The 70,529-nt window shown below is 43.4% G+C and overlaps 3 protein-coding genes and 1 non-coding gene across 5 annotated transcripts; 1 reads left to right on the top strand and 3 right to left on the bottom strand.

Annotated features, from left to right (window-relative positions):
* Positions 1 to 2,459: 2,459 nt before the first annotated feature.
* On the bottom strand, positions 2,460 to 11,399 carry MAPK1IP1L (mitogen-activated protein kinase 1 interacting protein 1 like). The gene is made up of 4 exons (XM_032188706.1): positions 11,314 to 11,399; positions 4,590 to 4,617; positions 3,373 to 4,086; positions 2,460 to 2,911 (listed from the first exon to the last, which is right to left on the bottom strand). Exons 2-4 carry the CDS (start codon positions 4,611 to 4,613, stop codon positions 2,900 to 2,902), a joined length of 750 nt encoding a protein of 249 aa, XP_032044597.1. The 5' UTR covers positions 4,614 to 4,617; positions 11,314 to 11,399; the 3' UTR covers positions 2,460 to 2,899.
* A 13,536-nt stretch (positions 11,400 to 24,935) lies between these two features.
* On the bottom strand, positions 24,936 to 33,772 carry SOCS4 (suppressor of cytokine signaling 4). Of its 2 annotated transcripts, XM_032189438.1 has the most exons (3): positions 33,689 to 33,772; positions 27,950 to 28,032; positions 24,936 to 27,505 (listed from the first exon to the last, which is right to left on the bottom strand). In XM_032189438.1, the coding sequence occupies exon 3, from the start codon at positions 27,405 to 27,407 to the stop codon at positions 26,097 to 26,099; it is 1,311 nt and encodes a 436-aa protein (XP_032045329.1). In that variant the 5' UTR covers positions 27,408 to 27,505; positions 27,950 to 28,032; positions 33,689 to 33,772; the 3' UTR covers positions 24,936 to 26,096. The 2 variants fall into 2 exon arrangements, with proteins under 2 accessions (XP_032045329.1, XP_032045328.1); XM_032189437.1 differs by lacking the exon at positions 27,950 to 28,032.
* A 129-nt stretch (positions 33,773 to 33,901) lies between these two features.
* Positions 33,902 to 65,223, top strand: WDHD1 (WD repeat and HMG-box DNA binding protein 1). Its single transcript, XM_032189529.1, has 26 exons — positions 33,902 to 33,925; positions 34,325 to 34,413; positions 35,918 to 36,029; positions 39,065 to 39,216; positions 41,400 to 41,511; positions 42,043 to 42,093; positions 44,040 to 44,135; positions 45,622 to 45,714; positions 46,261 to 46,367; positions 48,459 to 48,594; positions 49,133 to 49,328; positions 49,545 to 49,735; positions 50,327 to 50,511; positions 51,665 to 51,906; positions 52,392 to 52,529; positions 53,212 to 53,368; positions 55,019 to 55,133; positions 56,574 to 56,705; positions 57,058 to 57,275; positions 59,023 to 59,153; positions 60,580 to 60,636; positions 61,496 to 61,539; positions 61,697 to 61,852; positions 62,175 to 62,356; positions 63,554 to 63,689; positions 64,257 to 65,223. The coding sequence occupies exons 2-26, from the start codon at positions 34,337 to 34,339 to the stop codon at positions 64,455 to 64,457; spliced, it is 3,417 nt and encodes a 1,138-aa protein (XP_032045420.1). The 5' UTR covers positions 33,902 to 33,925; positions 34,325 to 34,336; the 3' UTR covers positions 64,458 to 65,223.
* On the bottom strand, positions 47,199 to 47,270 carry TRNAG-UCC. Its single transcript has one exon. It is a non-coding gene; the product is annotated as a tRNA-Gly (tRNA).
* Positions 65,224 to 70,529: the final 5,306 nt, after the last annotated feature.

The following is a 70,529-nucleotide window of genomic DNA, read 5'->3' as shown; positions in this document are numbered from 1 at the left end:
CTGGCAATAACCGAGGCCTACATGGTACAATCTAGCAATGTTCACACCCACACTTAATACACTTCATGAGCAGGCTGCAAAAAAAAAAAAAAAATCACAAAAGGAAGAGGAAAAAACACAGAAGTCAAATAATTCCGATTTTATATTCAGTCTTTGCAAGTCAAGGATGTCCTGTTTTTACTATTCATTCAAGGCAAAGGTCTACACAAGCATGTCAAAAGCTGTAATTGAAAAACAGTAAACACGACAGTCTTGAAAATACGTTTAATGTCTAATCTTATACAAAAGTGACAGCATTTTCAAAAAAATATCAAATCCTGTATTTATAGCTTCTCACTATCATACAGCAATATTTGTTTCATCTAAAGAAAATACAGCAGCAGGTGATAATCTATACTTTAAAGATGTGATTGCTTATATTTCATATTGTAAACAAATGCGGTATGTCGATCTCAAAGCACAAGTCAAAACAAACTTCTCAGCAATTTAACTCAAGTGATGCATAGAAATGTACAAATTCCATTGCAAAAGCTTCAGGCCAGAAGTTGCTCACACTTGACATAACATGTGATAAAGTTACTACACGGTATATAGTGACAACTGGAGTTTTTACACAATAGATTAACAGGTATACCCTTTTCACTGCTATGCAAAGAACTTGGCTCACAAAAACAAAGGGGTTATGAAACAGTTTTCATGACCTCAAGAAATACGAATATACATTGAAAAACATCCCATATATACTGAGTTTTAGCCTAAATGTTCCAGTAATAAATCCTGTCTACTTCAGGAAGAACCTAGAAGCCTAGTTACTTTCACAAACCCCCTTTTTCCAAAAGTCAGTACTTGCTACATTTGCTTAATCCTTTCCTACCTCTTCCCATCCCCTGCAAAGACACGTGCCCAGTGCAGTTTTGAAATGGAGCGCTGCCACCACGATCCATTCCTTTGGAGTAACTGGTTTTCACTACATTGATTTATCATCTAAGGCTGGAGGTATTAAAAAAAAAAAAAAAGCAAAAAAAAGCACTTGAGCAAATGTAGGCAGTGTTCTACCGTGTTTATTTTTAATCAGTCTTGCTGAGATCAAAGCCAGGGCTGTTGTTTGGGAGGCAAAGGGGGCTCGTTTAAGGTTAATAAAGACTTACTCTTTTGGTTCTGATTCCTAGGGTTACAGGTGCTAGGTTTTAGGCTGAAATGTTAAGCGTTTTGGTTCAGTTCCAGTAGTGTCCTCCTAAAATAATTTTAAAATCCATGTACCTTTGCTATTTAATTTTCAGGACAGTTTAAAACAGCCACAGCTGACTGCTTCCCTCTGCAAAAAGTATTGCAGAACTTTGCCGTAAAGGCTCAGACAAGTAACAAGCATCACCACCAGGTCACCCCGCTTGTTTTTAAGAAGTCCATCCCATGCATGCAGGAAGCCATGAGAAGGTATGGGAAGAGAATTAACTTGCTTTCACAGTTCCACGACACAAAGACTCCCTAAATGAGCTACCATGTTAAGCAAAATATGTTCCTAATTCTACCTACAGAGGCTAAGTTAGGGTCTCCCCAGCTGGGGAGAAAACAAACCATCCATGGTCAAATCCAGGCTATGAAGTACCACGAAGATTTCCAGAGCTCCTCACTGACACGTGGCTACGCTCGCATTGCAGTGAACCCCCAGCATGCTCTTTGCATGGATATGGCAATATAAAAAACTTACTGCAGCGTCCCTCCAGGGGAGGGGCAGCTACACAGCAGTGCACAGGCTTCGAGACATTCAATTACTCCCAGATTACCCTTACTCAGTGAGGTATGCAGACACCGAGCTGAGAACAGAGGATTTCTCTCCATCACCACCTTCAGTGGAGCCCCAAGGAGACCTGCTCGTTCCCAGCTGTGGCAGTAAGTATGGCACAAAGGATCTTGGCAGCTGACGCAACTAAATGCCAAGCCAAAAAACTGCCGGGAAGGGAATTGCCAGACTGGGTTTTTGATCCTTTAAGCTCAAGTTGAGTGTCCAGGGACTCGGAAAACATCTGCTGAGTTCACACAACCCCGCAGACAGATTTTAAACGACTAGGACCCAGGTTGGAAATGGGGAAGTACCTTACCTAAGCGGGAATCGATTTCTCTTTACATCGACCAAGCCAAACTTCCAACCACCACAGAATGAGAAGTGGCAAAATGCTGTCCTCATTTGCATGCACGAAACTCACATTGGTTGATTCAAAGTGAACTGCACATCCAGGTTATTTTGTTATTTTGCACACAAATGCCTGTTTGTGAACATGAACAGTGTGCTGACAAGCCAGACCAAGTATTTCGAATGCGGATCTTCTCTCCCGTAGTCCCGGACTGAGCAATTGTTTTGAGTATATACAAAATGCTGAGAAAGCCTTCAAGTTCACACGCTCTGTCTCTTTAGTTTGAATTACTGTAGCATGTTCAAAAATCAGATTTCTTGACAAAAATCTTGAAATACTCTTTATTGACATTTTAGAATAACCTGAAAATAGACAAGATATGACTATCCATCCATTCAATAACCAGCACAAGTCTGGCAACAAGACTTAAAGCGTTCATGGAAATTTAAAAATTCTTAAGTCCTTGGGCCTGATTCTTTATAATCCTTACTTGGCAACTCCCATTTTTCCAAGGAGTATTTGCCAAGGTAAGAACCACGCGTTTATTGTTATTTCTGCTCTTTGACACTCATTTTGTTAAACCGAACAGTTATGCTAGCATATGAGCAAGTTAAACTTAAGCAAATTGCTCCTTCATACCTCAAATGCACATACAAGAGGCAAGTATTCTTCATAGCCCCAAACATTACTGAAACAAAAACTGTAAAAATCTCTGTAAGTAGTGGATGAAGGTGGAAAGCTACAGTACTTTGTTGCCCAGAATGTTTTCAACGGTAAGGCTGCAAGAGACAAGAAAGCATCGTCAGTAGAGGGTTTTCACAAAGCAGTTAATCCACAAACACAATAATTTTGTTTTTTAAACTAAGAATGTATCTCTACAATTTGTTATTCCCTACCTACATGCCCTAGAAGTGATCTCTCTGTAATACAAGACTAGCAATAATATTCAGAAGATATAAAAGCCTTCTCCACTTTTCTTTTTGTCTTTTAGAGAAGGCTTTCCAAATAGTGGAAGTCCACTACATCATAATGCTTAGACACACCCCAACTTGACAAAATTTGACCACTCTGCCATATATAGTTAAGTATTTAAGAACAAAACTGGCTGTTATTCCTCTGACTCACGAGTCAGGCATGCTCCAAGTCCTTACCTGCATTAATAGGTCTTATGCTACTGCATTTCCATGCTTAAAAGTTTACAGATTTGCATAATTCAAGCCAAAACAAAATAAATACTCACATGGGGACCACCAGGCATTGACGGAGCACCAGCAGGACCAGATGGCACTTGAAAAGGATTAGGGGGCGTAGGATATAGTCCTGGAGCCGGGTATGATCCTGCAGGTGGAGGAAACGGACCTGGCGGTGAAGGTCCCCACGTTCCGGGCGGGACCGTACCCCACGGTACTGTTGGCGCAGCCCCTGGAGTCTGGGTAGGAGCAGAATATGGCCCTGGGGGTGGATATGGCATGCTAGGTGCAGGATACTGCCCTCCCATTGTTGGTCCCCATGCTCCAGAGGGCATGGATCCCCAGGGCCCAACGGGAGCCGGAGGTGCAGCTGGCTCCGTCGGACCACCGTAAGGTCTTGGAAGCTCTGGAAAGGGCATGTTTGGTGGCGGATACTGCCCTGGTGGGACAGGACCTGGCACAGTTGGGGGCGGATACGGCCCTCCAGGAGGAGGGCAAGAGGGTCCGGTAGGAGGAGGAGGAAATGGAGCAGGCGGTCCGGGGGGCATTGAAGGATACATTCCTGTTGGAGGAGGTCCGAAGGGCACGCTGGAAGCAGACGTGTTGGGTGGCAGGCCGGCTGGCCCCGCAGGGGGAGCGCTCGGGTTGTTCCAGGGGTTCGACGCCGGCCAGCCCTGCGGAGGCTGACCGGGCTGCTGGCCGGGCTTCGTGCTGCTCACTTTGGAGGTCTTAGCAGGCGACTGATCTGGTAAAGCATCTGCCAACTAAGAGAGAAAGCGTCAGTGAGGGTGCAAAGCGCCTACGGGATGTGTCAGTTGCACACATTCACCTGCGATAAATGCGTTTGGGTTGCCAAAGCAGGAGAAAAGAGCTACTTGGCTACGTTCCCTTCTGCCATTGAGGGAGAAGGGTGTTGTGACATGCCGCAGCTCCAGAACCACAGATAAGAGGCAACCTGCCACATGCAGCAAGAAGCTATTCCAGCACAAACCCCAAAAAGACTTTCGTGAGTTCCCACTATTGCTCTTCTGACACCATTAAAATACAGCTCCTCTGTTAGGACCACAGCAGAAGAGACAAGGCCCGCAGCAGATTTATACATAAAACATTCACAGATTGTTACCTCCAAAGCTAAAGAGGAAAGCACGGTTACTGCAGTAGCAGGGAAATAAGCTCAGCTGTAAGCTCTCCTTCTTGGAGAATTGTCTTAACTTTTAGAATGAAGTAACAACTGGCAGATCTTCAGGAAGGAGAAAACATTACTTACCGAAAAATCATCAGTTCCAGACATTTTGCTGAAAAGCAAGGTAATATAAAGTGAAATTTCTTGAAAATAAAGTACATCAAGCAAGAGTTCCTAACAAATTCCACATTTGTCTCCTTCAAATGGTAACAGATGTCCAGTGACAGCACTTCTCAGCAACAGCTCTATCCCAATGACTCGGGTCCACGCAGACACCAGCTACAGGTCTCATGAAAAAACAAAACTCGAGCTTCCACCTGTCTCAGCTCAAAACAGGACCAACACAAAGTAAAAGGGTCACCATGCCATGAAAACCAATATTGAATCCATACATTTTTTTCCTAGGATACCAAGCAGGCAGCCTAGCCAGCGATGCCTGTGACGTATTCCTGATCTTTTCTAAACTGAGACTCCGGAGCTCTGGCAGGCTGCCTGCAGGTGAAGTCAATGCCCCTAAAATTAAACGTGATGACACCCCCATTCAGACCTTATTTTCAGAAGCAGAAGAGCTATCTATGGATTTAAGACACGCCAAAGATAGTAGATGCATCTATTTACTTCTACTGCCTGCAGCCAGCTCGCCTCAGCTGAACGCAGACACAGCAAAGGCGTTGTTACTGCGTGCCTGATCCCCAACCTCTCCGCACTCGAGACGTGTTGAAAATAGAGACCAAGGAGTTGTGTGCTATCATGAAGGCACCGACCTCACCTTAAGCCTTCCAAAGCTTCAGCATGATGAAAACTGACTGACTGCTGATCTTTATTAGCCCCAGGAAAAGGCAGCCATCACAAATCCGATGTTATGTTCGGTTTGACTGACAGGCACTGCCTAGAGGCGAAGAAATCTTAAAAGGATGACCAAGAGCAGGTGGAATTGCAACCAGAAGGTCTTAGGGGAGGGTGTAGAACAACAAACATAAGAAGAGAGTGCAAAATACAGACTCACAGGATGGCTTAGGTTGGAAAAGACCTCCAGGATCATCACATCCAGACATTAACCTAGCGGTGCTGAGTGTGCCACTAATCCCTAAGCACCACAACTGCATCTTCTGAACACCTCCCGGGGTGCTGAGTCAACCGCTTCCCTGAGCAACCTGTCCCAAGGCTTCACAACTACTCCTGCCTAGCCAAATCCATAAAAAAACAAACAAACAAACAAAAAAAAACTCTTGTGAATAGGTTAAAGGCGGTGAAAACCTGACTTTTAACAGAGTGATCTCAGGGGTTGAGGTCTGCACAGACAGCCCCTAGCATATAGGTTTAAATGCTCCCACAAAATTTCAAGTCATGGTCATGCAGATCTTGTGCATATAACTAGAGGCTTCTCTACAACTGTTTTTTTTTTTTTTTTAAAAAACTATTTAGAGAATATTCTAATCTCAGGACAGCAGTGGCCTGAACAAGGGGCCATTTTCTCAGCATTGCATTTTGTCTTCAACAGTGACCACAAAGGGAACAACAGCAGGCACAACAGCCTAACTCCTCAGCTATTCTAAGCCGAGACTTACTAGGCTCAGATTTACTAAGTTACAGGCAGTTTCTATGGAATAAAACTCAAAATATCGCTTCCACAAACCCATTTAGCTTCCTCCTTGTACTTACAACATCCTCTGAGGAGAAACTCCATCTGGCTGCTGTGTTACACAAAGAGGCGCCTCCCTTTTCTGTCCTAAAGCCGGATCCTCCCAGTTTCAGGTGAGGCTCCTTCATTCTTCTGTCTTCAGAAGGCGTCAGGTCTATTCTCACCCACCCTGCCCATGCTGCTCATTATTCTGTACGTTTTCCCCCTTTTTCTTTCAGTTGCTCCTTCTCCGGGAAGAGATGCAGTTCATCTCCCTGACCCCTGTGCAGCACCCACTCCATCTCTTTGATTATTCTCACCGCTTCTCTTTGAGGTTTCTCCAATTCTTTTTTTATCCTTGGAGACGAATGACAAGAAAGAACCGCACAGCATTCAAAGTGTGGGAGCAGCGCTGCTTTATGCAGCTCCATAATTATGTTCAGGTTTGTCCTCTATTTCCTTTCTAATACTTCTTAACACTTGATCTGCTTTTTTGTTCACTGCCCAGCTGACTTCTGCAGCAATGCTTCAATTCTTCTGCAGCAAGGGTCAGCCCATCGTTTGTATTTGAATAAATTCAATACAGCCATCTACTCTGCACTACATCACGTTTCTCCACGTTGAATTATATCTGCCATTTTATTCCCTAAGCCTTACTTTCTTGGATGCCTTCCTATCAACAAGACGCTGTTCCTCTCATTCCCCAAGTTATTTGTGATCATGCCACGCAACCAAACCCCTGTGGAGGCAGGGAAATCCCCAGGTTATGCCTAGGAAATCAGATAAACCCTTGAAGAAATGCACATTGACCTCCAGAGACACTGCCCTGGTGGAAGCCAGTGGCTACGTGCAGGACAACAAAGGCTCGTTAAAGCTCTAACAGCGGCTGACAACAGCAATAGCTCCTTCAAGTACCTACAAATACCTGTAGCTTTGTATTTAATCGGTTCAGATCAGCAGCCATTTGTTTGGAGCTGAGGAACCAACTGAAAATCACCAGCAAAACGTGATCTGCTCCTTTCAAGAGCTCAGCTGCTTGAGGCACCCACCACAAAAAGCCCCCTTTCTCTTCAACAGACACCACTCCTGTTAAAAATGCTGCCAGTGGTTCGTTACAAGAACTAGGGATGGAACAGAAATTGATCCTCGCTTTTCAGTGGCACTGCAGCTCCATTTGCCTAGGCACAAAGCTATTTGATATAACCCACAAAAACACAGAAAAATCATTAATCGAGAGCCAAGTACAAAAATAACTTTTTCCAAAGATGCGCGTGTACGTGTATTCATATGCAAAAGAGCTGGTTAACGGAAAGCACCAAAACAGGCCAAGAAAATCATCCTTGCTGAGGCAGAAGAGATGGGATGGGTGAATCCAACTGAAAAACAGACAGACAAGAGACCGGGAAAAGCCCACAGAGAAAGTCAGAGCATGTGAGCCAGGGAGAGGAGGAAGAGAGGGAGCAGACCTAGGGGTAACTCAGAAGATCCTGTGACAGCCCATAGGAAATCCAAGGCCAAGCAGCGGATGGCTACGGCAGAAACAGGCCTGCCCACAAAACACCAACCGGCCCCAATATTTATCAGCTGCTAGTCCCAAAATATTGCTGTGCCGTGAAAATTAAGGAAACGATTCTGCTGCACGGCTGTGAGGAACAAACCTGCCGCTAGGCACAGCCCGTAATGAGATTGAGCAGCTCCCCTCCTCTGGCAGGCAGGCTACAGCAACATTTGTTGGCAACATTTGGCACGTAGGGCCCGTGCCAAGCATGTCAAGGATCCTTCTGCAGACAGCCTGGCCCGCTTTGGGGACATTTTTTTAAACATCCACTTAATCCGCGCCCTGCCACCTTCCTTTCATAAGGAATTGCTGCTGTCAGAGCCCTTCAGGCACCACACGAGCTGATCTGTACTTCCCATCTATAATCCACACTCTGTTTAGGTTGCACAGCTCCAAATTGCAATCCAAACCTCACAGAGATACCAATTTTATTCGCAGAGCTGCCCGAGGCTCACAAACGATGCAAATCTCAGATGCTGTCAGGTCAAGGACCTCCAGCTCGGTCCCTTTCAGAGCTCCCGTGGGCTCAGGATTTCAGAAAAACACGCTGATACATTTTGTTGCCTGGATTTTTCAGAGCTGGCAGGGTGAGCAAACGGACTTTCATTTTCTCTTGAAGCTTTCCTGGAAGAGCGCTGCACAAGCACCGATGTGTGTAGAGAATGACAGGGCTCGTAGCTGATATTTTTACATCACCACACTGCCACATTTAAAACCTATTTCAAATTATTCTTTCCTGGGGCTGAGCGAATAGAAGGAGGGCCCGAGGAGCTGAAGTAATTTAGCAGGGCGCAGAAGGACTACAGAAGTGGCAGCGTTAAAGCTGAAGTCCTGCTCGCATCCACTGTGCTGAGAAATAGGATTTCCTTTGTTTCTGCAGGCCGCCGCCCCTGCAAACATCCTCTGCTTTCCAGAAGCACACAGCCTGCCAGCAGCACCCCCGAGAGCGCACACGGCCACAAGCGGGAAGCTGGAGAGCTGACCAACGTCTCTGGGCAGTGAGGGGAGAGAAAAAAGGAAAAAAGGAGCAGAATCCCTCTCGTCCTTTAACCCAGAGTGAACTGGAGCATGGCACAGAGCACTTCACTGTGCCTACCCAGGAACTACACAGGGAAGATGACTTCAGCCCGGAGCCTGAGGCCTCCTGGGCACCCAGGAGCTCTCCGAGGAATTAACCAGCAGCAGGCGAGATGAGTCTGTAGGGCTCCAGGCTGCAAAAAGGTTGAGAAGTGCCCCTACAGCAGCACCAGCAGGCTAATTCCACCACCAGCATTCAGGCCGGACTGAAATACACGGCAGTTTTCGGAGGGGTCTGTGAAAACCCCACTCCTGGAAGCGCAATGCTCCGCGTGGCGCACTAAATCCTTCAGCTTCCACAATAGAGCAGCTCTGCAATGTTTTTTGAGCAATAAATCCTCCCCGCTCGCATCCAACCCAACCGAAACCGAGGGCTGCAGAAGCATTTTTTCCCATGCTCTTGCCCTCCCTGGCTTTTCTCCACCACTGGTCCCCGGTGGCCCCCGTTAGAGCTGTCCAAAACACTTTTTCCTCCTCTTTCTAAATCTTTCCCACTTTTACAACCGCACGGCATTTTCCGAAGGCTCGCTGTGACAGATTTAGTTCCCGTCTCCAAGATCATCTTTCAAACGCAGGAAAAAGCCTCCTAGGTGCAACAGGCTCAGCTACATTTCCACCGGGTGGCACGGCTCTGTCAGCGACGAGGCTCTTTTGTCACCGTACCATGACTAATGCCTCCAGCACAACCCCAGCCCCAACCAAATCTCTGCCCACATAAGCCCAACCACCCGACAGGGATAAAAAGGAAGGGACCAAATCTTTGACAGCTCCTGAATGTTTTCAAAAATACGCAAATTTCTGCAGCTTCTACCTCCAGGCATTAAGAATCAGCATTTTATAGCTGTCCTTCCCCATCTTTAAGGCCTCTTGTGAAGCACTTGCGTACCTTGTGACTGTCTGCTCTGACCCATGGGGTTATTTGGGGAATAAACCTAATTCGTGAACAGGCTTAAGAGAAAAAACAATAGTTAGTTGTTAGCAGCTACTCTAGATGTGGTGATTTCTGCTTCTAGCACGTCTGTTTTGACAGAAGAGGGCAGAAGGAGGATTTTTTGTTTCCAGATTTCCAAAACAGATTTAGTCAAGAACAACAACGTGTGCTGCCACACGTGCTGCAAGTCACCAGCTACCAGAGCGAGCAATTCCCCAGAAGAGAGCTCCCCTCAGCTGCCAGGACCTGTACAACCCACAGCCACAAGGAACTGGAATCCAGTCCAGTTTGCCACATATGACAGGCTGCTCGGTTTCACAGCTGCCTCCCCACCAAGACGAGACCTGATCGTTTCTGGTGGTCACCACACCACAGGCAGATGGTCCTGAAAGCAGAAAATATACATCGCTTCTCAGGGGCAGCGTGCCTGCCAGCTGTGGGACAAAGCCAGCTGAGAACTGCCAGAGACAACTCCTCTCTGCGCCTCCCTGCCCTGGGCACCTCGCAGAAGGGGTTAGCCCAGCAGCTCACAGAAACCACAACAGATCGCCCACAGCTACCTCTGAACTTCCTTCAGAGCCACGCAGCCCATTTACATCACACCATCCTTGGGTCCAGAAGGATGCTTCATTCATTTCTAGCTTTAACTTCCCATTATCGGTTCTTTGGGAGGCTTCCTGAACGAGCTGTAAAGGTGATGTAAGGAACACCCGAACTCTCCTCCTATCAACACGATTTACTCAGGAATTACCAGCATTTTTGGTTGGATGAGACAGACTGACCCTAACCATCAAGCATCCTCCTCAGCTGCACTGCTTTTAAAGCAACATCAGACCTGCGTGTCGCATTCCAGTGACAAACAAAGCCCCACACCTCCCTGCTCTGTTACAGAGGTTCTTTTCCAGGGTAGCTCTCTTTGGGATACAGCCTCACTCCATGGATACAGCTGGTACCTTTAGCTTCTTGCTTTGGCACTGCTAAGGCATGCTGCAATGAACTTAAGTTCCAGAAGTATCTAAGATGCTGTATGGGATCGGGCTGACATTTAGCACTCATTTGCACATCACTGGTCTAGGGAAGTGAACCTTCGGGGTGGGTCATTTTCATTTTGGTTTAGAAGAAAGGACACTTTTTTCTTACGCCTACTGACCAGAAGGCTGAACCAACACCCTCAGGTCAGCAGTTTCCTGAGGCATCCACCTCGAAACAAGCTCTCCCTCCCAGATGAGACCTGCCAGATGAGTAACTCTCTCTCCAGGAAACATGCTGGTCGATACCGCCGGGCGCTAGCTTTTCCATTGAGTCATTGAGGAGCCACCTCCTTAAAATACAGCAACCTCTGCGAAAATTCACCTCTCAGAACGCCACACCGGCTCGGAGACTCTCTTTAAGCAGAAAGATTTGACACAAAAAGCTATTTACGAACCGCGCACACCTATTTCAGTATCGCCAACAAGCCCCAGCCACCCCCCAGCTCACCGCCCCTCACCGCCCCCCACCCCGAGGCAGGGCCCGGCACCGCCGCCCCCCTCCCTGCCGGCACCCACCAACCCCACAAAGCCCCGGGCTCTGTGGCCCAACCGGGCAGAGCCGGAGGCGGCCCCGAGCCCCATCCCGGTACCTGCCGGCGGGGCGCGGCGCGGCGCAGGCCGGAGCGCAGCGGAGGCAGCAGGCGGCGGCCCCGCAGCACCACCGCCACCCCCTCACGCCCAGGCGGAAGCGGAAACTGCGTCACACGCCCCGCCTCCCGGAAGACCCCTGCGCTTAACCACGCCCCCTTTCCGCTTGGCCACGCCCTCTTTTTCTTGGCCACGCCCCTCTTTGCTTGGCCACACCTCCTTCCCGCCCCCTTCCCTCCTCTCCCCCCTTCCCGCCTTTTCGCACCGCCCCGCGGTCACGTGACGCCTTCCCGCCTCCCTCCTGACGGGAGGCGCCCAACGGCCCCCACACGGCTCCTTCCCAGCCCCGCGGCCGCTGTTTGGGCTCCACACAAAATGGCCCTTCCCCAAAATGGCCCGTTTCCACCTTCGGTGCCCGCCCCGTGTCTTCCCCGGCACGCCCAGAGGCGCCGCGGGTTGTCTTCCCTCAGCGCTACCTTTGCCCTCATGCCTCACGCCCCGGCGGTTAAAGGCTGCTAAATATAATGCGGAGTTTTCCTGCCCTGCCCCGCCGAGCTATGGCACTAATCCGGCAAACATTTGCGTGTGGGGATAACGCTGTTAAATGAAGCGGAGTTCCCCGTGCCTGTTCCCATCTATTTGCCCTCCCCAAGGTCATAATTCAGCCATTTCTGCGGCAAATGGGAAAAAGGAGCAGGAACGAGCCCCGTTACGTTATTCCAGGCATTACCGTAGCAGCAACAGGCATCAAAATGCATTATTTTTACTGATTTATTTGCATATTTTTTAACTATCTAACCCAAAAGGGTATTCACCACAGAGCCAGCCCCACCATGACACGGTATCTCAGTTAGTCAGCTCACTCAAAATTTAATTAAACACTGGAAAATTCAGGCTGACTCCACGCTCCTTTCGTAGTTACCTGTCCAACAATGGCAATTGCTGGGCGATGGTGGAGAAACAGCACTTCTGGCGTAGCCTGGTGGGGAAAAACGAGCAAATAATAGCAAAATCCATCTTCCTGCAAGCTGTTTTCCCTGCTCGGAGGCCCTGTCACAGGCGGCTGCTGCCATGTCCGGGGCTGCCAGCGGTGACAGCAGCAGTCCCTGGAGCATGCTGCTTCTTCCTGAGCAATCTGGTAGCTGGAAGCCTTAATTAACGAGCACACATGAGGCCAACGATGGTTATGATACCTTAAATATCAAACAGGGGCTGCGATAGTGCTTTCCAGCAATAGCCTTACCAGTCTGCCTCACTGACCTTGATGTTGGGCTCACCCGATGTATAATAAATAAATGTTTCCCCCTTGCTGCAGAACACAAAGGATGATGCACTTCTAAGCAAATATTTGCTTGTATACTGATTCAAAGATCAAAGCCGAAATTCCTTTAAGTGGTATATTCCTTATTGCAGCGCTGGATGCACAGGGGATCTCTCCACCTATCGTGCATACCCAAAGCAGTCTTGAATTTATACAATCAATCTATCAATATTCTACAAGCACCTATACATATGCATTACCTATCCCCGCCTTCCCTCGCTTCTCATGCTAATTAGCCTTTTGGCACCTTGCGCCTGCGTAGAGCCTCCCAAGAGTTGTGGGCAGGGGTCTTTGGGACGTGGGCAGGGGTCTTTGGGAGGAAGACCCTGAGTCTTCCTCACAGTGTACTTTTCACCTTTGGTCAGGAATCTGCTGAGTTGGCATGTTTCCTAATTGCAAGAGCTGGTTGTTGCTAATTCTTCCGTTTGTTGTATCTTTATAATGAATTCCAATGTCCAGTTTTGAGATTTATAGCCCTTACATTTGTTTCTCTGTCCGTCTGCCGCTTCCTTATCATGAGTTCCAGTGTCTTGTTTCGAGATATACAGTCCTTGTCTGGGGATTGTCCTTGCCTCCCCAGTGCCTCCCCAGTACCTCCTTAATCAATACACGGCTTTCTGCTCCTTCAGGCAAACTTGGCTCTTCCTCCGCGTGTGCTGGAGGTCATGCAAAGAGCTGCAGATGTAACTTCACGTAATTAGTGTGCCATTGATTCAGCTTAGAGCCAGGAACAGCACTCGGGGGGGATAACACCGAGCCCTGGCCACATCCTATTGGAAGACATCGCTTTGCACTCTAAATTATGCAATGGAAAAAAAATAAATTAGGACGAAAATACAAATTGAGAGCTTGCATGCAATTCTGAAGGAAGGCAATGGAAGCTGTGTGAAAGAAATTTTGCTCCCGCTTACTAAGAGCCATTATTTTCCACTTTGGGACCTTGCTGTGTTGTTTCAATTACTCAGAGGGGCGGTTTCATGCCTCGGTGTGAAGGCAGCTCTTTATTGCAGGACCTATTAGCTCTACCTTACAAGTGCAGACGACTTTGTTTTCGCTTTGGCATCGTGTAAATATTTGGATTGGGAAGAACCGGCGATTTGGCCTCCTGTTCGACACAGGGCCAGCTTCACACCCTGTCCAGTTGGGTTTTGAGTATCACCAAAGACGGAGATTGCACAACCTCTCTGGACATTCAGTCCTGTCCTTAAACACCATCCCAGTGAATATCACCATTGTGTCTAGTCAGACCCCCTCTTGGTACCTTCCTGACTGCAGTGAGATCCTTCCTGCCCTTTCTCCTAGCTAAAACCCCGTTTCCTCAGCCCCTCTTCGTGTCACACACTCTAGCGCCCCCAAACACATCAGTGAGCTCCCTCCTTAAGTGCATCAACTTTTTTTTTTCTTGGCTTTCAGCAGCAAAATTGGGCCTGTCTGCTTTAGAGCAGCAGACAATACTTCAAGTAGGTTTTTAATCCCATTACAAGAAAAATCATCCCCTTCATGAGTGCATTGATCTTGGTTTTGCTGGGGATGGAGGAGCACAGACAGTGAGCATTTGGATCCCTCCCGTTGGACTCTCACTTACTTATCACTGGATTTCAGTTCCCAGCTTGCCAACGAGTCAGATTTAGTACTTTTCGGGGGCAATAACAGAGATTTTGAAATGTGACAAGCATCAGAGTCAGGAAATGTTATTGCACCCAGAGGGCAGTGCATGCCACAGACAATAAATCCAGAGGAACAATGAGAGCATCTTTCGTGTGCCTCCTGCTCCTACATCAGCTAGTAAGAGGGAGGAAATCCGCGACACAGCAGAGGCAGCCCTTTCTGTCCAACCAGAAAACGCAAGGATTTGTTTTTATTTGTCTAGTGAGATGAAAATTACGAAGCGTAACATCAGTTTCAGTTAAGAAAATTGCCGTGAACGTAGAAAAAATAGTAAAATCTGCAGCTAGACTTTAAAGGATACCAGACGGTATGTTCGATGCATGTGGTATGCTGTTATATGCTTTTCCCCTATGGCCAATCACCGAGTGATCATTTATTTCAAAGCCCTCATAAAATAAATCACTTTGAAAACGACGCTGTCTCTAGTTAATAAGTGCTCTTTCTCCAGGCAGGGGCTTGTTGCCATGAAGATAAAATCATAAAACTGGTTCAAAGTGCATCGGGATGGCAAACGCACCCCATTGAGGCGGTGAGATAAACTGGCTTGGGCTGGAAAGGAAGCGCTGCTGCCTGCTTGTTGTGAAATTATGAGCAGGTGAGCTGTCATGAAAGGCTTTCTGACAGCCGCTTGGGTTCGCACATGGGTGTGCTGTGACAGGGAGTGAATTTTTTTGGGTACATTTCCTTTCCACGGTGTGGTTGTGGAGAGCCTTGATCCACGGCTCCCTTTGCCTGCCTCGTGGACCCAAACTTTTCTCCATTCCCTTTTTGTGTTCCCCTTCCCCCTTCCTCCCGTTGCCCAATTGCAAACTCAGGTTCCCGGCGTGGCGTCGCGATCCTCAGCCTCTCAATGAGCTGTGTGACATTTGCTGCTTGGCTTTCGGCCACGGCTCCTACAGGCAGATGAAAATCCGCCAGCACAGCCCTCTGAAGCATCACGTTCTCAAGCGCTCGCTGCTGTGGAGACGAGCTGCAAAACTTATTTTAAACGCTCAAGGACCAGAAGGCGAATAAAAGGAGCCCTCACTTTATTTTGCTTTAATCTTGCAGTTGTAAATGAAGCTCTTATTTATTTATTTATTATTTATTTTTTTTTTTAGGAGAGGTGAGCAGCCGCTGATCCGTGAAGGTTTTGCCTGGCAGTGCGGGCAGGGTCGATTTTTTCCCTGGCCCAGATTCTCTCAGCATCGTGGAGGCCGGCGCACACACAGACCAAAGGTCCAGCTGCCATCCAGCCCCGTGCGGCTGTGGGCAACCAGATACTTCAGAAAAGAAGAGAAAAAAAGAAATAATCCTCCTCCCTGCCAAGCCTCTGAGCCCCCAGCAGTCGGCAGCCTGGGGGGCACATCTGCATCATCGTCTTTTGTGCCTCATTTTCACGTTTCTTCTATATGGGAAATTAATTGCTCACTACCACGTTGCTCCTGTCGCCGCTCCAGATGCGTATCGACGGCCCAGCCAGGCTGCCAAGGTCAACGATCGGCTGATCGGTGCCAAAGAACCCATTTAGAGTCAAATGGCTTGTAGGAATCCAGGGAAATGATGCAGGGCAGGATCATTTGGACTCGCGAAGGATCTGTAAGTTAGTGATATGACAGAGGTGCTGCTGAAGGGCACGGGATGAATTATTAACACGAGTGTTCGGTCTAAAATATCGTGTGGAGAGGGATGCAGACCAGGCTGATGCTCACCACTGACTTCAGCAGCTCTCACAATCTCCAAATGGGGATATTTTCCCCCATTGTTGCCACGATGAACCAGGATGAATATTTACCAGGATGGACATTTACCAGGTGCGTGGGGTGGCTGCAGGAGCGCAGTCAGCACACAGAAGCACACATCTCGTCCGCTGCAGCTGTAATATGCTGAAATCTGGTTGCATCAGCTGATAGTCGTTTACTGCTCCGAGAAAACCCGTGGGAATAACACCCTTGTCATTCCTCCTCCTCCTTCTCCGGAGCTTTCGGGCCCTGATTCAGCAAATAGCTTCGGTGCTGCGCTGAACTGGTGCCTTTTAGTTGCTAATGCCATGCAAAAATGCCATGAAAACAAAGCAGTTTGCATGACCACTGCGAAGAATTCACTTCCTTCTTTGGGCCTGACTTTCCATCGGCCTGCTGGAAGAGTACAGCGGGGAAACAGATCAGCCTGGGAGAGACTTCTTAACTAAGAAACCCACCACAAATGTGCTGCTTCCACGATATTTTGGGTCAAATGGGTTTGTCAAGTCAATAGCCACCAAAGTAAGAAGTATTCCTGCAAATAAATAAAAGTGACTTCGATATTTTTCGTATCTTTCTGACAGAGCTCCTTTAAAGTGCAAACGTGGCTGGAATTAATGGAAGTCGGGAGAATTTCAAGCAGGAGTCATTAAAAAGAACAGAAAACACAAAGTTTTTAACTTTTTAACCTTGGGGTTCTTTCCAGTCACACCCTTAGCGATGATGATAAATGCAGAAAATTCCGTGAAAATTATTCTTCAGACTCTTGAGGCATTTAGCATAATGTTCACAGTTCCTCTTTTCTCTTATGAAAACAGGAAGAAATTATGCAGGGCAGTAGCTGTTTAAATACTAGAAAGTCTCCCCGGGGAGGATTACAGACATTTCAGTGATAAATTGGAAGGGAGATAACAGGTTTGGAATGAGCCCCATCCACAGCTCATTTAAGTCAAAGCTCCCTCATTGATTTGGGGGCTAGCCTGGGAATGGGGAAGGATCCCCCACAGATGGCCCCGATACCGGCTGAAGGTTGAGAATCCCCACAGTAAGCTCGTCTCCCCCCACAAAGGGCGACTGCATCCTAATTAATGAGCAGAAATACTACTTGTATGGATATCTAGAAAGAAAAGGAGCTGAATATTGTTATAAAGTGTGTTGCAAAACACGCTGGGCTCCACTGGAGCAGTATGATGAGCGTCCGAGGACAGATTGCGGCGTTATTTCGTGCTCCTCAGGGCTGTGCTGGAGGCAGCCGAGCAGAATGGGCGCTGGAAATCTGCTGCCCGGCCTGGCAGGAGCTCCTTCTCCTCCTCCTCCAGGAAATTCCTGGCCTTTGCTTCCACATCCCACGAGTGCTGCCCCAGACGTGGCTAATACCAGTGTTGCAGAGCCCCCTCCCTCCAGCACCTCTGCTATATTTATGTTTTTTTTCCCCTTTTTTATGCTTAGACTTAGTTCTTCGGGACGTGGAGCATCTCCTTGCTTATTTTTGAGCATCAACAACGAGGTGTCGGCGCTGTTGGGACACAAAGAACCAGGAGCAATCACAATTCAGCCCAAGGTCCAGGCCGGCTGGCGACCTGAGCAAACCAGTCTTGTCCTGGAGCGTCACACTCCTCCCTCGGCCCTCCTCCTGCTAAACATCCTGAGAAAACAACACGGTGTGCTGCCAAAATAGCAGAAAGAAGCAACTCCCCAAACAGGAGGCCTTCCCCCGGCCCCGCCGTGTGAACCGCAGGTTTGGGGAAGCAGCGGGAGGTAAAAACAAGCACTTTGCTGCTAGGAATTGCTTTTCTTGTAGGCAAAATATGTATGGCGTGCCTGCTAGAGTGCATTTTCGTAATTAAAAATAAGCTGTAAATGGATAAAGTTCACATTTCTGGTGGGGTACTCCCATTCATTCACTGAGTTGCAGTCAGTTCTTTGCAAAGGATCTCCCTGCTGTTAGAAATTGAGAAATGTGGTCACATTTTGGTTGTAAAACCAGCATTTTGTGTCTCTTTGAAAACACCTTGCTAATATTTTCACCATTACTAATGTTTCTTTTGCTGTAGAGACAGGGAAAGTACGCATGGCTGAGCTGGGCTGGCTCAAGAACACATTTGGGGTGAAGGATGGGATGTACAAAAGCTCGGTAAGCACCTGGGAACAGGTAACTCCAATCCCCCACCTCCCGTCTTCCCTTTAGCTCTTCTCCATCCTCCCCTTTCTCTTCCCCCTCAAAACTCCTCCCTGCCTGCAATCACAGCAGAGGAGTGCCTTGGATAAAGCACTATTTATTTGTGCTCCTGCTGCTGAAGGAAGAGCAGCATCGAAGCGTTAAGTGCATCCCCTGGCTCCTGCAATAGGAAGGATCCTTTTATTCCTCGGCGAGTCTTTTGTCTGGGCAGGAACCTGCCGCCCACTCGGGTAATTGTACCAGCAGAGCTCACCTGTGCTAGCAGAAGCTCCGTGAGGAGGGAATATCCAGCAGAAACCGAGGGAGAAGATGTAAAAGTCAACGGGCAAGCCCCTCATCTGGCTGGCGTACCACTCAGTGCCACCTTCAAGCGAGACATCCTCCTATTTCCCCTTCACATTTGCCCCCCTTTTGGGCACAGGACCAAAACTCCTCATGTACAAGGACGCTGGAGCCAGCAGCATTACACCAAGAGGTAATTTGGCTCTGAGCACGTAATAATGACAGGAGTTTAAAAATGACAGGATGTCCCACTCGCCAATGCGATGTTACCTTGCGGCAGCCACATCTCAGACATCTCCCAGTCTTGTGCCAGCATTTTTTTTTTTGTTGAAAAGGCAGGGAAAAGAAAAGCCTCCGGCCTGTCCTCAGCCTGCAGCTTGCCGGGTCAAAGGTGTCCTGAAAAGGGAGGAATTCTGGGGGTGGCTGAGGATCAGCCAGTGATGTTCCTTGCCAAAAACACGAGGGTGGCGATTTCCTGCTCAATTGAGAAAGGTCTCTGCTGTGCCCTGGCACCGGTTTCCTTCCCCGGTTCAGCTGACACCCCAAATTCCCCTTTCTTGCTGCAGTTTCCCACTCAGGTCACCCTTTGTAGTCCTCCAGCCCCTCTTCCCCTGGGCTGAAGGCACCCTTTGCTTGTGTGAATCTTTAGATGACTTGGGAATAACACTAGGGTGCAGATAAAATAAAATTAAGGTTGTAGGGGAGAGCCGTGCTTTTATAAATATCCCCCCAAACCTGAAATTATCTAATTTTGCAGTTGTGTTGGCGGAGAGAAACACTATGTAGAATTTAGCAGGGTTATTCCCTTTCCCCTCTCACCCCCCAGGTATTTTTGAGACCTTTTCTCCTTCCCTAAGTCAGAGGACACAAAGTTTTGGATGGCTCTGAACCAGTTGCACGGCCGTACACCCAGCGCTCAGCTTGATTTTTCTTGACTAAATTTGCTTGATCAATTCTTTTCAGGCGCTGGGTATCAATGAAAAGAACACTACTCTTTTGTCTTGTGTGTTGCTCCCCTAAAAAATAATGAACTGTTTAATACACTGGAGGCAATTTCAAATTATCTGGCTTAATGAGGAAGGTTGTGACAGAAGATTTATTACCCTTTCTGATCCGCTAATGTATTTTCCCAACCATCCCAGCAGAACCGATGGCTGTATTTTCATTATACCCTCTATTTTCAGGGGTTCATTAGTTGTGGGCTAAAAATAACACCCAAGGCCTCAGCCTGAGAACTCATCCAATTTTTATTTTTTTTTTTTAATTGGAAATAAAATTTGATAAGACAACTTTCTAAACCATAACAGCACCAAACAGCAGGACCCTTACTGGGTGTTTTGTCCAAAGTGAAACTTCATGCGACTCCACATAAAGACCTGACCTAGAAATACCATCCTGTAACTGCTCCAAAGGACAAAACCCGGCCTTTTCTTTAAAAACAAACCAGAACAAACCCAAAATAATACACTTTCACACAAGCGATGGGTTGTAGTCTATTCCAATTGACATGCTTAGAGAAAAAGATTTGGCAATGAACCTGCTCATCTGCAACAAACTCAGGGGTACCCTTAGCTAGTGGGTGAAAATGAGGTTGTGATTATTAATATTATTTTTTTTTTTTTTTCTCAAAGAATTAAAAAGAGAGAAAGAAAAATGAGCTGGAACAGCTCCTGCCCTGCGCTGGATTCAGACCCTGCTGAAGCTGCTCCTTCCCAGCAATGGCTTCGTGCCGGTGCGTGGCAGCACGTAATGAGCCTGTTTTTTTTTTTTTTTTCTGCTGCATCATTTTGATAGATGGGCAACAGGAAGGCAGGGAGACAAACGGGTTTGGGTTCTGCAGGGCATGCTCTTTGCAGAAAGGGAGAGAAATCCTCACTCCACGGGGCGATTCGTGGTGCTCATTTCAGCCACTTGCTCTGATCAGCCTGTGCTGGGGGAGCAGGGGAGAGGCAAAGGAAAGGAATTATATTTGAAATGCTTGGTTCTGCTTCTTGTAAAGGCAGAGATGCTGCATGCTGGTCGGCCTCTTTTGGCCCTCTACAGTGGCCAGACTTCCCTAATGGGCTAATGAGCCTGCTACGGTTTTTAATTACACTCATATGTCGCAGCAACCGCAGGAGCTGTGTCTCCAACCCGGACATCCCCACGACTGATCCCACACACACTGCTCAAGCAGTAAAACCCCTCAAGCATCCACGCCAGGGAATCCTTGGGGCACTTTTTCATCCTCCCTAGACCTGCAGGGAGCCCTGCAGGAAGGTGCTCGCCACGGGGAGGCCACGTTTTGGCCAGATAATGCAGCAGAGCTACCCAGGGGGTTACTGAAATGGATGCAGGGAGCAGGGAAATTACTGCGACTCGCCTCAGCCCCGTGCTATAGATTTTGTCTGCATAAATTATATATTTACATTCAAAACTCTATTATTCATTGAGTTGAGTAAACAAGTATTGATTTTTACACTGCAGCACAGACGAGTATTTCTAAGGGCGCGGGGGCTGCTCTCGCCTTCTTGGTAACCCTGACCTCATCCGTGCTTCCTGCCAGCAGGATTTAACGTGGACCATCAAGTTTACAAAATCAGCTTGCTGTCACCGCGCCGAAAGGAAATCAATGGGCTTTGCTTTCTGAATGGGCAGCTTCTCCTCCCCCACCACGTCACGCGCGGCTCGTCCCACCACGGCACATCCACGTTTCAGATGCGGAAGCGGGCAGATGCCGGCGGAGAGAAAGGAAAGGATGCATGAAATGAGCTCAGCTTGTCAGATAACAGCGGCTCTCCCTCCATCAGGGAAGAGGCAGCAGCAGTGGCTGTGTGAATCTAGCACAAAGAGCAATCTTTGGCGCATAAAACCATGATCACACTGCAGAGCTCAAGCAAACCACCTGAGAAAGCCCCTACGATCACTGCGGGAGCTTGTACTGGGATTTCTCCACTGATTTCTCCACCAAATGTAAAATATTTCCATGCACATTCAGGGGTGGCAGAAAAAAAAACAACCCTTAACTGCATTATTCAGTGCTACGTTATTTCAGAGGTTAACCAAAATCACTTACTTCATAGCTAACTTTGCTATATGGAAGCAATGTACAAGTTCCTTATTGGATTTTTATTACAGGTAAAATTGACAGCGAAAATCACTAGGATATACTTAAAAATGGGAAGGAAATGTACGTTTACAATAAAAAGGTCTCTGAAGGTCTCTTGTTTCATAGGAAGGAAGCTGTCTTTATATTACATGAACTATAAAAAATGATTAAAACTGAAGAGAGACAGGAAGCTGATAATTTGATTTATCATCTTAATGGCTATGATTCATGAATAAATAATATAATGGTTTATGTCTCTCTTGTAAAAGAAGTAGAGAAGAGCAATTTGTCTAATAAATGACTTCAAAAATTACAGCTGAGTCTTGTTTGCCACATTTGTTCTATTTAAAAAGAATGAGCAAGTATCTTATTTCTTATTACTTACTAGGACATTTGTTGTATTATTTATAAGAGTCAAAAACCTTAACTAAAAGCCACTCATCTCTGACCACAGTCTCCCATTAGCTTTAAATTCAGGAAAGAGAAAGGGATTGATCACTAGATCAATAAATCTAACCTTAGAGCTGACTAAAAGCTTCCTTTAACCTCCTTCCTACAGCATCCTTTTTCAAAATTAAAGCATCCCCCTTTTTAATTATTTAAGAGCACGTCAATTTTACAGTAAGGCCATGTATGACTGCATCACGCAAGGATTTCTTTTCCAGATTGGGAACACACCCGCATCTTTGAAAGAAAAGCGTTTAAATTAAGATCACTATTTTTTTTATTTTTTTTTTAAGCTCAATATGCTACTGAAGAAATAAGCATCCTGTTCCGAATGCGCCCCAGATTTCATCGTGACGGCTGCTGAGAACAGGGGATGAAGGAGGACTGAATGCTCCCGGCGGCTGGACAGACAAACCACCCAAATCCATCACCGAGTCTGGCGGAGCGAGGTCGCTCGGCGTTGATGGCGCTGCGCCTACACAGCTGCACAAAGTCACTTCAGGCAAAAGCAAATGCCAGAGAACGTAATTAACGGAGCGAGCGTTTGTCTTTTAAACCGTCCTGTAAAAAGAGCTCGTGTGTGTCCTTGGCCCAGCGTGCCTCAAGAGCCTGGCTTCCTTCCCCCTTATCAAAATCATGTATCAAAATCTGATCCTGTTTCTCACCAGCTCACACCAATGCAATGCTGTGTTTCTGCAGAACCACAGGGCAACGTAGTCGAGCCCTCACAACAACAGAAACCACTTCAGGGCCATGATCCCTGATGTAAAGCTGGCTGGGAGCCTCAAAACACAGGGGCTGTGGCCAGGGCCAATTTAGGAGTACGTCCTCATCTGCCTCAAGCTCTTGTTTTTCCCCACATCCCCATACCTTTCTTTGTTCCACGTTTAATCTTTATCCCCAAGAACCTGACAACTTTATCCCACAAGAACCTGGGATGAGGAGATGGCAGTTCTTACCCTGTTCCTGGGGCTCTCTGAGAAAAGTCTAAAGGGCTTCAATACTGAACTTCAAGACTTGGTTGTTCCTGGAACATACTTCAGAGAGCTAATGCCAGGAATTATAAACTGTTCTTTGAGTAATCAGCACTGGTAAGACTGTTAGTGGTGAGAGCAGGAAGAGAACCTTTGGATGACAAATCTTTGCGTGTCATGAAGCCAGTTATTTTCTACAAGGCTTATTCAAAAAAAAAAAAAAAAAAAAAATTACATGGATTTAAGCAAAATAGATTTTGAGTTTTCATGTTTCATAAAAACCTGTGTACTTTGGGAAATGTCTCCCTCACAGGCTGCACAAATATTCACAGTTCAGGCTGTCAGAAGATACTGAGGTCACACAGGCATGGCTTGGACAAACAAACAGGAGAAACGTAGGGTGAATTTCCACCAAGGCCCGTTCAGGGGTTATTTTCTACATATGATTTCTCTAAATAGATGCAACTCATTGGCCTGTGGTCAACAGGCACTATTTTTACATGCAGCACCTCCATTCCCCAACCACTATATTATATAGGTCTCCTAAAACTGGAGTGCTTGAGACAGTTTTGGGGTAAGTGATGCATCAGCAGCACCTGACTGCCGAAGCAATGTAGGCTGCGCGTGGAATGACTCTGAAATCACAGCAAATTGTAGACCTCTAACCCAAAAAGGTTCTTTCATTTTGAGGGGACAAAATCCCTGCTGGCTTTGAAGGAGACGGTGGCCTTTGCCAAGTTTCAAAACAGGTAAGGCTTTTGGTGGAAATCTAGATGTTGTGGGCTTGCGATAAATATAATAATGGCAATTTCCAACTAAAATTGAGCTTTTTGCCCTAAGAGGTTCTGGAAGTTTTAATTAAGCAGCCTGCATCTGTGAAGTTAGATTTCAAACCAATTGTTTTGTATCACAGCAGCATTTTGGTCTGACATGCACAGTGTAAAAAAAAAAAAAAAAAAGCAGAATAAAGATGATCCCTGCTATTCATTCACTTTGTATGTGGAAAATAGCAGTGGTAGATAAGGAAGAAATAGATTTACTAATTAATCCGAAGCTGTTCTCGACAGAACCCAGCTTATGCAAAAAGTAATACCAGTTGAATGGAAGCAGCACGAGGGAAACATTACCAAAAGAAAAGGGTAATTTTTTGGACATCAGTCATACAACCATCATTTGCATACGGAGGAGGAAGAATCTCAGCTGGTATCAACTGTTGTAAGTGCATCAATAAAGCCACGCTGATTTATAGCAGCTGAGAGTCTGTCCTGCAGCGTATTCACCCGTGTGCGATGCGATAGATTGATGTGTTTGCGTTTTCTCCCTGGAGACTTTGGTTCGAAACCTATTTAAAACACAGTGAAAACAAACTGGCTGGTCTCTAAGCAGATGTCCCTGGAAATCTGCTTACATCACAGCGACAGCAGATCAGGGGAAAGGCTACGCTCGCTCAGGGGCAAGCAGGACTCTGCTGGAGTTGCCTGGCAAACTTCCTCGACTCACAGATTCCCAGGGTGCTGGACAAGGTGAAAATGAGGTATTCAAAGAGAAATGCTGCTTGTGCTGCTGTAGCATTTAGTCTGCAATCCGGGAGGGAGACCGCACGGCACGCTCCCCCTCTGAGCCTGCACATGTATGTAGCCTCACGCACCCGGGTCATTGTGAATTTTTGATAAGATCTCCGGCACGCACGCGGAAAATTAGACATCTGTAATTCCGCCTGCTTTGGGTCTCACTTTCAAAGGCGTTTCAGGAGGATACAAACACTCCCTGGGATCAAAGGGGAAGAAAACAGTACGGCTGCTGTCGCTGCAGTTAGGTGATCTGCGAGCACGTGCGGGCGAAGCCACCAGAACCACAGGTTGCTCCTCGTGGAGCCCTTACCCAAGGCCAGCCTGGAAAATGCTCCAGTTTTGTGCCTGGACCTAGAGCCTGAGTCTCCTTGGGATCTCACCAATAATTCAGCAGCAGATCTGACCATCCACACACCATAAGTAATGCTTTTAGGAGCATTATCGTGGTTTTCCTGTACAGGTTGCAAGAAAAATGCGCACTTTTTTTCCAGCTATACTTAACAACTAAAAAACCCTCCCACTAACAACGTGGGAAAGCTATTCACCACCTCAGGATCAAACAAATAGGATCAGATAGTTTAATATGCATAAATCATCCAAGATTAAGGAAATATCTGCCTTCCCACCCCATGCTTTATCAACTCAGACCAGCAGCCCCTGGAGTGAAAACTGGCTATTGCCCATAACGAAACAGGAACAGAGAAACAGTTGCCAAGTCCAAGCCCCATCTATCACAAGTGGCTGCATCATTGCCCCTTCCAGACACCAAACAAACCCCAGTTTCTGAGCAGTTTGCTTTTTCCTGCTGTTATAGAAATGAAATTCTACTCCAGAACCCCACTGCTGACGAGTGAGCCTTCCTCCTTTCCAGCCCAAATCCTTTCCCGACCAGTTTGTGCATGTTTGTTCCTGTACTGAGCGTTGTCCTTAGCTTGAATTGTTTTCTCCCTGGCGTTTAGCCCCCTGATGTATTTATAGCAAGATCGTATCCTCTTTCAAACCTCATTTTGCTAGGAATAGTCATGTTAGAAATAGACCGATGAATTTCCTACATTAAATATGGGCGCGCACACACACACACACACACAGACTAGAGCACTCGTTTTAAAAGAAATGCAGAAAATAGAGATGAGTCAATCTTTAGTTAATGTGCATTATTTCAAACATCTCAGCAACATATGTAAATTACAATATAAAAGACAGATCAAGTTCAAAACTGATTTTTTTAAGGTTTTTAGATCTAAAGACTATCCACCTATAGAAATACCAGAAAGCCTACCTGAAATTCCATAAAACTCTAGTTGGGGAACAGTACCGAAAGCCCACAAGGAATACCATTTCTAAAAAGAGACTCGGGAAGACTCAAAGTACGTCTGGATAAAAAAGCCTTAGACAGAGGCTAGTTGGGGTTGTAAATAATCTGCAGAAGAAGGGGAAAAAAAGTCAAAATGACATTAAGGAACTTAAAAGGAGGAAAGACTGAACACAAATTGATCTGTTGAGAGACAATTTCATTCTTTCATAAAAATATTTTCTAGCTTTGCTGCTCTGGCACATCAATCCTGAGTACTCTAACTTTCGATTTGTAGTGATATTCCTTCAAATACAGCTTCACTGACGGAGGAATAGGAAGTGCATCGATGCCGTCGTAAGTGGTACAGTTGCAAATAACTGTTCTACATATATGTTGGAGAGAAAAAGGAAAGGTCCTGTTTAATGGAGTGGACAGAAGAGGTTCAAAGAACATACAGGAGCTCGGATCTTTGTAGTGCTCTAGGAGTCCCGTGATGTCCGGGGAGTGGAAGACGCACGGATCGTGGGCATCGAAGCTGAAGTTGTGATTCCACTGCTCTATCCGCGCGTGGAGGGAGCGGCTGTAGCGCCTGAAGCTCACCGAAAACAAGTAGTCTTCTTGGGCAGAATCTCGTAACAGAAACGTTCCCTCCGGCTTGCCTTCCAGCAGCGCTTCGGCGGCGTATTTATCCATGACTCCCCAGTAGCAGGGGTTGTTGTTGATCTGAAGGAGGTCTGGGACCAGGCAGTGGACATAATCGATCTGCGTGTGGTATTTTGGGGGCGTTTCCATCCGCAGCAGCTCGTCGTCGGTTTCCCATTTGGGCTTGTTTCTTTTCCTAGAGCTCGTGCACAGCGTAATAACTTCGTCGTCGGAGTCCATGTCGCTCTCCTCTTTACTGCTCCGCACCACCTTACCCAGCACCAGCTCAGACCTCGAGTCCCCCCTGGAGGAAATGCCATCGGGAAGCTCACAGGACTGGGAGGGAGACTCCATTCCCCCGTTGGCTACCTCATCGTCTCGCAGGTGATCCTCCTTCTCCTCGTTTTGGGATAAATCAGCGATTATCCAGTCATCCGCCTTTTGGCTGATGGGGGCTGTATGCCTTTTAATCAGGTGCCACCGAAAAGCGAGCTCTGAGCGCGGAGGAAAAGGACACTTATCTAGCATGAGTTCACTGATATGAATTTTTCTTTTCGACTGGAGCCCTGAGGCGTGCCGACTGCTGCAGTTCTTTATGGGAAAGCACTGACCCACGGCATCCTGCAATTTCTGTTTGAGAGAGCGGCCCAAAAACCTGTGACCACAGGAGCGATCTAGATCCAGCTCGATAGAGGAACAGCTGTATTTCCTCTCCTGGCTCTTTAAATTAGCCCCTGATCTTCCCACAGCGCTTGCAGTTTCAGCATCAGAACAGTGCTCGCTCTTTTTTGACCAGGAGAGCTTCTTCCCGCTCCACACGTAACCATCCTTTCTGTCCGCGCTTCTGCTCCGGCTGCTTTTGGGTCTGACATCTGCGTTTTTAACGTTACTGTCCTTATTGTCTGCCATTTTGAGAGCTTTGCTCCACGAGTTTGCAGAAAACGTGCTGTTTTCCTCGTAGGGTTCTCCACGCGAGGAAGCTGCGTTGAGGCACCTTCTGAGAGTACCTGAGGAAAAAGAGAAGGCAGAGAGGTTAACGGCTTCGCACGCACACGACACAAGACCGATGCCCGTGTACACACGACAACAGGAACCATTAATTGCTAGCCACGTATAATAAAGATCAAGCTGAATTCTTGAGAGCACTCCACAAACACCTCCCTGATCCCACACAGGGCTCTTTTAACCCTTTCTTCTCAGAAGTTTCCTCCAGAGCAAACCATCCGGTGTGTTTTTAGAGCACCCGTTCTGACTACGAAGCAGAGCAGAAAGTTTTGGGCATTGGCACTCCTCCTTCACCAGGGTCCGTTTCAAAATGAAGCCTTTCACGTGGCAGGTGGCACTGCTTCGGCTGTTTATTGAGCAAGTTCTGCATCTCTTCCAAATAACCTTTCAAGAAGGAACAAGCCAGAGCAGAAACAAGTAGGTCAGAGTACAAAGAGCTACTGTACCTAGATGATACGCCTGTTTGCTGCTAATCCACGGGGTGGGATGCCAGAGATCTTATTCTTAACTGACACTTCTGGGTCACTTTCTGGGTAAAAAAAAATAAAAAAATAAACTATATCAGTCACAGATTCTGTCAATTTCTGAAAGCTGTTTTCCCTCTGCCTTTTAAAACGGAGCTGGAAAATACTGAGCCCCTAAGGGATTGAAATATCTGGGGCTTTACATACTGAAAAGGATTAAAACAAATCCAGTCCCTTACTAAAAGCAATTTTAAAAGGCCATGAAAGATGGAACTGCTTATTACTCATTAGAGAAGAAAGTTTACATTATTAAAATCAGCGCTGCTCTGAGACCCACGGTTGCTGATTTAATTCTCTTTTGTTTCCAAAAGCGCATTGAATTCTCACACAGATAAGAGATTTCCTTCTGAATGCTGCACTTTGAGAAAAAAAAAATCAAAAATTCCTCTTTTGATTACTCGGTTGAAAGTAGAGCAGGGATTTTTTTTTCAAGGTACACAGAGAGCAATATGCTCTGCGTGCTACGCTCTCCCAGGGCATGGCAGAAAGGCTCTCCATCATGTACCATCACACTTTTTGCAGCAAAAGTAGATCCAGCTCCTGCCTTCCACTGTTTTGTGGTGGTGTTTTTGTTTTGTTTTGTTTTGTTTTAATGAACTAATTGACGTGGTAAATACTAAGCAGGAAAAGCGAAGGGCATCCACTTCCTCTCTCCATTCAATCCATTCTCATCATTAGGATTAGGCAGCATGACACAATCTCCCTGCAGTCCCCGAGGGGCCGAGCAGGCTGAGGTCTCGCCTCTGCTTTCAGTAAAAGACTAAGGCTGCCGTGCCAAGGGCTTACATGCAAGATGTGGACCAAATGCATCCCAGATGTAACTTTCACCAAGGAATTTTTGACATTGCGTTCGTTATTCACAAGCCACAAACCTGAGGGGGGGGAAGGGAAAGGGAGGGAAAGGTGGGGAAAAGAAAAGAGATGAAAAAAATGTGGAAGGAGGGGAAGAAAAGTAAAAACACTGCAAATGTGTGGAAAAATCTAGCATTAGAGCCATGGAGATGAGCAATACCTCACTGCAAGCAAGGGGAGTCAGGGAACGGGGTCCATGTCTTCAGCAATTACAAACCATCAAATATTAAAGATTGCTTTCTTCTCCCAAGATTTTGCACACAACTTTTTGGTGAAAACATTGCAGATGCAATACCGAGAGGAGAAAGGCAGCATTCACCTCTGAGACCCAAACCTCCTTTACTTAGGCCAGGGTTCAGTGACTGCTTTTGAAACGTTTACATTTGGTCATCCAGAAGCTTAGAATTGCTTCTGGAGCAGTGAATTTTCTCCACAATGATTAAAAAAAAAAAATCAAAAACCACCAACAACATCCCCCCATCTCATTCGCCCCGGTGATAATCTGAAATAACTGCTGAAAAACAAAATTCAGCCTGTGGTAAATTTCCTTAGCTATGTATAAGGGATTTTTAATTGGAAGGAGAGATAGCATTTAGGGTGCAAAGTCAAGTACTTCAAAATTAGGGTATGACAGTTTGTAATTGCTTCGGAAACCTTCAATTATCTCATTCTGCACATCCAGCCCTTATAAGGGGTAGGAATAGGCAGAATACAGGCTTTTAATTAAAAACTGCAAAATGTGCAAACCCCCAAAGTGCTGAGAGGGCCTGATATCCCCCAACGTGACAGCACGGCCTTGCAACTGCGAGAACTTCAGTGCTTGGTGTCATTTCTATCTGGGTTGTCGTCGTGTTTGGCTGTAAAGCCACGTTCCCCTCCCTGCCTTTCTCCTGTCGTGTACCATTAGCGGTATCTGAACCCTGAAACTCCAAGCGAGGCGGCAGCACATGATGTTTTAAGACATGCCCCATTAGCCAGCAGCACACAAAGCTGTTCCCGGGGGTTTGGAGGCTGCTGGGAGCGAGGCGCCAACCCTGCCACGTCACAGGAGTAATTGCTACGCCTGTGGGAAGAGTGTGGAGCACGTGAAAAAAAATGGGGATGTAGTCCTACAAAAGGCAGGCTCGAAGCTGAAATTGTGAAGGAAGAGTGAAGTGCTCAATGTGTAACGCAGGAGGTAAAGCTGCTGTTCCCAGCTCTGCTGCAAGCTGCATCCTGAAGCATCCCCTACAAAAAAGGACGGTGGGTGCCCAAATCCTGGTGTCCTGTGCTCCAGCGAGGGGTCATCCTTCAGGCTTTCCCCAATCTGTGATTCAGAGCCCTGCCTGTAGCATGGGGACCAAAAATAATGTGGGTAGAAAGACACAAAGGACATCAAGGCATCTGGGGCTGTATCCCCACTGCACACTATGCACCTAAACCAATCTTCCCTTGTGCTGCAGACCCGCGAGGAAAATACGACGTCCCCTACATCCATTAATGGCTGCACACAACTCAAAGAGCAGGAGAATAAAAAAAGGGAGAATAAAACCCAGGGAACACAGAGCGGGCTTTTCCCTGCAGGCAGCACTAAATGGAGAAGTCGTGCAGCGCACAGCTTACGGACGTCAGGTCTGAGATCTTCCCTGCTGCAACGAAGCGAAGAGACAGGCGCTGGTAGGTAACGACACAGACACGAGCAGCCCTCTGCCTGCAGAAGCTTTCTTCTAAGCGGGGACACCTCAGGCATCTCAGAAGCAGAAGGATTTGACAAAAACCTCACGTTGAAACTCTAAACAAATGGCAGGGGGAAAGCAGCGTGCGGGGATAAACAGAGTTCACATCAGGCCACAGGATCCGGCTTGCAGTTCAAGGTTATCCAGCGCTGCCACGGCTCACAGTCCCCGAGGACAGGCAGGGAGCGGGGTGGTTTCTGTTGTTGTTTTCACCACGGGCACAGCTCCTGAGCACGAAATGCCTCTTTGCTCCGTCCGCAGAGAGCTTCGGAGGGGGATGGGGCAGCCGTCTGCTCCCGACACTTTTTCCTTCCAGCACCCATGCCCGGACACTCAAACTTCAAGCCTGAACTACGTGTAGTACCTAGCAGCCATTCTGAGGCAATACAAATATCACCTCCTAGCCAGAGGTAAAATGCCACGGACAACTGCGATAAGACTCGCCAGATGTCTGTTTAAATCAGCTGCAAAACACCCAGGAACTCCGAGAGCAGAATCAGAACCATGAGTGTTGACAGACTTCACCCCCTCCCAATAAATACTGAATTGCTTTAACCAGATATTTTTGTCCTCAGCCTCTAGCACGGAGTCCCCAGGTCCTTTCTGTCAAGCTGCTTTGGTTTCTGTGTAAAGAAGAAACAGAACAGCACGATGCCCCCAGGCACTGGGTGAAATGGATGCCCAGGGCCGCCAGCCCAGCCTCTTGCTGGAAGCCTTCCACATCCTGCAAGCCTCCAAGGATGGAGGTCCCACCAGCTCTGGGAACAACCTCCTGCACAGCCCTCCTAACAAGAAAGCACTCCTGAGGTTTTCTGTTCAAGCACACAAAAGCCAAAGTGTCACTGTAGCAAGCCTCTCATTTAACAAAAGGAGATTCACACACAGAAAATTAAATCAATTTTGGTATTGTTACAGCAGTTGATACTCTTCTAGCCCTGATAAAACCCCAAGAGGGAAGAATTAAGTTGTAATAAATTGGAGCACCCGTCCCTTTTCCTTTCAGCTTACGTAGAAGTCATTAAAAAAAAATTCTCACCGGTCACATGCTGTTTTCATTACTTTCGCCCAATTAGATTTTGGCTACGAGATCCCATTTTAAAACCTGACCTTCCACTGAAGCCGGGCTGTTATTGACTCCTTTTGGAAAAAAAGCCCGACCTGTTAAGGATAACACTGAGGCTCAATTCTCCTGGCTTAAAAATGATAATCTGAAAAGACAAAAACAGTCTGCAGTACTTCTTACCTGGAAATATACTTGATTATTACAGGGTCTGCATATCCCCAGAGCTCCAGGAGGAGAAGGGCAGGCAGCGATGCCCAGTTTAACCCAAAATTAAGCTCTCTTATTCCCTCCTGGGATGTGGAAGAGGTTTCGGAGGCAGGTGCTGAGGACCTCTCGTACCTCCCGCTGTAGCAGCGCCCTGCTTGCAGGCGGCAGGAGCTGCTCGCCGAGCGCAGCCACCTCTCCAGCACTAAATCAGTAACAGCTTTATGGCCCGTGACCGACACGTCGCGCTCCACCCAGAAACCCAGGAGGTGAGCCCAGCAGCTCCCGCCCTGCCGCTGCCCTCTCAAGCGGCTACACCTCCTCAGAAAGCTGAAGCTTTGGTTTCCGACCCGGATTTAAAGAATAACCTCGCACTTGACGCCTTGCCACTTCCAACAGGACCCAGCGCCGGTGCCTGCGCTCCCTTGGTAGCACCTCCGGAGGATTACGCTACGCTTGGACTTGTAACAGCTTTTGCATTGTAAAATATTCCAGGTGCAGCTCGCATGAGACTTTCTGCCAAGCGAAATAAATAATTAAAAAACATAATAACACAGTTGGCGTGCGTTCGTCTCAGCCCCAGAAGCTTGCAGGGAGGCTGCTGTAAGAATAGCTCGCTCTTCCCACTCATCTGATAAGCGGTTCAGCTCGAATCACTGTGCTAGAACACATTATCCTCACCAGAAATCACGATTTACTGAAATATGTCAGGATACACCCATGGAAAACATGTCTCCACACAGCTTCCACAAGGCTTAATAATAATGAAATCTGGGCATATTGATAAAAAAAAAAATATAAGAGCCTGCCTACTGTCTTACTCATTCATGAAAGCACCAACAACGTGAGTGGCATAAAGAGCCCGAGCACATTTCCAACATAAATAAATCAAGCTGCTCACCCCGACCACTGATAGATCCGCTCCAGACTAAAACTGAAGATAAAAGGTTTTTGCCTGGGAGCAAATTTTCTTAGACGCTGGAATAAATTGGGCCAGAACATTAAAGTTGCATTAAGGAAAAATAGAGAAGCCTTTTTTTTTTTTTTCTTCTTACTTGGGGTATGCAGAGCTGTAATGTTTTGTCCTTTAAGAAATAATAATAAAAATAAAAAATGCCTGGCTTCTGCTTTCCAGCCTGGAAAAGCTTCATGCCGTGCCTCGCTACCTACTTCACCACAACTGCATTTGGCACCAGCGTCACGGCAGCTGTCCGTAGGGAATAATCCCCTAATTCCAGGATCTCCAGGCGGGTTCGGTCCTACAGCTTTTGTGGGGTGTGTTCCCCACAGGGAGCAGCCGATGATATTTCGTTTTTGTAGGATTTTGCCTCGACGGAGGGTTCCTGCAGCTCCTGAAGGGCTTGTGATGGACACACAGGATTTGGATGTTGAAGAGCCGGGTACCTGGCACACCGATTTCCCTCAGAAAAACTGAATTATCGGCGCATCGAGAAGGATAAAGGCAATTTTTGGTAGCGGGAGGGTCACGCTTCCAGCACCCCGCGTCTAACTGCCCCCCCCCTCAGCCAGCCGGGCTGCGTTTTGGGGCCAAAATACCCTTTTTTTTTTTTTAAGGGGAGGGAGGCAACCGGGTAGGACGAGACTAGCGGGGCTGTTCAGGCGGAGGCCTGGGGGGTCTGAGGAGAAGGAGAGGAAGGAGGAGGAGGTGGATGAGGAGGAGGAGATGAGGAAGAGGAGGAGGATGAAGGCCGCTGGTGCCGGTTCCCTCACGCCCGACCTCGCCGCGTCCCCTCAGGCAGCAGCCGGGCCCTGCCCGCCCCTCACGGCTCTCCCCTGCACCCACCCTGCCCGCTTCTCGCCCCTCACCCGGCTCCGTCCCGGCTCCTTCACCCGCCGGAGCCCCTCAGCCGCCTCCTCCTCCTCCTCCGAGCGGCCCCAGCCTCTCCCACCGCCGCCGCCATCCTGCGTGTGGCGGCCGGGCCGGGCCGGCCCCCGTTAAACCCAGCTCCGCCCCGGGCCTGACGGGCTCCGGGCCGGCCCCTGGGGCGGGCACCGAGAGCCCAGCGCGGGAAGGCTCCAACAGGGCGGCCGGGGCCCGCTGTGGTGAGCGGGGAGGCGATGGGGGATGAGGGGGGAACGCGGCCCCCAGCCTTCCCCTCCCCTTCCCCTCGCCCCCATGGGGCTCCCCGCGGCCCCTTCTCGTTGAGATTTCCGAGTTCAGGCCCCGCGCACCCGTCCCCTGAGGTCCCCCTCGTTTAATTTCCCCCCTTTTTTCTTCCCTGGCTCGTTTTTGGCCGAAACTCTTGGGATTTGGGGGTGTTTAGGAGCAGTGGGGGCTGAGCCGCTTAGGCCGTATGGCCGGGCTCTGCGTGGTTCCAGCCCCCGTGTGTGTGGGGGTTGCCATCACCTCTAACCTTGCCCTGCCATCCGGAGCTCTTTCATCCTCTCTATTTCTAATTTTAATGATTGTATTTCTCGTATTTCTCTCCTTTTTGTCCTCAGGTGACAGCAAAGATGCCTTCTGCCCAAAAACCCATGCGCTATGGCCACACGGAGGGCCACACGGATGTTTGCTTCGATGACACCGGGAGGTAATTTAACCTAACTCCTGGAGAGGGGGGATAAAATCTAATCCAGGGGATTATATTTTCTGTCTGCTGCCTCCTCAGGAGTATCTGTACCAGCTGCTGATGGTTATGGTGCTGGACAGATGGATTTATGGCCTGGCATGGTTTGGCAAGCCCTTTATTTGCCTTTGTTGAGAACTGACTATAAGACGCATCTTTTGATGCCCTAAATTTTGAAGCAATAGACATAACTTATATATAAGACTTATATATATATATATATTACTTTATATATATACATACATTAATATGTTGGAGAAGATATGTTTATATATCCAATAAGAAATTAAAACTATAGCAGAAGAAATCCAATACTGGCTTGCTGTTCTTTCTTGTTCTACTTACACTAGTTCTTGCATGCATAAATAAAAACTGAATGTTTGTTGTTACCTGTTTTTTGATTAAAAATAAAAGGTAAGCTAGAATACAAGCCATCTCAAATGAATTTACAGTCTAAACCATATTGATTATGGTTTAAATGCAAATTATCTTATCCCTTTCTTTAGGTCATTAGGCTTGCTACAAAGAGGACTGTAGGGGTAGTCTGATAACAACCCTCCCCTCCAACCACAAAAAGTCTTGTTTGCATAGAGTTAAGGTTTAATTATCTTCCATCAAAATGCAGATATATTAAAAAAAAAAAAAAAAAAAAAAAGGCACCACCACAACAACAAAAAAACAGACATCTCTGCTGAAGACCACTGGTCCAGTACTGCTGGACCCTCCGATGTCAATATTTTCAATATCAATGCAGTGTTGCTTGCAAACCTTATAGAACAGCACCAGGGGAGTAACATCACAGTTTCTCTACTGACTTTGTAATACTTTACTGTTTAATTAGATTTTTTTGGGGACTGCATCTGGGAAAAAAAAAAAAAAGAATACAAAGCTTGATTATAGATTCAGAAAGTAATTAAAAATCCTATGCAAACGTTTACATATTTGCTTTGTACTTAAGGTTATTGTTTATTGCTTTAAAATTGTGAAAGCTAACTCTAGTAGCCTTGACAATTGAATCCTATGTCAACTATTTTTAAGAACTCTGTAGGCCTGGAACATGTTCAGCTTGGTTAACTTCAGTCAAGGGTGTGTGTTAGCGCCCTTGCTTTGGCCTCAGCTTTGTAATTAGCTGTAAGGTAAATTTTCAAGGCTGAAGAAACAATTAAATGCCCAGCCCAAAGTGAAATCAGTACTAATTAAGTCCTTTGAAAAAGAAAATCATCTAGATTGACTTAAAATATGTAAGGGTGAGTTCAATGGGTGCTAGGCCTAACCAGACTCAGGTACTCTGTTATGGTCCTGCATTTTTTTTCTATGTTTATTAAACATGGCATTCAGTGAATAAAGTAATATGTATTGTGTTTCAGTTAAAAAACAGACACTTCAGTAACATTTTCATTCTGGGATTGAAAGTCAGAGTGGCTGTCCTTTCTGTACCTGAATGTTAACAACCCTTGTCTTTGAACAGCTGCATTGTAACTTGTGGCAGTGATGGAGATGTTAGGATTTGGGAGAACCTGGATGATGATGATCCGAAGTCCATTAATGTTGGAGAGAAGGCCTATTCGTGTGCTCTGAAGGTATCGTAGTTAAAAGAACTCAAGTTAAGTTCTGTCATACTGATGTTGATACGTAACATGACTGCTGAGGCTGTTAAGATAGTGCTCACATATGTAACATTATGCATATATTGAGATAATACACAGAAAAAGGCAGGAATAATATTGTGCATAGCACATTTCAGTCTGATGGAGGTTAAGTATGTAGATCTTTGCCTTTGTGCCAATATATGGAAAACAACGTTGAATAGTGTTTAATCAGATTTTGTTTAAATTTGAGCCCATGTCCACATTCTACCTTTGTGTCTAAGTGAAAATGTTAAAGCAGTGTTGAAAAAAATACTTCTCAAACAGAAAACTTCACTGAATATTTCTATAGAATATTTTAACTAAGTATTTTATGTAAACGAATACTCCTGACAACTCACTTTATCCCATGCAGGCTTGAAGAGGAATTATTCCTTATACTGAAATTCCATAATACTAGTTTTTCTTACTCCTCTCGCTTCAGAGTCAGTTATACTTATTTCTGACTTTGATCTCCTTTTTGAAAAACAAACCCAGAAGATTAAACTAATTATGCAGTGAACTTTGTAGACTGTTTCAGTGGTTTTGCACAATGTTAGTTGCAAAAAGTTTCCCAGCATAATATGTAATCATCAAGGGTTAGGAAAAGTGTTTTTCAGTGACAGCTCAGTTGTCAGTGGTGGAGGAATGGATATTTTACTGACAGTTGATTCCTACTCTTGCCCTTCCAATCGTATAGGCTCTGAAATGGTGCTAACAGGGGGAGGAAGGTTATGTGAAAATAGGTAAGCCAGGAAGTAGTTTTGTGTGGACCTATTTTAATACCCAAGGAATTATAATCTATATTAATCAAGAATTACTTCATGGAGTCAGTGCCTGCTAATGCTTTGGTAATACTTTTTATTTGTTTGATTTTAATAGTTAGTTGATATTTAGTTCTCAAAATTGCTTGTAGGCCAAAATGTGCTTCTGACATTTCATTTCTCCCTTGTTCTCCACCCCAAGTCAGAGGAGAACAAGATTCCTGTTTAACACTAATTAGTAATAATTTCTGAGAATGCTGATTAGAGGTATTTCTGTCACCTGACTGACTTGTTCTGGCATTTGTAGTACAACCTGCTCTGTTTATTTTAATGTTAAGGCAGCTCCTTGTGGTATATCTTGAAACAGGGATTATTTGTAAGTAAGAAGGCAAATAATCCACCTATATCAATTTGTATAATAGAAAACAAATCTTTTTTTTTTTCTATTTTATTTATTTAGCTTGAGAATTTTCACAGCTATTCTCTTGTGTGCAATTATTCTTATATTACATTAATAACAGAAGGTCCAAAATATTGTCTTTATGGCAATTGTGGAAGAAGAGAGGAATTCTAGAAGTTTACATCTCTCCTTCAGATATTGTCGAGTTAACTTTGCAGTCATAGAGGATATTTTTAAAATCGTTTTTCAACTATATGTGATATTTGGAGGGGAATATAAAAGGTGAAATAGATGAGAATTCATACAGATATATTAATTTGAAACTATATTCAGAACAATAATCTTTCTTCAGTTTCTTATATGCCTTTTGATATAACTTATGTATCTTGCTCAATACCTGTAACATCTGTTTTGATCTGTAGTGTTTTGCTGTTGGTCTTTATCATGCTGTTTATCTTTTCACACACCAAGTGAGGTGATTTGAATGGGTTCGCTTAGCAAATCGGTGCCAGAAACTGTAAAAATTATTAATTAATACAGGAGGGAGAAATCACAGAAAGGCTAAGGTTGGAAGGTCATCTGGTCATCTGAAGATCATCTGGTCCAACCCCCTGCCCAGCAGGATCACCTTGCACAGGATGGCATCCAGACGGGTTTTGAATATCTCCAGAGAAGGAGACTCCACAACCTCTCTGGGCAACCTGTCCCAGTGCTCTGTCACCCTCACAGTTAAGAAGTGCCCTCTTGTTTTTAATTTTTGGACAGCAGTTGGAACAGTCCTGTGCTCTTAGCTTATTGGAAAAGAATTATAGCTTTGAGGGATTTATTTTTAAACAATGAGATTATGAATCCTTTCTAAAACTTCAGGAGGTTTTATTTCAAAAAATATGCTTCATTAAAGACACTTTTATGGGGCACTGGTTTGTAATAAGTAATAAATCTGATCTCCTCAAGTTATTTACTACTGGCTGTTGCTTTCTTTTTCTTTGTGATTTTTACTATAAATTTAGGATGCTTTTCTTTTTTTTTTTTCTTTTTTTTTTTTAAAAAAGGAAATGCAGCATTTCTCTATGTATTTCAAAAATTTATTGCTGCATCCAAGTGAGGAATAGTATTGTCACTTTAAGAAGATATACTGCTGTTCTAAGCATAGGATAATTTCTTTTGTTTTGGAATCATTTTAATTTGGAATCATTTTTTGATGACATCTGCCTTCTGTTTCTGCAAAGGACGAAGCTGTAGTTGTAAATTTCTTGTCTTTCCCCAGTGGCATTTAACTGGCAAGATCGGTCCAAGGATGCCCTCTCCTGATGATGTAGCATATTAATCTAAACAGGATGCAAGATTCCTCCTGTTCTAAGAGGCACTCTTGCCTATATAAAAAGATTTATTTTTTCAATCTACCCGAAGAAGGTCAGACAGTTCTTTGAAATTCATTTGTGACTTTTCTGAGAATTCATTATTTTAGTAAATATACAGGTGGGGAATGTCTTGATGGAGTAAATTGCCATGTAATTAATGTCATGGATTTTTAGCCTAGCACAACAACTTGGTATTAAATCTAGCAGTTTCTAGTATATAGAAACAAAGAATAATTTTATTATCTTGTAATAGTTTGGTTTAAGTGATAAAGTATCTTAATAAGTTACTGTGTTTATTTTTGGGTGGAAGAAATACAAGTTAGATTATATCTCTGATACTCTTGATGTCTTTTGGAGCTACTAAAGTTAATCTGCCCAAACATTGGGAACATCAGGGCATTTCTGGCTCCTTGGGCATAAATATGGTTTCACTAACAAATGTTTTTTTGTTTGTTTGTGTTTAAGAATGGAAGACTGATCACAGCAGCATCAAACAACACTGTTCAGATACATACGTTTCCTGAAGGAGCTCCTGATGGCATCCTCACTCGTTTCACCATGAACGCAAACCATGTTGTCTTTAACAGTGATGGTACCAAAATTGCTGCTGGATCTAGGTAATCTGTGCTTGATAAGGTAGAACATTGCTATCATTGAAGGTCCAGCAACTTCCTCACATGGCGATTTTGCCAATGAGATTTTTAATCCACAAACCCCCGCTGAGGGTTTTAAAGTAATGCAAAATGCCTTTCAGGAACGGTGGTGGCGGGGGAAGGAATGAAAAGGACTGTTAGGAAAAAATTCTCTGGGAGATATTTGATCCACCGAATAGTTTCAAGTAGAAATGTGGTGTTGTGAAATCATTTTCTCTTCAGGAGCCTTGAGTGTTTTCAGTTTTCAGTCTTATAAATGCATAATTGTAAGTGTTCACCCATATGGATCTCATTGCAGCATCGAGGATTTTGTTAGTGTGTGCTAAGGATAATGTCTTGACTCTTTGGGATCATGGTGCTGCAAATGTATATGCACATGCAAAAGTTAGCTGGGTTCTGATTTGCACGAGAGCTTTGAGTCATTCTCTGGCATCAGTATCATCCCCCTTCTGCCAAATGATAACAAATGACAGTTGCAAGACTCCCCTGAGGGGGATTAAATGCATAGTTTAGTTAAAAGCAAACATGCTGCCCTAAGAAATTATGCAATATATGCCAGTCCTTTGACAGAGATGGCAAAATAGCAAGCAGGCAACATTCTTGTTCATTTATTTACAGCTCAGGTGGTTCTTAATTGGATTTGGTGAGCTCTTTAGGTACTCTAGCTAACCCAGGCTGCCTGCTTGCTTCTCTGCTGGAATTTGTCCTGCATTCCTACAGCAGAGATGGCAGAACATTACATCTGCAGCCTGCCTCCTCTAAGCATGAATTGAACTAGAAAGCAATTTGGATCATTATGCTGGACTGTAAATTCTGGCAGCTGCAGAGCAGACACGGGAGCTCCACCAAAACTGGGCGACTGGACAGCTGGGGACAGTAACTGTTCTAATCTCTAAATCCGACAGAGATCATGAATTTGGGCTCTTTGCCAGTGCTCGTTTCTGAGGGAACAGCTCTGCCCCAGGATCTGAGTTTGATTAGAGAGATTAAGCAGACAACACCCTTTTTCTGTTTCTAGAAACTTTTACAAAAAGCCAGTCCTTCTGCAGCCTGACCAGGGTCCTCACGTTAGGAAAGAGAACTTGTGAAACTGAGGTCACCCCTTGATGAGGTCTTCTGTTAGACATTGAAGGAGGTGACATCTGTGATATGAGGGAATGCAGTTAAGAATGCAGCCTTTACTTGTCACAGATTGCCCCATTATTACATGAAGTCTGTAAACTTAGATTTGTATAAGTTTAACGTCGAGGTGGCTGCCAAAATTCACTTAAACTGTTTGAAAAATAGTTCTGTGGCTTCTTAAATAAGCAAAAGCTATCTTACTGCCTGCATTTTCTTTCACGTTTCTTTGCCTTATTTAAGAGAGCTGACATTACTTCAGTTGTCTCACAATGGAGTTTATAGACTTCTTTTTATGACTGTTTGGCTAGCATTTAGGTATTTGACAAAACAGAGGTTGCAATTCTGTGTGTAGTTAAGGTAATGACTAACCCTACAGAGTCCCAAATTCCTCTTTGAAAATGTTGCAGTGAAGTATGACAGGGAGTAGTACCAGAAGATTGTCATGGCAGCTCTTTGGCTTAGAAGTTATTGGCATTGATTTTTTGAATTAAACTGCAGTAATGTCTGTAATTTTGGAAAGGGGAGTAAATTTGAAAAAGAAAAAAAAAAGGTCAATTATGGTATCTGAAACAATAAATGGTCTTAATAATCCTGTTAAAAACTTTAAAAAATAAAATATTTTGTGCTCTTTTTTGGCCAAGAGAACGATGATCATGAATATAGGTCCCATTTAACAGATAGATACCAGGAAACTGACTTAACAAGTACTAAGCACAGATTTTTACTTAGTCTCATTGAATATAATATTCAACAGATTTGTGGTCTGTGTATATGTAATATCCTCTTCAGAGAGCAACTGTATTTTATGAACTTTGATTTAAACAAAAATGATCTGGTGATGTAACCTTGCTCCTCTTGTAGTAAGCCTCGAGATTCTCATTTTCCCTTAGATCATAGTGTCAAGAGTTAAAACTTCCCCAAAAGATAGTTAGTGTCCGATTTAATTCTTATAGCTGTAAACAAATACTCTGTCACTGTTGATACCAACGTTGATAATCTTACAACTGTGTTGTTGTGATTTACAGTGACTTTATGGTCAAAATTGTGGAGGTGACTGACAGCAGCAAGCAGAAAACGTTCCGAGGACACGACGCTCCTGTTCTAAGCCTGTCTTTTGACCCCAGGGATGTTTATCTGGTAAAAACAAAAACAACTTGTTTACTTTCTTCTTTGAATTTCCTTCTCCATGGGAGGGGGGAGTTATTTTTGGAGTAAAACAACAGTGAGCAGGGACATAAGACTACTTAATTTCAGCTGACTACTGCTGATGGAATGTGTGAGAATTTGTTGCCTCCCAGGGGAGCTCGGTCTTTGCTTTCCCACTCAATTACCATCTATGTTCTTCTGGAATCTATTGCCAATCTGATTTTAGAGGTGGAAAGGTATTTCACTAAAGTAATTTAAGATTAGTTTTGAGCCTTTTTTGTAATTCCAGTATCTTGGAGTTGAGTGGTATTATCAAGATGATTTCTATTTCCATTAGAAAGCTTTAAGTCTTAAAATGGTTTAAACTGGGAGACTTTCTTTTTAAAACTACTTATGTATTATATGTCTGTAGCATTGGTTGTAGTTTTTTAATATATATTGTAGCATTAATTTCTCAATGTCTTTAATATTTATATTTTTATTATTATTATTTAATTTATTTTATTTATTTCTCTTTCACAGGCATCAGCAAGCTGCGATGGCACTGTCAGAATATGGAAAATTGAAGATCAGGTAAGAGGCCTGCCTTTCAAGTTGTTTTATAAGAAAGCAGGGACTTCACAGACCACAAAAAGAACTAGACTAAAATCATCCTGCTGGAATAAATCTTTGATATGTCATCAGTAACTGCTGAGAGTATTTGCAAAAGAAAATAAAAAGTTTATATATAAAATTAATTTGCAAATAAAAGGGGAGCTATGCATTGGAACTCCTGAAAGAAGAGATGGTGAATGGAGAATTCATTTTTCTTAGGAAGAAGTTTGACAGTACTTTATAGAATACTTCTACCTACTTCTGGGAGAAATTCCAAGCCTGAGTGTGAAATACTGCCTAGGTAGCTGTGGGCTGTTATTTCTGCCTGTGGTATCCCTAATTTATTTTGTTGATGTTTCTTCATTGGTCAAAATTGTGAATTTCGTCCTCATTGTATTTGAAAATAACCCTTCAGGTGAAAGTAGCAATTAACCATCACATTTCTTGGTTCATAGAATCGTAGAATGGTTTGGGTTGGAAGGGACCTTAAAGATCATCCAGTTCCAACCCCCTGCCACGGTGTGGGCTACCATGGTTTCAGAATTTCAGCTACTTGCTTTCAGGGTTAAGGAAGAAATTTTTATGCTAATAAGCACTTGTCTAGACGTATTTTGTTTTTATTTATTTTTCCTGTGCTCCCTATGAAATACTGAATAATTTTCAGGATTGAAGACTGACCAGTGAGGGTGAAATAATGTTCAGAGATGCTACGCAGCATCTTCTTCTATAAACCTTCTGGGTAGTTAGTCTTGAGAATATGAACGTGGTTATTTCGATTTGATATTAGGAGGAGGTTTGGTTTTCACATGCCGAGATTGGTGAAGCGATGCCCATTTTCCTTTGATAGGGATTTTTGTGCACAGCATTGCTTTCATCTCTCTTGCTCTCTGTGGCACACATGCTTGGTTTTCCAAGGACTCAAAGTTCGACTTAGTGCATACCAACCTTTTTTATTTGTAGAAATAGGACTATGTTATAATGAGTAAAAGGCTTATTAAAGGATAAGGGGCTTGCTATTCTTCTCTGTTTAAAAAAAAAACACACAACCGAACAACAACAAAAACCCACTTCACAACAATTACTCACGAGGGGGATGTAAATCACAGTTTAAAGACCATCATTTATTAGAAATACAATCATTGGGCTCAGCTTGGCAATATTTGTGCAAATAATTCTCTCTGCTGGCCTTGCACTCTAAGGAACTTGAGAAGAGGGTTCCAGGTGAATACTGTTAATAAAGCAGGTCTGCATGTATGTGGGATTATTTTTGGTAAATGCCATTATTGATTGGAAGAAGAATCCGTGTGGAATTACTCCTATAAATACACTTTGGTATGTACTTCGCACTTGTAATTGCTACTTTTTAAAACAAAACCATATTACTAATATGAAATCCAGTGTTCTAGTGTGACAGTGGGTGCCTTTTGGGGCAATTAGGCTGTGTCCTGGGACCGTGGCAGTGATGTATATCATCTGTGCTGTAATATGAGAACGTGGCAAATCATTCATGTTTGTGTTGTTCTGGTGACATTCAGGCTGATGCGTGTCACCTTCCTACAGTCAATCTGGATTTGACAAATGCCTTTTGGCTAGATATCTCTCTTTATAACCTAAATATATGTGAGCTCATGTTCTGTACTTCATTAAAAACACTTGTTCTCTGGTCTCATTTCTCTGACAAGTTGTTGCATTGTAGTTAAAAATATGTTCAGGTCTACACTGGCAGAGTATTTTGCAGCATTTTTTTTTTCTTTTCTTTTTTAAGAGGGTAGGCACCATTGTATTCAGATGAAGGAAATTATTTTGGTTCCAGAAATGGTGTATCTTGTTTCCTTTTAGCTTTTTCCACACTTCTTCAGGGATTCTTAAAATACAGTAGGTTTTCACAGAACTAGAGAACTCATTTTTGAATATTCTGTTTTCAGACATGCGTGACAAATTGGCTACTGCTGCAGAAATGTAATGATGTGATAAATGCTAAATCGATATGCAGGCTTGGCTGGCAACCTGGCAGTGGGAAGGTAAGTGACAGATTGTTTCAGCCACATCTTAATCCTTCATTTCTCTTCGGGAGTACAGTAGAATTCAATCCAGGCAAGTGCAAATTCCAGCTCCAGGGACTAAGGAAAATGTTTGGGATGAAGTTCACTTTTAGGAAAAACAAACCTGGAAATGGTTACTTGTTTAAGTACCAGGCTGTGTTTGCCAGCAGTCCAGCTGTCAGCCCAAAACTATGTTAAAGAGTCATATTGTGCTGTGTAGGAAAGAAGATTGTACATGAGGTAAATAATCTCACTGTTCACAACAGAGCATCAAAAGAGTTCTGACTTGCTGTGCTTAAATTTTGTTGCATCAGTAATCTTGCTCTGCAAATGTATCCTATGTAGTAAGTTGTTCCTGATCTAGTGGGAGGTGTCCCTGTCCATGGCACAGAGGTTGGGACTAGATAATCTTTAAGGTCCCTTCCAACCTAAATCATTCCAAGAGTGCCATGTGCAGATCACGTACCAAAATAGGTTGGGGGACAGAAGTTTGCATCGCTGTGTGGATGTCTTTGTATCAGGTAACCTAGAATACCCCTGCAGCATCTAAAATGCAAAGGGGAGGGGAGAAAGGAGCAGATAAATTCAAACCCGCATGAAACAAGGCATGCTGCACCATACTTGAAGTAAAGGGCAGGGAATTGAGCAAGAGTTGGCCATTTGGGGAAAAATTGCTTTGTGGCTTCTGTCCTGGCCTGTTGGCTGGAATAATAAAGGATGAATAGGCTCTGCCAAACTATTGACATTCTAGTATGTGCAGGGTCAAAAGAGTATTTTCCAGTGTTTTCTCACAGTTTTGACTTGAATAATCTCTATTTCTTTGTATGCTCGTGCACACATGAAGTGTAGGAAGTTGCCTTGCATCTATTATAAAGCAGATTATTAGAAATCATAAAAACAGAAAACCAAACCAAAAAAAAAAACAACAAACAAACACACCCATATCCCAAGAAGTAAACGAGCAGTAATGTTATGTAGGTTTGTGAAATACCAAATGAGCTATTTCAAGAATCAGCTATTCAGGTAAGATTTACAGAGAAATTGTAACCTGATCAAAAGAAGTTCAGGGAGGGAGGAAATAGAAGAACATAAGCCTTGTTCTCAGAACACTGAAAACTATTTATGCGTGTTTGTTAGCTGTTTCACGAATAAGAACTTTTAACCTTAAGTTGCAGCTGTCGTTATCGTCTGTTTTCTGCCAGCAAGAAGTGAAGATTGAAATGAAAACAGCCATTATTTGCTGTGTTGCATATGGAAAGCATTGGAGAACTTTGTAATTCAAGATTACTTCTGTAGCGTTCTTTTCTTTCTCAGTTGGCACTGCTAGGATGCTAAGAGAACTGTTAAATACTTAGACAGCCACAAGTGTGATACGTTGGAATGAAGGAGCGTTGCTAGTTCTTTGAATGTTTTGCTTGGAAGATAATTTGTTCTAAATTGCCTAAATCTTGTTTTCTTGGAACAGTTGCTGGCAATTCCTGTAGACAAAGTTGTTAAGCTATACAGAAGAGAAACCTGGGATAATAAATTTGATCTGTCAGATACTTCCATCACACAGGTAAGTACATAAACAATCTGCTTACTAAATCTTTCAAAGTTTAAGTGTTACTCTGCCTGAAGTTATCTTCTGGACAGTACGGTTCTATTCCCTGTCCTCTTGGTAATGATTGGTTACACTTTCATTTCTGATCCTGTTACTTTATGTTGGAAATCAATCACAGAATTTCTAGGTTGGAAGAGACCTCAAGATCATCGAGTCCAACCTCTGACCTGACGCTAACAGTCCCCACTAAACCATATCTCTAAGCTCTACAAGGCAAGAGATACTTCTTTCTGTGTACATGTCTAGAATCAGGTTTTGTTTGACCTCATGGCAGCTTTTAGTGACAGAAGATAAATATTATAGGAGAAAAATAAGTGTGCTATCCTTAAGGAATGGTTTTGCTGGGAGCTACCTGCAGCCAGCTCTAGTATGGGAGGCTGGATGTGGTTTGCTAAAGATTAAGATTTTTTCCTTCCAGAATGTCTGCTTTATACTTCAGGATATGAGTGCTTTGTATGGATTGGTAATATTTCTTTTTATCTAAATTTTCTTTTTCCCTAGCCCTTGAATGTTGTGGCCTGGTCTCCCTGTGGGCAGTACCTGGTAGCTGGAAGTGTGGATGGGAGTATTGTGGTGTGGAAGGTGGAAACCCAGGAGTGCATAGAGAGGTATGTAGTGCTGTTCCATAATTCCCTAAACATATGCTGCTTCTTGAAATAGAATTTTGTTAAATCTCTGTGCAGAATCCGGCACTTGCTCTTGTTAAACTTCACGTGGCTGGTGATTGCCCAGTCTTCTAATTCATCAAGATCTCTTGGCAAAGCCTCTCTACTATCAAGGGAGTCAACAGCTCCTCTTAATTTACCCCACTAGTGACTGGCCACCAGCCTGGTGGAGCTCTTTTTGCTCTGACCCTTTGAGCCTGACCCATCAGCCAGTTGTTCACCCATCACATTATGTTTTTGTTTAACTGTATGCTGGACATTTTGGACGGAATGTACTGTGAGAGACAGTATTGAAAGCTTTGCTAAAATCCAAAAAGATCACGTCTACTGGCTTCTCTTGGTCAGCTAGGTGAAATTAAGTTTGTTAAGTAGGACTTTCCTTTTGTCGACCTGTGTTGGGGATGACCAATGACCGTGTTGTCTTTCATGTGCCTTTCAGTAAATCCCAGAATAACCTCCATGATTTTACCAGGCACTGACATGAGACTGACAGGCCTGTAATTACCAGGGTCTCCTTTCTTTCCTTTCTTGAAAACTGGGGCAATGTTTGCCAGCTTCCCGTGGACAAGGATCCCTCCAGATTCCCAAGACCACTGAAAAATAATCGAGAGGGATCTCGAGATGACCTCAGCCAGCTGAGCTCCCTGGGATGAATCCCATCGGACCCCATAAAGTTGGGTGCCTCCAGCTGGAGCCACAACCCCCCTACAAGTCCGGAGCTGGCTGGGAGGCTATGCTCGGGTCTCTGGGGGTCCCAGGGCCCCAAAATGTAACTGCGTTGGCCGGGAATCGAACCCGGGTCAACTGCTTGGAAGGCAGCTATGCTCACCACTATACCACCAACGCCAGCTGGCAGGGCTGCAGGAAACAGCGCTTAAGAGCTCAGGCTGAGCAATCCCACTCTGCTGGCCCCAGAGGTGGTCGCTGCGAGCGTGTCAGGAGAGGGGATGCAAGCCAGGATTTGTGGGATCGGGGTGATGCTGCAACACAGGGCCACTGTTCAGCAAGGGAGCAGGAGGAGATCACCTTGTGCAACCCGGGTGAGGTGCACTAATGGCTCAGTTCACGTGCGGACAGGAATTTGAGGGCTGCCACATCATTCCTGCGCTCTACCACGAAGCAGCTGCCAGGAGAGTATGACTGTCAGGTAGAAACGTGGCATAGCCCTGCCATATCTGGTACGCACAGAAATATGTTCTGATTCATACGACGTGCTGCTTTCTTTCTGCCCAGCTAAAAGAATCTGGAAACGTTAGGTTCCTAGAAATAGAACGGGGGATGGACATGAATATGGGCTTGTGTTCAAATTCTGTGGTCTAGTTCTGTGTGCAATGGGAATGTTTTACTTCTGATTGATTAAAGGATAGTTTTAATGGAAATAAATCTTCCTCAGGTTACAAACGCCAGGATTGTTGGCAGTAAGAGGCATCTTCTAAAGGGTGTGGGGAATACTGACACAGTGAGTCAGCCGTCCTCACCTTTGGGCAACAAAAAGAGCCAAAAGGCATTTCATCTCTGTTAACTAAAGGGAGGAACAGAAGGGAGGCTTTCAGTGACTGATTATCTTGAGTAAGAAACATGATTTTTACTCTAATGCATATGTTAAGAATTAGACAGACCGTGTAAATGATTCATGGCAGGGTTGTTCTGTGAGAATAAAGCAGGGAGAAGATGGAGGACTAACTCATCAGTTTGGTACAAGAGAAGCAGCTGAGCGTTCGTTTTATAGCTGGATGGTTTGGAATGTGTGGCTGCTGGGGAATTACTTTGTCTTTTCTACATCTATCAGGAGCTGTTTTATGAAAATGATTCTGATTGATTCTAAAGCTTAAATAATTTCCTCCACAGAGAAGTAAGGCCTGCTGTGTTTTTTATTGTAGTTATTTATGCTGAAGTTTAACTTACAAATTATTTTACCATGTGTATGTATTTTATTATATTGTTTTCTAATACCAGTAAGTATTACCACTGCTTACAATAATGCTTCTGCCCTGAGAAGCTTAATACATTCCAGTATTTTCATACTCTTTTCAGGACAAAACATGAGAAAAATTACTCAATTTGTGGACTGGCGTGGCACCCCAAGTACAGGCAAATAGCTTATACAGATACTGAAGGAAATCTGGGGTTGTTGGAGGATATTGGTGATGGAAAGAAAACAAATGACAAGGTAATTAGTGCCGATTATTAACTTGAATATTTAAGCCATCGAATTATATTGAACATTCTGTATTGGGTGTTGAAATTTCCTTCTCGTTTGTTAATTCATTCCTTGAGTCCCATGTCCACAGGAAGATTTAATCACAGACTCACAGGATGGTTTGGGTTGGCAGGGACCTCACAGCCCATCTAATCCCAGCCCCTGCCACCAGCCCAGGCTGCCCCCAGCCCCATCCAGCCTGGCCTTGGGCACTGCCAGGGATGGGGCATCCACAGCTCCTCGAGGCAGCCTGCGCCAGGGCCTCATCACCCTCATAGTGAAGAATTTCTTCCTCTTATCTAACCTAAACTTACCCTTTTTTAGTTGAAAAGCCATTACCCCTTGTCCCATCACTACACTCCCTGATAAAGAGTCCCTCTCCAGCTTTCTTGTAGGCCCCCTTTAGGTACTGGAAGGAATTACCATTATTAAATAACAATTATAATTAATAACAATAATTAATAGCTGCTAAATGAAAAAATAATGATAATTGCTAACATGGTTCTAGGTTGCCAGTACAGCGGCAAAAGACTACAATGATCTCTTTGATGGAGACGATGACGACTATTTAAATGGAGATGCGATCGAACCACCCTCTTCCCCAACCCCGGGAGCTAATGAGGATCACGGTGATGATGATGACCTTATGCCAACTGCAAGCCATCAGAGACGGGCAATACTTGATGACGATGATAACTCATTAGGTAGGAACAGCATGAACTAATTTTCCAGAGCTCTGGAGTGTTGTTATTGGGACAAACTCTTAAGCATCCTCTCTTGGCATCCCCTTATCAAACGTATTCTGTTTTATTTTTCTGGTCGAGTCTTCACTGTTTTAGTTCTGTGTTTTTTGCCTATTTTCTGCCATAATACTGGGAAGAAGTAATACATACATGTATTTTTGTATTTTAAATTTTTAGATATCGGGATGATAAAAGCTAATTCCAATCTTCTTAATAAGGAGGATGATGATGATGATCAGACTGGTGGCTTTCCAGCTTTGCCAGCATCGTCTACACAACAGCATTTCTATGATGGGCCATTGCCAACCCCCAGGCAAAAGCCTTTCCAGTCTGGCTCCACTCCTGCACATCTCATGCATCGTTTCATGGTAAATCTCATGGCTGTGCTGCTACATAGATGTAGTTGCTTTGTTAGCATTGTCCTGGTTTTGCTGGGTCTTCATCTAATCATTTCCAGCTGCATGTGTCTGGTGCTTTTTTAATACTTCACAGTGTAAACTAAATGGTGAAAAGTAGCTTTGTGCTAATGCAGACTGCATAACTTTATGCCATACATTTAGGTTGCTTTTGATGTAGAAATAAATATTTGGTTCAAGACTAAAGGAAGCAATACAGTTTGTGCTTGTGTTACTGCAGTTGAACAAATCTGTTTTGAAATTCCTTTTTAGATTGGAACTTGTGGATACTTTTGTCCTTTTAGGACTTTTCTGTCCATCACTCATTATTTCTTTATAACTGCGAGTTGTTAATGATTAATTTTGCAAGGAGAAATTTGGTTAAGCAACGAGAATAAAATCATTTTGGCCTAATGAAGCTGTTTTAGAAACTACCAGCCCTGACTCTTCAAGTCTTCAATCTGTCACCTATTGTTGTTTCAGATAGAGAAGGTGTAGGAGGCTGTTCTAGGGCAGTCAACATGCTTGATTATTATTATTGTGCTATTTATTTATTTTTAATAGGTTTGGAATTCTGTTGGCATCATTCGCTGCTACAATGATGAGCAGGACAATGCCATAGATATCGAATTTCATGATACCTCTGTACACCATGCAACACACCTGCCCAACTCTCTGAATCACACCATGGCTGACCTCTCCACTGAAGCTATTTTGCTAGCCTGTGAAAGCACAGAGGAACTGGCAAGGTAAGTCACGGCTTTGCTCTGTCAAACCCATAGTATGGAATTACATTTAGCATGTTTCATATATTTCAGCTTTTATCACTTTTTTTTTTTTTTTTTTTGAAATTTTTGGGTTTTGATCTTGCTTTTTTATTTACGGGACCGCTTTTGAGGAGGATTTTTTCACACCCACCCACTTGTAGACTTCAAGGTATTGAAGGATGTATTTTGTTTCCTGAGGTTTTTCTCTAAATCCTGTTTTTCAAGTGTATATACTAGAAAGTTCATGCATGGCTAGCTCAAAGGAAATTGTAAACATGCACAATAGTCTTTCAGTCAGCTCAGATCAATGATAAATCGTAAGGGCTCTGCTATTTCTTTTCATGCTGTTGCTATGGAAAGATGTTTGGAGCTACCTGAAGAATTACCATGTGAAGAACACAAGTTCAGGAAACCATAGTAGAAAACTTCAAGCAGTTGGACTACTCTGCTCTTGTATTTAAGAATGACATTGTGTGGGTTTTTTGTTTGTTTGTTTTTGTGGAAATATGTTGAAGGAAGAACTTTCTGCCTTTTCTGGGGAACATACAACACTGTGATAACTTGAAAAGCAAACTTTATCTATAGGAGTGTTATTTCTATGTATTGGTTGTCTGACTCTGATTATTTTTTTTCCTAAATGAGGTAAGCATCTGAGTTATTTATTAAAAGCTGTGGTGTCTGTAAGTGGGTTGCAGACCATTTTCAGTCATTAAGATTGCAGAATCCAAGTTCCTAATCTTTTGCTCCTGAAGGATATCACAATGTGACAGGCCTGATTGTCAGGGCTACTGAACACCTTCAGTTCTTGCAATGTTAATTAAGCAAGATGCTTATCTCTTTCCATATAAAAATCTCTACTCAGACCTCTGAAGTGTCTCTGCTTCATGCTTTAGAGGCTGTAAATCTGCAGGGCTGGAGACTGAGCAGGCTCTTCAGTTCTTGAATAAAAACAAAAACAGCTTTGCAAATGACCACTTGTAATCTGTCGGATGACGCAGTTCCTAATGACAGTCACATATTCTAGGTCTCTGATAAAAACATAATATATTGCTGTAGATGAAACGCCTGATGTATTTTCAGATATTGTGTTTTTCTTCTTGTGATGCTTTACTGCTGTTCTTTGTCTCTGTTTTAGCAAGCTCCACTGCATTCATTTTAGCTCATGGGACACAAACAAGGAGTGGACGGTAGATATGCCAAAGGAAGAAGATATTGAGGCTATCTGTCTAGGTCAGGGCTGGGCTGCTTGTGCCACCAGCGCCTTGCTGGTTCGTCTGTTCACAGTTGGAGGAGTTCAGAAAGAGATCTTCAGTCTCCCAGGTCCTGTGGTGGCCATGGCAGGACATGGAGAGCAGTTGATGGTTATTTATCACAGAGGTATTTTCTCCCTTCTGTCTTTTTTGAACTATGCTTTGTTTCAATCCTTGTCTGTTACTGGCTTCAAATACTGGTTAATTTGTGTATAATCACCAGAATTGTTTTACTTTTCCTTCTTCTTGTCTGCTTGATGACACCGTACTGTTACAACCTATAATTCTTTGGAATCTGACAGCACAGCCTATGTTTCATATTGGGATGCCTAGCTTAACTTGTGGGAAGTGGGAGAATTTTGTAACTGTAGCATAAATAGATTAAATTTAGGTTTCAGACATGCCAAAATGAATTACTGGAGGAAAATAAGGGACTATTTTGTTATGCATGCTTTGTACGTCAAAAACGACAAATAGTCGCTTGTCTGATGCTTGTATTTGTAGATAATGCTGCCTTAGAATTAGTTTTTGATTCAAAACTTATTTAAATTTAGCCAAGAGACAAGACAATTCTTTGCTTTTTGATATAGTCATTGAACAACTTCATCCTAGGTACTGGATTTGATGGGGACCAATGCCTTGGAGTACAGCTGATAGAGCTAGGAAAAAAGAAAAAGCAAGTTTTGCACGGAGACCCTCTTTCTCTTACAAAGAAGTCCTATCTGACATGGGTTGGATTCTCAGCAGAAGGTATGAATAACATTGAGAAATCTTGATGTTAGGTGATTTTTGGAGCAGGGGTTGGCTAACTAATGCCCACTTGGGCGTTAGTTAGTAGAAAACGTGGTCCTGGGACCTAGATTTCCCCTCCCCATCCCGCGTCTCCTCTATGCTAAACAAAACTGTTTTTCTGTTCTTTATAAATATTTATAAGAAATCTTTAATATGTTTCCACTCTGAGTAGAATACACTTGAGTATTACCAGAATTTAATTTCCCGATCAGTTGCCCTGCTCAGCAAAAAGAAATAAACTGCATAAGTGCATCATAATTGGCATGTTCAACATAACTATCTCAGCAGATGTCCCCACAGAAAAGCTGGTAGCTTGGGAGGAGTTTGTATGATAACTAGAAAAAAGCAATTGTCAGATAGCTAACTTTTTTTTTGGGATCTATCCAAGTAACAGATTTTGAGTTCGTGAAATGTTTTCAAGTCTTGAATTTGAACATGAGTCAGTAGCAGTGGTATTGGCTGTCAGAAGGTGGCGCATCTTTCTAAGGAAACTAGTTTTTCCCAGTTAGCTTGTACTGTTTGGCTTATTGTCTTTGAGTTATGCAAAACGTCATTTCCCAGCAGTATCCAGCAGTTCAAACTTACTCACGTCATAATTAGTTGCCTGTGAGAACAGCTGTCTACGTTTTGTACCCAACAGGTACCCCCTGTTACGTGGATTCTGAGGGAATTGTGCGGATGTTGAACCGAAGACTCGGGGATACTTGGATTCCAGTGTGTAACACAAGAGAGCATTGTAAAGGAAAATCTGATCATTATTGGGTTGTGGGCATCCATGAAAACCCCCAGCAGCTCAGGTCAGCTATTCCACAAAAGAAGTGCTTTCTTGTCTTACTTCTAATTTATAGAACACCTCGTAGTAAGAGAAACTGGAAACAACTATTACTAAAGCAGGTGGCTAGTAAACGTGCATTGATCTAGTTCATGAATGCAATTCTGCATGGATGTTTCATCAGTAAATTTGTTCTGAATAAACTCATTGGTTTTATAATGTGTAACAGACTAATACTGGCTTCTTGCCTTGGCTAACAGGCACAAGCACTTTTATGAAATCACACATCTCTGATGCAGGGAGATTCATAGGACTGCACTTTGCTAGAGAATGCTACTAAAAACATACAGTTGCTGTTAGGATTCTGTGCTGTGGCCATGAAGAACAATTTTGTAGAAGTGCTGATGTATTCAAATAAATATTTAGCTAAGAGTGAGCCATTACTTCAAAATGTGACAGTGATGGTGTCTAAACAACTTTATTCCTCTTAACAAGCATCACAGAAGTGTAGTTGCTAAGCTTTGTTTGTAGTCTTCTTTATTCAGTGATACATGTCCTTTTCCTAGCAGCTCAGAAGCTGTCAGCTTACATTTTATTGACATTTGGGCTCTCGTACTTTGCTAAACATGCACAATTTTGGGTGTTGGTGGGAGACTGCATTTTATTTAAATTCATATTACGCTTTTTTAAATCCTCTGTTTTATGCAGTAAAGAAAATACTTTGATATCACAAGTAAATATCAATTAGCTGTCTGTTTATCCCTCTAAAATATTAAGTAGTGTTGGCCTTTCAAAAACTCACCAAAAATGTGCAGGACACATCACATTGATGTGATAATCAACTGTGAGTCAGTCATCTTGATTTTTTTTTTTTTTCCTTCTACTCCAAGAAAGAAAACACTGCTCTTGGAATTGCAGAGAGCATTTTTATTCAAAGCCAGTAGCATATTGAAGATAAGAAGGGGGAGGGTTATTGTAGAAACACCATATGCCGTAATCAACACAGAACACTAATGCTTCCTGTTTTTTTTTTTTTTTTTTTTCCTAGTGTTTGAAACACTAGCTTAAAGCTATAAAAAGAAACATTTTTGTCAGTGCTCATTGGTGCTGCTGGAAATACAGCTCTTCCCCAATGTTTTGCTTAAGTGATTGTAACCAGAGTATTAGTTTAATGAAACAGACTGTGTTTTTAGTATGTAGATGTGCAGCTTTCCCCTTTTTTTTCCCCCCCTCTGTCACAGCGCTGTTCTCATGAAGTCCAAAACCCCTGTCATAATAATTGGTAGATGTGTCTGCTGTTTCTCCAGTGGCCCTCCGTTGTTCAGTAGTTTCTGAATTTAATAAGCTGCATTTCCATTTTGTAATTGCTGCTAAACAGTGTGTTGTGTGAGATAGAGATCTGTGTCTGTTACGTGCCATGTTTGGAGTTTCTGGTGTGAACAAGAGCAGCGTGTGCCTGCTGGTTTTAAAATCTTTTATTGGTTGCGATGTAAAAATAACCCTTTATAATACAATCTAATATATTGCTATACTTAAGTCAGTAATTTCATTACTACTTTTTAAAGAACAAATCCTCTTAAAGTATCTTGCTTCTTAGGAGACATGATTTAGATGTAGAACAACTGGTGACTCTGTAGCTGATGAGGACTCTGTGTTTTTTGTTTCCTGTGCACAGGTGTATTCCCTGCAAAGGAGCCCGATTCCCTCCTACACTCCCACGTCCTGCTGTAGCAATTTTACCTTTTACGCTTCCTTATTGTCAAGTTACAACAGAAAAGGGACAGATGGAGGTATGGAATGATGTTGAGTCCACAGCTGATAGTCTTAGACATCCCCATAGTAGGGATTATATAAGATTCCTATTAATCATCTCTACTACGAAGAGGGTTGTGCAAACTCTGAGTAAGGCACCTGGCTAAGGAGGTTATTTAGGTTCAGGGGTTATTTGGGTATAGCCCTTTCAGTTGGGTTTGCTTCACAACTGGTTCTAGAAGAATACAAAATTAAGTTGTTAGAGTTGACACAGTGTTAATAGTTACCCACAATCTCTTTCAGAGCAATGAAGTTTCTATCTCTCTCTCGTTTGTTTGTTTGTTTAAAACAATTATCAGTGGCCTAATGCTTGAGAAAGTGCCAGATTTGGGGATTCAACTTGAGATCCCCTTGAAGGTGCCTATTTCCAATTTTTTTTTTAGGCATGTTTCTATTTCTGGAAGATCTTTTTTGAAAGACGTGCTAAGTATTCCCTATAATCATTCTGAAAACATAGGCCTTGAAGCTTGATTTATTTTCTTAAGGCAGAGTTTGGTTGAAGATGTATGTGTGAAGAATACCCAGAAAACTGTTACCAATTTTTGAATTTTTTATTAGTCTTTTTTTTTTTTTTTAATGTGGGGTTCAGCTGTAGTGTACAAAATAGAAATGGACATAAAATTCTAACCTCAGCCTCAGAGTCTGTTTAATGCTATTCGAAATTTATTCTCCATGATGAAAGCATGGAGGAAAAAGTTTCAATAATAAAAACTTTATCCTTTTTTTTATGAATTCGTGCTCATTCTTTTCAAAGTTTTTCTTTTTCTTTTGTTTACTTGAAGGACTATAGTTTTTGGTTTGTTTGTTGTAGCCTTTTTTTTTTTTTCCTCTGTTCTTTCCAAATCAGGAACTGTTAATTTACCCAGAGGGAATATGTACTTCTTTATAGATTGGTCTTGTAAAAAACAGGTGATTCCTAATAGATCTGATGAGAAGACATTGGTTTTGAGTTAGGTATTTTGCCACAGAGCTAGTCTGGTCCACTAGCTTTGCTAGTATTTCCCTGAACAACCTGTCTTGCAAACGTTACTCCTGCAGTTACAGAGTTATTGTGGAATGTTTCCATTTCACTCTGGGGCAGAAAATACAAGATAAAGTATTCAATTTGTTCTAGAACTGCTTATACTGGTAGCAATCTGGTGAACATGTAGGTCCTGCTGAAAGCCTGTAATAGAAATGGAATTTAAAGAGAGGATGACTATTCGGATGGGTTTGTATGTTGGTGTGGTCTATTTTTCCTCACTGGGCATTGGTGTTTAAAGAGAATTGTCTGCCACTCACCCGTCATTATAAAATGAAAGGAACGTTTAAGAATGAGTTGATAAAATGCTTTGTAATTTATTAGGTATAGAGCTGAGAGCTTTTCATTTTTTCACCCTCCCTTTGACCTCCAGCATGCATCTTTCTCCCATTTTCAGGAACAATACTGGCGTTCCATTATTTTTCACAACCATGTGGATTACTTGTCAAAAAATGGCTATGAAGTTGATGAAAATGCTACAAGTCAGTCAGTGAAAGAACAGCAAGAACTTCTAATGAAATTGTTTGCCGTAAGTACAAATACCTTAAAAAACAGAATCCCAAAGACTTCATTTTGAGTGGATAGCATTTGATGCAAATTTAGATGTGATTGCTCTTCGTAGAAATGTGGCTGGTTATCAGGTACCTCACCAGCTACAATAAGAGGTGGATAGAAGTTAATGTTATTATTTATCAATACGGAGGGTTCTTACAAAAAAAAAAAAAAGGGGGTTTCTTTGCTCTGCAGTTCATAATTGTTGGTGATTTGTCTTTTATTTATTCAGCACATTAAAAAAACAACACGCATAATATTCTGGTCCTGGAGTCTTCAGAGAGCTGTATAACTGAAGTGTGTAACTCTCAAGGCTTTTCTCCTTTCAGCTTTCCTGTAAACTGGAGCGTGAATTTCGTTGTGTGGAACTTGCTGACCTCATGACACAAAACGTTGTGAATTTAGCGATCAAGTATGCTTCTCGCTCTCGAAGACTAAATTTAGCTCAGCGGCTTAGTGAAATGGCTGTGGAGAAAGCAAGTGAATTGGCAACAGCACTGGAAGAAGAAGAGGAGGAAGAGGATTTCCGAAATCATCGGAATGCCGGGTAACACACATTTCTGAGATTAAAAACCTGGGAATGTTTTTACTGATTTATTAACGTTTTATTCCAATTGATACACTTCGCTCTTCTGGACAGTAATTTGTAACGCGTTTGTTATGAGGTACTGGTTTGTACTGCTCTACTCATAAATTGTGTGTATAAAATGGTAAGCTCTTGGTGACATCTTTTGAGGACTAATTAGGAATTAGCAGCAGGGTACTGACACAAAGTGTCTCCACTGCTTGCTTGCTGTATGTCTGTGTACAGTGGCTTCAGAGGCAAAGTGGACTTGATACCAAATTGCTCTGACTTAGTTGCACTGTGTTTTTTTTTTTTTGTCTCCAACCTATTTTTTTCTCTTTGCCTCTGTCTCTTTACCCCATTTCTACACCCTTCTTAAAACCCTCTTACCTTTCTCCAACCCTCCCCTCTTTCAGCATGCCATCTCAGTTTATCCCAGTTGATCTTATTCCCATGTCTCTAATCCCAGCTCTTCCAAACTGTTGAACTATTACAGGTTTGCTGTCATTCTTTTCTCTGTATCTGTGCTCTTTACCTTTCCTCTCCTACCTGCATCTGCTTTGTTTGTGCTGTCTGTAAAGCAAGAAGAGGCAGAAGATGTGTGCTTTCTTCTTTGTTTGTTTATTTTTGTTTTAAATACAGATCGTACAGAAGAGTTGTGTGTTCTTGCTCAGCATCTGGATGGAACAGCTGTAAGGAAACTAATAGCTAACCACCAGTCTGATAACGCTGAAAAAATGCCCTGTTTTATCAGAAGCAGTGTCCTCCCGTAGCAATTTTATGTATGAAGTTTGTAACTTTTTTAAGCAAGAGGAAGTGATAAGTTGAGGGACTTATCTGTAGCCTTTCCCTTGGTTTTAAATGTGCTATTTCACAAAGAAAAAAACCTTTTTAAATGGTATACCCTGTTCTTCTGGATCATGAATGGAAGTTGCAGTCCCATGTCTACAACTTCTGCCACTCTGAGGGCTGAAATACACTGCAGGCACTATGTTTCTTAGTGCCAAATGAATCTAATACTGACACTCTAGTCGAGAGAAATGAACCTTTTATTTTCAGGTGCACACATTTTAGTAACCAGCAAAGATTAGGTGGAAAATGCAAGAGAAACACGTGCTATAACTGGGGAATTTAGAGAATAATGAGATTAAGCATTGAAGCTTGCTGCTTAAACTTCAGAGTGGAAATGTGTATCCGTGTTATCACCTGCGTGTTTGTTTATGCAGAAAAGTAACCTGGTATTGCTCATGATAGCGGAGGTATGCAGATTTCAATGGAGCTGGAAGATGCCTGCTGTTTGCATTTACATTTGTGGCAAAGCGTTCTTAACATCATTGTTGTGCACTCTGAACAAGGTGGCAAAAGCTCGCTGCTTCCCTTGGAGTTTGCTCTTGTGTGCAGAGCTGTTTGTAGAATGGTCCTTGCACTCCTACCTGGGTGGGAGCTTCAGGTAGCTTTGCAGTCACGTGTGGTCTATCTTAAAACTCCACGAGTACTGTTTTAAGTGGCTGTGTGTGGTATTTCGGGGTGAACTGAAGTGGTTCATGAAACTTTATTTTATTTTTAGTAATCAGCACAGTGTAATCAGTGGTACAATGTAAGTGAATGCCAAACATTATTGTTCCTTTTTCTTAATTTAGAAAGTTAGCCTTCTTTTGTTCCAGTTCTCTGTCTGAACGTGGTGAAGTTCAAAGCACCGCTTCCTTTCTGATGAATTCCATCCCTTTAGTTACAGCAACTCGGCTGTAGAGCGGAGTCGTCTGCCAGTCAGGAATGTTCAGCAGGACGAAGAAATGGAAGATGCTGAGGAAACTGATGAATATGAGGAAGCAGAAGAAACGCCAGAAGTGCATAAACAGAGTAAGACAAATACGTTGTTTGAATAGGCTGGAAGTTATCTAGATGGGTCTTTCACTGACTTCTGATAAGGAATTCTGGAAATTCCCTGATAATCTTTAGTTTGGGTAACTCATCAGGATAGAGCATGAAGCAAGCAGTAGAGTTTCCTGTATGTTTTTGATTTTTTGACATAAAATTTAAGACAGACAGACACACCACATGGCAAAGGGCCCTCCAGGGGAGGCACAGGAGATTTACTTGGAAGCCCTTTACTTAAGTAGAAAATAATACAGTTTCTTTCACTGACTTTTGAAAATCTGCAAGTGTAGCAGGGACGAGGTTTTCTGCTACCTTACTAAAACAGGTCTGGTATTTTCTGAGCTGTCTTGACTTTGATGGACGAAAAAGTATGCAGCAGGGTGGCACAAAAACCCCTGCCTGTGAGCTTCCAGTTCCCTGCACTCCCTGTGTGAGATGCATAGTGGTGTCTACCTGATCCATAGCCCAGCACATACCTGTCGTCACTGCAGAATAACAAAAATGTGGTGTGTGTCTTCTGCTCTGTCACAGCTTGCTTGTGCATTGTACTTAACTGTTTAGAGGGATCCTTGGGGAGGTTTTTTGTTGCCTGATAATACATCTAATGGACTGGGTCATGTTGCGAAGCTGTTATTTGGTTTCAGTTCAAATCTTGCAGGAGATGAATTGACAGACAAGTTGTTCACCGAGCACTCCCCTCTTCAGCAGCTAGGCTTTTACCTCTTGCAGGAGAGTTGTCAAGCAGTCTGCACTGTTTTGATGTTCCTGTCATTACCATAGGCAGGCTGTTGTTTTTTTTTTTTTCCCCTTTGCTTTGTCTCCCTTCACCTCTTCATCCTTCCCATCCTTTTGTATGTTTCCGTATACTGAACAATTTCGTGTTTGGGCTTTTAAGTGGTGGTCTGGAGGAGAAAAGCAAAACGAGTTTAGTGATTATTCTCATCTTACTTGGTTTGTAAGTTATGTTATCTTCTTCCCTCCATAGAAAAGTGGGGTGGGGGAGAAGAAGAAAGCTGGAAAGATAGCTTTACCTATAAAACAGAACTATTGCTTTCTGTAGTGCTACATCTATATTGTACAGCACTTACACATTTTATAATTTGATATTTCTTATTGTTAGACATTTATTTAAAAAACATGCTTCTCTCTTTCAGGAAAAAAATGTTTTTGTTTTTGTTTTTTTAATTTAAATATTAGGTATAAGGAACAAGTATACAACTCTAAGTTAGATCCAGGTAAAAAAGACGGATGTTTTTGTAAAATTGTGTGTACATTTTGAAAATGAAAAGTCATGCTGTAAGATATGAATTGGTTTACTATGACTTGCTTGTGTGTTTAGGGTTTTGTTTTTTAACATGCTATTACATTTTATTGCACTTACATATGTACCTTTTAATTTGTTCCAAAGGGCCAAATCCTTTCTCCAGAGGAGTCACTTCAGCTGAGGTGACTACTTCAAAGCCTGGTGAGTAAATCTCCATTTATTCTAGAATCAGAACTTTGTTATACTTCACAACATCTGCCCTGTTTTTATCTTCTGTTCTCCCATTGCTACTAAAATTCAGTGTGTAACAATGCTGCCAAGCAGTAACTTGTAAGGACTATTGTTTTTGTGTTTTTAAGAGGTTCCTTATTCCCGTTGATGTCATCTTTACATAATGATGTTCTTTAACATCATTACCTGCTGATTATCTTACTTGTGTCAAGCGCTGAATCAGTTATCTGCCTGGCATTCTGTGGGAGAGGGGAAAAACAGAGCAGTGATCAATCAGTTTGTTTTACTAATCACAGATACGTTCATTAGCTGCACTTACAAGGCAGTGTAAAAAAGCAGAACTGGGGGTCTGCTTTAGCAGGCAAGGCGAAATGCCATCTCTTGTTCCCTTTTGCTTATTCCCTCCTGCCATCCCTCCAGCAAAAACGATAGGAATGGAAATGGATTTGGGAATGGAGGAAGTAATTGGTGTTCCTGTGGATTTGTAGTTGTTGGTCCTGCGTGGTTTTTATGATGACTAACAATAGCTGAGGATGTGTAGTATAACCCTTCTGGGGTTAACAAAGTGACTTTCTCTTTGTCCAACCACTTTGAAGTGGTTCAAGAACTTCTCTTCTTTGGTGTGGAATATTTGATGCCTCTGACCTAGTCATCCTCTTCAATTTTTCAACTAACAGAGGCTGAAATATGAAAAATGAGTATTAGCCTTTTTCTTTGGAAATGAGGCTAAGGTTGTTTCATCTACTCATCTAAAATGTGTGTATTGCAACGTGGGGGGTTGTCTACACACACGTTTTGCATTCTTTTTTTTTTCTTTTCTATTCAACAGCTGTAATTGCATCAAGCAGCCAAGGACGAGTGAATCCCTTTAAGGTAAAAATTTTGAAGCTGGTTTGACTGTGGTGCTCTGAAAATCCCAGCAGATTTTTACATGTAAAGTTACAATGCGACTACAAGAGAAATCTTGGAGGGACATAGGAGCGCACTATGCCAGAAAATAAGTAAAATGTTTGTTTATCTGTTTTGCTAGGTGTCATCTAACAAAAAGGACCCACTGGTCCCATCAGCGAGTGTTCTAGACAATATGAGCAAATACTCAAAGAAAACTTCATCTAGCAGTCGAGCTGTAAACAAGCAGAGCCCTCCAGTTATAAAGCCTCTGATTCCCAAACCAAAATCCAAGCAGGTAATGTTTCTAGTCTTTTCATGTTGTTTCAGAACAGTAAATTGAATTTTACCAGCTTTTATCAAGTATGAAACCCTGCTGATTGAGTAAAGCGTCTTAGATGGCAGGATTCTTTTAAGCATACTGCAGAAACTTACACAAAACAGCAAGAAAAAAAATTGCTTCACTTGTAGAAATTGCATTCTGTGCTGTTTGTTTGTTTGTTTTGTATTTTATTTTAAATAGGAATAACTAAACATATATTTTGCTGAATTAGACTTACCTTTTTTTTTTTTTTTTTTTTTTTTTTTTTTTTTTTTTTTTTTAAACTCAATTTCTGTAGGCTTCAGCAGCATCCTTCTTCCAGACTCGTACACCGAACTCTAGTGAAAAAACGGTGGAAGAAAGACAAGAAAAAACGGTGGAAGAAAGACAAGAAAAAGCAGTGGAAGAAAGACAAGAAAAAGCAGGAAGAGAGTCCCCTGAAGTCAAAGTCACTGCACAGGACAACACTGAAAACAAAAGGCAAGTGAACGCTTGCCACTCAATGCCATGTTCCAATTTTGATAGAATAGCAAGTCCAAAAACTATTTTTTGAATGGCCGAAGTAGCTTAAGATCAAGATTAAAGTGTAAGCTCACAAGTTGTCACATTTGTGAATTTACCTCAGGAGTTTTAGCAAACTGATATTTGTGTTGTGGCAATTTGATACTAATCGTATTACAACCACAGTGAAGAAGCATGGGTGGAACTCCCTGTTTATTAAATCTTTCCAGGTATGCATGGCAGTGGTATTCAAGGTGGAAGTTTTGTGTCAGCCTGAGACAAATGCATAGAACGTGTTGGTGAATAATAAACAAGCAATGCATAACTTAATTTTGGGGCTATAAGCAACGATTTTTGCCTTGGTAATACTTACATAGCTGATAACAACCTTTGAATGATAAATGAAACCATGCTGCTGTACCAGTTCCAAGTCTAGGAAATCCTTAAACGTGTCTAGCAAATCTCTGAGGAGGTCTAAAAGCTAAGTGTTTTATGGGAAAGTATTAAAGCTTAATTTTGGTGTGGGTGCTATGGGTTTGGCTGTGTTTTTTGTTTCTTTTTTATTTATTTATTTACTTACTTCTAAAGGAAAAAAAGCAGAATACTTGTAGCACTTAAGCAGTATGTATTTTCCTTGCTAAGACTGTAATATATCTTATTCCTCTGAAGCAGACATTTTCCATGATCCCAGTCCTCATGAAACTTGCATTATTATAATGACTTCCCATTTAGACTTAATTTAACTGAGGAAGATGAAGGGAATTATTATTCATTTGGGCTAGTATTCTTTTCATTAACCTTAACAGATAAGTTTCTAAAACAAGTGGTAAGGAGAATTGTGAAAAGGATTAGCTGAAACGTGCTAATGTGTGCTCTATTTTTAGGTTGATGAGACCTTGTCAGGAAGGAAGAGAATCATTATGCTTTGTCATTCCAAAACTGAAATGTTAATCTCCGTATATATCATGGATTTAATAAAAGTGCTTGACTTAGTCTTGCCTTGTCAGTCTATTCTGCAAGAATACTGCAGTAGGGGAAAGCAAACTGCTGACTGTATGTGACTTTTCTTTCAAGAACAAAAAACCCACTCAGGTGTTGTTTAGAAATGTGATTTTGGGGCATATGGTTTTCCTCTAAACTTCATAAACTGACATTTTTTTTCTGTGCTTGCTTCAGACCAAAGACAGGATTCCAGATGTGGCTAGAAGAGAACAGAGCAAGCATTTTAACAGATAATCCTGGCCTGAATGAAGCAGAAGTTATAAAAGAAGGCATGAGTCGATTTAGAGTTCTGTCATCAGAAGAAAGAATGGTAAGAAAGCATTCTCTAATTGTTTTTTCTTTTTATTTTATTTCTCATTTATTTTTATTTCACCACCACCACCAAATTCCTTGGTTATTTCCAAGTAGTGCTTTTTTTCTTTAAATTCCACTGTTCTTCATCTTCAGGGACTTTGAATTGGACCATGATCTAAAACATGTATGTGTGAAAATATAAAGCATATTGACATCTGAATAATAAGTAAAAGCAGAAAGCTGCTTTTCCAAAGTGGAGCATGTGAGAAATGTAATCAATGAAGAAATAACAAAACTGGGGCTTGGTTCTAAAGCCTTTTGGCTTTCTTATTTGTCCAGAAAGATGTTTAAGATCTTCAATTTTACATACAGGTTCAAAGGAATTACAGTTTTTAAGAGAAATGCTGTTGCAGAAAAAGTAAAGTGAGGAAATTGTTCTCAACTTGATTGGCAATCTATTTGTTATTAACAAGAATTATTCCAGCACTTCCTTATAATCAAAGAAAGAAAATATGTTAAACAAATCAGTGAATTGTGTGGCTTGCTATGTAGTTTTCTATTTAATGATGTACTTTCTTCAAAGGCATGGACTGAGAAAGCAAAAGGAAGAGCAGCTAATGATTTAACAGAAGACAAAAAACGAAAGCGTCCCACGGCAACTGAAGACGAGGAGAAAAAGAACCAGGTGCAAAAAGCAGAGGACTCGAATTTATCAAAAAAACCAAAAACTTCAGGTCAATCTACAAATGCCAGATTATCAGCTTTTGCATTCAAGCAAAGCTAAATAATGTGGTGCCTGCTCAGCATCTGCATGCTCAATGCAGAGCCATCTACTGTTTTCAGAAATCTGCCACTGTGCTCGAAGAGCACTAGCAAAAAGAGAGTGCCTTGCTCCACATGTTTTTAGAAAGTATTTTATTATCAATTATTTAGGAAAACGTTGGATCTACTCTCTAGGTCTTTTTGCAAGTTGCTAGTGTAAAGATGGACAGCGGAACTAATCCTAGTGGGCCTGTTACCTTGAAGCACAGTTCTGCAGTTTTGTGTAGCCACATGTCTTGATGCTCATAATATTTGATGCTAAATCCAGATTAGTCGTTTTTGGGGTCACGTGCCATGTACAAAAGCTGTCCTTTGGTTATGGAGAAGCAGCGTGGTGGCTTCTGTACCTGTCTGCTGCAAACTCCTGTAAGAGAGAGACACTCAGAGAAATGACAGTGAGGGTGAGATGACAGCTTAGCATCTTTCTGCTGGTCAGCTGCAGCTTCAACATCTGTGGCACTGTCGTTGAGCAGCCTGACAGGGGCTGGGACAGAAAACCAGGACAGATAGGAACGAAGCTCAATTAGGAGTGTCAGGTGTGCAAAAACAAACCATTCCAGACTGTGCAAGCGTGCTTTCCCAATCTGAGCTTCAGGACAGCCCAGGAAGGTCTCAGAACTTGAAAATGTATGCATTATTTTATGTAACGTTTGTTTTTAAAATAAAATGTGAATGTTTCTTTCCTTTGCAACTTTTGTAACTAAAGTAAACAGACTTCTCACAAATCATTAGGCAGTCATATTTACCCTTCTCTGAAGAGGAGACAGAATGTCTAATAAATATATTTGAATCAAATTCAAATTTCAAAACTTTTTCTTTTTTTTGTGATAAGGTAAAAAACTCCTCAGCATAACAACCTAGACTGAAGAGCTCCACTTCTTTCTGGTTTTGCACACCCTTTCATCCTTCTTTCGTTCTTCATTTCTCATCATTTTATTACTGAAAAGGGAAATGATTGTCCATTTAGAACACATTTTTAACATGGAAGTCTATAGATTGAAGATCTGGTGGGATTTTTATAAACATCAGAGGTGTTCTATTCTCTTTTAGCAAATGTTATATGACATTTTGGAAAAAAAAACACAACAGCTCCTCTTTTCACTGTATATAGAAAATAGGGGTCATGATGTCAACCAGGGTGATAAATACATATAGAGGAAAAAATCTAAAGACTGTGAATTTAATTTATTTTTCATCCACTGTTCTTATAATTGCTGAGAGTAGACTGCAAATAATGGTTAATTAATTATTAATAGTTAAGTGTACAGAAGGGAACTGTACTGACACTGCAGAAAATTCAGGAGAGTTGTAGCACATTGTAAATTGTCTACCATCGCTGGAAAGAAATGATAGTATCAGTGACTGTCTTGAATTAAGTTTTTAGGCAGCAAAGCGTATTTCTGCATTTGGTTTTATTGAAGAAAAAAGGGATTGCATTGGTAAGGAAAACATCCTGATAGAAAATCACCGTGGGCTTGGTGAGATGTGTAATATTTTCTTTCTGCTAGGCTAGGTCAGTGTGATGACGACTTCAGGCATCATCATTATGGTCCTGGGAGATGGGGTGGGTGTGAATGGATTCTTCTCTTAGGGTTCGAGCTGAGCTACCTGCCAGGTGTCTTTTTAAACAGCCTGAAATACAAGAAGAAATTAAGTCCCCTTCTGGAGTGAATAAGCTGAGTAACTCCTCGCCTCCCATAAAAAGGCTACATAAAGTAGCTGAGCAAGGTGTTTATACCTTGCCCTCAGGACACTGAAGTCAGTTGTACTGCAGGATCAGGAGGTAAACTGAAAAAATCAGGCAGGTAAGAAAAGAGATGGAACTGGCTAATAAATATACTCTGGGTTGTGCCAAATTAGGATGGGAAAAAAAAAATCAATAATTTCTTAATGTCCCTTTTTGGAAAACAGAATATTTAGACTGATAACTTTGGGCTTTTCTGGGCATGCATCCTGAAAGTGAAATATTTTGACCTCACTTACCCTGAAGCAGGGTGCTGACTGGCTTCTGATGCAGCAGCATTGTTTTGGGGAAGGAAGGGAGGTGCTGATGCTGCCAGTGAGACGGAACAAAGCCATTCTGTAGATCCAGATATTGGGACCGTGTCTGTCCACCACTCCCCCCATTCAAGCTACATACACAAATCCTGTACAGCTCCCGCTCTACAGCAGGAGCAGGTAGACACTACTGGACCCACAAAGCATCTCAAGTCCTTTTAGGCTCCTTTAAGTGGGAGGAAACATCCAAAGTCAACTCCCACAAGAGTTTTCTGGCTGGTTTCAGAGAGCTGGGTGTTTGCAATCATGCCTCTCTTCTGAACAAACACACCAAAGTTCTCTTTTCAGGGAGACTCCTGGATTTAGTGGATAAATTCATGGAAATAACTGAGAGGACGTCAGGCTCCAGTTGCAAGCCCCCAGCTCCTGTTTGCTTTTCTCCTGGCTGAGTTTTTGCTGTATAATGTTTGTGGGTTTCGTCAGACCTAATGTCCATGGCCTGGGGGTCATAGTCTGGATCTCGCTGCTGTCCATACATCTGCTTAGAGTCAGCAAAACTTCCCACATCTGAGCTGGAATCTTCCCTCTGGGGGCTGCCTGCCCCACTCGGAGCTGGGTGCCTGGAGGTGGTGGCTCAGCATAGCAGGGAAAAAGGGACCCCTGTCCTCGTCCCTTAGAGCTGTTCCCTGCTCAGAGCAGCCCCGTGTAGCCCCGCACTGCTGCAGGTCTGAGCTCTGTCGGAGAACAGGGCTTGGGAGCCCTGTCCTCTGTCTGCTGGATTTCTGATGCTATGAAAGATAGCCGGGGGCTATTGGCACTTGCTTGAGAGAATTAAAAAAAAAAGATTTTTTTTTATTTGGGATGAAGACAGCTGCCCTTCTTACCATCCCTTTTTCCACCCTGCAAAACAGCAAAATGGTGGAGAGACGCCAAGTTGAGCAGCCTTTGTAGCAGTGACGTTTAATTACTAAGCAGTTGCTGCTGTCCACAGCAATAAAATTAACAGCCAACAGCAGCCCCCATCTGTCTCCGTGCCCCAGCACGGCTGCTGTTGCCTCTCTTCCCTCGCAGATGCGGTCTGCTCCATTACCCAGCTGCGGGCAGGGCTGCAAATAGATAGACCCCCATCACCTGGAGACTTCCATGCGGCTGCACCGTGCCAAATGGAGCAGGGCACGCTCATCCTCACAGCACCGAGGCACTAGGACTTCATCAGGCTTCATCATCCTTCTGCTTCCACCTGAGCAGGAGCCTGAACCCCCCAGAAAACGTGGAATGGATTTTAGTGAAAGCTGTTAAATCTCAACTAGCCGCTTTTCTGTAAAGATGCTCCCCAGAGATATTTAATGCAATTGCGCTGGAATCTTCAGAAATGCCCGTTGGTCCTGAATTTGTTCTTTCCAATTAAAAAGGAGGTTATTTAGAAAAAAAAAAAACAGCCTGGGAATTATGGCAAGGCACCTGCCTGCTGCTGTTTCTTCCTCCTTTTGCTCGGAAAGCCAGACATTTGTGCGCCTGGCCCCGAGGCAGGGTTGGACCACAGAAACACCCAATCTTTGCTGCGGGTCCTTTCCCAGTGGGTCCCCATCTGCTGACCCCCCCGAGGCCGTGGTGTGATGGGAAGCGCTGCTGCATCTCAGCCCTGCTCCCCTGCCCAGCCACTGCAGCTCCTTTCCAAACCCCAGGAGCGCAAAACATTTTCTCTTCCTCGCTCCCTGCTTCTGCGTCTGCTGCATTCTTCCGTTTCACTGAATAATGTGACCTTAAATGAAATCCTTTTCCCATGCACTTTTTCTGGAGGAAAACAAAATCATCCAAAAATAGCAGATGAAAGTAGATAGCAGGTGATGGAGGCTGTGGAAGAGAACATTGGTGAATATTGCCCGGCTACCTCTCTGCTCATCCCACATCAAAACCTGATATCACATCCTGTATTTGGGGCCTTGTAGGGTCACAGTTGTGTTTCAGCAGAGCCAATTCCTGCAACAAGCTGCCCATGCTCTGTGTAAAACCCAGGGCTGCTGCTGGCTGGAAAGATGTGACTACTGAAAAACAGCAAAAAAGACCCAAAACAACACATTGAGTCTGTTAGCCTTTTTGGGGGATATAATTCAAAGCAGCAAGCGTCCACCTCCCTTGTTCTGTAGCTGAGAGAGCATGTCAAGCCCTTTATCTGAGAAAAATATCTGTAAATGGACTACTTGGCGTGCTGGAGTACTGCGATCCTGTTTGACTTCAGAGGGAGTGCCGGACTCACAGGAAGCTAGACATTTATTCAGAGAAGGAACATTTGTACTAGACATAAATAAAATGTGTGCTCACCTCCTAGAGAATATTTTCTTTGGCTTTGCAAGCACTTGCTCCGTAATATAATTCTGCTACAAAGGAAAACAACTGCACACCACCACCCAGCCACGCCGCCTTGACTGCTGCACGATAAAAACCTGACAAAATCGGCCCCTGTGTGCCAGCAGGAGCTCAGCCTGGAGGAGGATGGCCTTACAGAGCCACTCACTTCACTGCTGCAGCTGGGCTCCAGCAAGGAGCAGAAATAGAGGTGTGTGTACTCTATTTTTTTTTTTTTTTTCATGGCATGTAATGCCAAAATCCTGACCAAAAAAATAAAAATAAAGATCATCCCTGCTATTCCCATCTCTGCTAAATCACAAATTTGTGTTGTTTCGGATTTGGAGAGTTTTCAGCAAATATATCTCTTAAATATACTTCTTCCTTTTACTTTGTTTAAATCGCAGCCACTGCCGAGGGTGCTGGCTGCGCATGGGACAAGGCACAAAGCAGCAGCTGATTTCAAGTCAGTGCTCTAAAACTCATCGCTGGCTTTTGTACGAGGAGTTTTACCTTTTTTGTTTTCCTGTGTTTTTTTTTTTTCTGTTTTATGTGGTGGTTTGGATTACAAGGCCCATTTGCAGTGCAGTTTAGGACAAGTTTCTCTCTAGCACATGACGCTGGAGTGTGCTTGCAAATGTTTTGGGGCAGTGCGAATCTACCTGAGGTACTCATCTCCATCAGGGAGGAGAAATATCTCCTTTTTGCTCCTTGAGATGTGTGGAGCTCCCGTGTCCTCAGTCCCTGCTGGTGACCTGATGTGTCCTTGGGTTTGTCCTGTTGGTGTTGGGAGCCAGAACCCCCCAGGGCTCCTGCTTCACCCCTCACCAAGAATTTCACCCACCAACAGCAAACCTGGCTCGTCTGTCACTGGCTCAGAAACCCATTAGAAACCAGTAGAAACCATTAGTAGATCCCTCATTAGAAACCCAGTACCTGTTGACTACAACTTCTTCCCCCTTTGCTGTGGCAGCAGTGAGCAATGCACTCAGACTCGTACAATTTCTTTCACAAACCTGACCTAAGTCACTTCATGGACATAGTGCTCCGGCCCTGGTTTTGGATCAGAAAGCCAAGAAAACTCAACTATCATGGATGCCTGGGTGGAGCTGGGCACAAGACGGACTATGCTTGGAGGAGCTTTCCCTCTTAGGCACTTTCTATCTTCAAAATTCACCTCAGCTTCTCTCTGGTGGGTGTTACAGTGCCTGTGGTGGAGCAGCTCAGAGAGAGGCCTAGAGAAAGGCCGGGGCCCTCCCCGAGCGCTGCCGTAGAAATACCACGCTAATTTATTTATTTACAGGCAGGCCAGACGCTAATATCTACCCGAAAGAGCCCCTTGATGCTGGACTCGATGGGATGTGAATGGCCAGGAAATTTGGGTGAATAGTTTCAAGCCGTGTGTTGCCAGGGAACAGCCCGGGCTGCAAATCGCGTTATTGATCTCGGGGATATAATGCCGAGAAGCAATTGAGCGGAGAGGTGCGGGGCCACGGCTGCTGTCCCACTTTGCTCAGGAATCAAAACCCATCCTCGGGTCAGAAGTGGGCTGGAGGGACCCAGAGATCCTCAGCTCCTGACTGGGTTGTTGGAGCAAGAAATGGGGCACATTCTGGAGCTGTTAATTACAGGTTAATTATGTTTTGACTTGAACCTGCCTTCTGTGGCCGCAGCCCATCTCCTCTGTGGG

This window comes from Aythya fuligula, chromosome 5 (assembly GCF_009819795.1).
Source record: "Aythya fuligula isolate bAytFul2 chromosome 5, bAytFul2.pri, whole genome shotgun sequence".
Taxonomy (NCBI): Eukaryota; Metazoa; Chordata; class Aves; order Anseriformes; family Anatidae; genus Aythya; species Aythya fuligula.
This window is presented reverse-complemented; position numbering and strand designations above follow the sequence as displayed.

Excerpts from the sequence above, each read along its gene's own strand:
- MAPK1IP1L (XM_032188706.1), bottom strand. The coding sequence starts at position 4,613 with ATGTCTGGAACTGATGATTTTTCG. Across the intron at positions 4,087-4,589 it reads CTGGAACTGATGATTTTTCG|TTGGCAGATGCTTTACCAGA; the intron begins GTAAGTAATGTT and ends TTTCTCTCTTAG.
- SOCS4 (XM_032189438.1), bottom strand. The coding sequence starts at position 27,407 with ATGGCAGACAATAAGGACAGTAACGTTAAAAACGCAGATGTCAGACCC.
- WDHD1 (XM_032189529.1), top strand. The coding sequence starts at position 34,337 with ATGCCTTCTGCCCAAAAACCCATGCGCTATGGCCACACGGAGGGCCAC. Across the intron at positions 44,136-45,621 it reads GGCAACCTGGCAGTGGGAAG|TTGCTGGCAATTCCTGTAGA; the intron begins GTAAGTGACAGA and ends TTCTTGGAACAG. Across the intron at positions 63,690-64,256 it reads TGTCATCAGAAGAAAGAATG|GCATGGACTGAGAAAGCAAA; the intron begins GTAAGAAAGCAT and ends CTTTCTTCAAAG.